The sequence below is a fragment of the Helianthus annuus genome, chromosome 11 (assembly GCF_002127325.2).
Source record: "Helianthus annuus cultivar XRQ/B chromosome 11, HanXRQr2.0-SUNRISE, whole genome shotgun sequence".
Lineage (NCBI taxonomy): Eukaryota > Viridiplantae > Streptophyta > Magnoliopsida > Asterales > Asteraceae > Helianthus > Helianthus annuus.
Window position 1 is genome coordinate 12,562,182 of NC_035443.2, and position 72,089 is coordinate 12,634,270.

The 72,089-nt window shown below is 38.1% G+C and overlaps 1 protein-coding gene and 1 long non-coding RNA gene across 25 annotated transcripts in view; one reads left to right on the forward strand and one right to left on the reverse strand.

Annotated features, from left to right (window-relative positions):
• Nucleotides 1-3,213: 3,213 nt before the first annotated feature.
• Nucleotides 3,214-38,563, reverse strand: LOC118483969. Its single transcript, XM_035979792.1, has 5 exons — nt 38,423-38,563; nt 38,002-38,194; nt 37,747-37,843; nt 37,257-37,384; nt 3,214-3,896 (listed from the first exon to the last, which is right to left on the reverse strand). Exons 1-5 carry the CDS (start codon nt 38,561-38,563, stop codon nt 3,214-3,216), a joined length of 1,242 nt encoding a protein of 413 aa, XP_035835685.1.
• A 31,417-nt stretch (nt 38,564-69,980) lies between these two features.
• The window catches only part of LOC110889613, a 10,354-nt gene continuing 8,245 nt past the window's right edge, over nt 69,981-72,089 (forward strand). For 4 of the 24 annotated variants that reach the window (XR_004872078.1, XR_004872077.1, XR_004872070.1 and 1 more), the window contains exons 1-5: nt 69,982-70,228; nt 70,457-70,879; nt 71,060-71,542; nt 71,644-71,774; nt 72,075-72,089. The exon at nt 72,075-72,089 is cut by the window's right edge and continues 74 nt beyond it. This is a non-coding gene — a long non-coding RNA (uncharacterized LOC110889613). Of the gene's footprint in view, nt 70,229-70,440; nt 70,880-71,059; nt 71,543-71,643; nt 71,775-72,074 lie in introns of all 24 variants that reach the window. The other 20 variants (XR_004872075.1, XR_004872082.1, XR_004872066.1 and 17 more) reach the window with 20 other exon arrangements.

Consider the following 72,089-nt stretch of genomic DNA (forward strand, 5'->3'; position numbering starts at 1 on the left):
GTTGGGTTCCTAATTAAATACACAATGCAACATGTACTAGTGTATTATCCCAATTCAAACTTTAACGATAATCACGAGGTCAAAACCTCAACGTAGATGACAAAGTATAGCCTTATTCAGGTAGCACTTTAACATCCATTGATTTGGTTTCAGATTGATCAGACAGGGTATCGTACCAATGATTAGGGTTAGCACACTGGCTACGGAGCAGAGTTTGGGGGTTTAGGGGCTTCTGGTATTCGAACATCAGTTTGAGAGAGAAAGAGAATTGATATATAAATTGAAAAAGTGCACCGAGACTTCTCCCACGGCTGCCCTTATATAGCCCACCTGGGTTTCTCCTACGCGTCGCTGGAGAACCAGGGGACTCCCCCGCGTGGTGCGATGGCTCCTAGCTAGGGCTAGGTCAGCCTCATCAACCGCATAGCCTTGCTACTTGTCGCGAAACGGTGCCACGTGGTCTGGTACTCTCCCGCGCGTCGCATGAGATGTAGGGGTATCCCCCACGTGACGCTTAGGATGCCAGGATGTGGATATCTTGTTTTTCATGCCGGGTCTAGTCGTGCGTGTCCGGGGGTTTCAATCAGGGTTCTTTCTACGGTATTTTGGGAGTTGTTACAACAAAGGTGTGGGTTCTTTGCTTGGCTAGACCCCTAGTGTGCCGTGGTTGTGTTGAAGTAATACATGGACTACTGAGATCAATAAATGAAATGGAAGAAAATGTTAGGTTTTTGCACAAGCAAGTTGAAAGGAAAAAGAAACAAGTGATAGTTTTTTTTTTGTAGTGATAATAGTTATGGTTGGGATGTATGTTGTCAATGTTTGGCTATAAATCCTAATATTATTCAGTATTTTAATTTTAAATATTTGAATGAAAATTAGTCTTTCTACCACGTTTTGACCTAAAGTGTAAGTGTTATGTTTGTGCTAGTGTTATGGCCATATGTGTTAGTATTATGGCTAAAATGTGCAGCCAAAATGTGCAAAGTGTTTTGACTAAACAAGACGAAAAGTGTGTAAGTGTGCACGCCTTATGACCAAACCACTAAGCCAAACCAAATAGTGTGAGTGTTATGAGCTGACCAACTGTGCAGCTCTGCAAATGTTATGACCAAACTAAACCGTGGAGCCAAAATGTGCAATTATTGTAACACCTTGTAAATTCGTGTCCAGTAATGTACTGACACGTGTCCATACTCCCAATTGTGCCTACTGTTGGCCGGGAGGGACTAATTTTGCGAATTATGGAAAGTATTAATGTGGAGGGACTAAAGATGTCAACATGTTGAAACTATGTGTTAGGATCGGAGGCTCTCAGAATTGTGTTTGTTTGCATAAATTTGAACATTAAGTGCAGCAGAAATGAAAAACAAACTTTGTAAACACAATCAAAGGAGAAAATAGTTTTGATAAACCAATGCTTCATACTGAGTCAAATGATTATAATACAAATCAAAAGATTACAAAGCATGCTTACAAGCTAAACTCCCCCTCAACCTGATACTCCATGGTTGATTGCACAAGATGAAAGGGTTAGAGATGAGGAGAAGAACCCACTCAGTCAATCAAATGTAACAGTACAGGGTACTGTTACATTTATAGGCAAACGAAACCACTGAAGCATCTCAGCTGACGTCACCATGAAAGTGACATCTAACAACCTAACAAACTCTATCCACTGATCTATAACAACTGATGTCTAACTACTGATTACATGGACACTGCTATAACTAACTACTGACTCACTTTCCACTGTTGTATGCTAAGCACTGATGTTGAGCATCGGTGCTTTCTTCAAAGGGTGATCAGACCTTGAATGGGCAGTGTATTAATCTTCAACAGTACTTAGGAAACAACAGTAGATAGAGCTTCAGCCCTTAAACTTCATCAGTTCTTTAGTAGCAGTTGTCTTATTGAGCAGTGCTTTGAAGTCTATCAGATGCTAGATAACCACTGTCAAAGGGAAAGCTTAATGCAAACAGCTGCTTATGAATAATCCTCTGTTGTGATCCAGTTTTGGCTTTCAATATCTGTTCATTTGGTAGGGTTCAATCCCAACAATCTCCCCCTGGAACAGATAATGCCAAAACCCTTCATTATTCTGGATTTTTATTTCTCATCAGAAGTTCTCTAACTTGATCTTTAAATTGAAGCTCAAAATCCTGAGAACTTGTATCACTCTCATCCCTACATAGTGTAAGCTCAAGGAGATATTGTAGATCTTCAACACCTAGGCCTAGTGCTTGATCCCTTGATATGTGCTTCACTTCTCCATTGGATCTGATCAGGGTCAATACATGGGTCTTTTGATCAGACATCCATTTTAGTACTTTTGAACCCAATGGGTTTCTTGGGAGAGGTTTATTCACAGATGAGTCAGGTGATTGTGGCCTTGTGAGAGGTTGTTGATCAGTACTCAGTACTTTTGCTGGTTCAGAGTTTTCAACATGATCAGCACTCTGAACTTTTGATAGTTCAGAGTTTTCAGCATGATCAGTACTCTGACCTTTTGGTACTTCTGAGTTTTCAGCTGACATTTGATTGAAGGCCTTTTTTATGATTTCATTTGCTGCAGCTATGTCTTCTGCAGCTTCTTGTTCAATCAGCTCTTGCCTTTTTCTTTGTTCAAGCTCAATGTCTGTCATATCTGTTGATGTGTTTGGTGATGTGGGTTTGGTCAATACCTTTCTGACAAGGTTTTGAAGTTTCACTGAGCTATCTTCTTTTAGATCCATTTTCTTGATGGCTTCTGTAAAGTACTCAGCTTCCTTTTCTTTTTCTTCTTCATTGGTCAACAGTTTCCCTTTTTCTTGATTTAACACAATGATAGGGGTATCTGCTGATATGAACAGTGGTTTAGGATCAATGACCTGTTTTGGCTCTTTGTGTTCATGCTTCTTTGGTAAATTGGGATCTGTCATTTTTCTTCTTTTCAGCCTTTCATAAGCCTCATCTGTATACTGCTTTGTCCATTTTGATATGGCTTTAGCAGTATCCACATTTGCATCCACTAACTCCTGTTTCTTTTTCTTGTGTTCTGAAGTGAGTTTATCAATGGCCTGCTTGTATTTGCTCCAGTTTGGAGCTGTCCTTTTCTTGCTTGGATCATTTTGAATTCTCTTGATTCTGTTCACCTCATACTTTAGTGCAATGAGTGGCCATTCACTGAATTGTTCTTCTTTGGCTGGATAAAATTTTTCTTTCATGATGAATTCAAGAAACTCCTTTGTCATTACCTTTTTGTAGGGCAGCATCAGGTGGTATATTTGACATGTCTTTGCTCATGTCTTTAGCATAATCTTCCATTTGTTTGACCTTTGTGAGTAAGAACTCCATTCTTTCAGAAATGGCTTTATCACCTTGATCTTTGCATTCAATTCTGGCTCTTATATCTGCTTGCCTGGCTTTGAGTTTTAGATACTCACTCATGTTTAATGGATTCCTGAAGCCAATGAGAGAAGGAAATCTTCTTTCCCAAGGATCATCTATTGTATAAAATTGTTTCATTTCATCCTTTACAGCCTCCAATTCCAGTGGATATTTCTCAGCAACAGATTCAATTCTAGTGGAGGATATTTGAGTGGGTGGTTGTGGATTGATGACATTGTAAGGTGTGGAGGATAAAGGAATAGGTGCTGGTATATCATCAGCATTCTTCTGAAATTTCCTTTTCCTTTTGTAAAGCTTTTTGGGTGAAGGGGATTTTGGTTGTGACGTAGAAATGTTGAGAGCAGTGGTGGATGGGTGACTAACAACTGTTGGAACACCTGGTGTTTCAACCTCTGTTTTCGTTACAACTATTGATATGTCAGTAGGTGTCTTCTGCTTTTGAGCAGGTGTTGAAATGGTAATGATTTGAGTGGTGGAAAGTGTCTGACTAACATGTGTTGAAACAACTGGTGTTTCAACCACTGTTGTCATTACAACAGATGTTGTAACATCTGTTGTCTTATGCTTTATGGTAGGAGGTAATGATGGTGAATTTGTTTTTGGTGGAGAAGTGATTTTAGATGATGGTGGTGGTAGGGCAGTGGTTGTCGTGGTGTGTGGTGAAGTGGTGTGTGTTGATACGGCAGCTTTAGTCTGGCTATCTTTTTCTGGTTCAATATAAACACCATCCTCAATTCCCTTCTTCTTCCACTTGATTTTCTCCCCCTTTTTGGCATTATCTAGAAAGGGATTATTCATGAAGAGGACAGTGGGAGGAACCTTTCCAGTGGTGCTTTGTATGTGAGCCTTGATAGCTTTGATATCTGCTTGAGTGTCTTTAAATCTTGACTCCACCATGTTTGTCAGCATTTGTACATGTATTGCATACTGCTGATCAGCCATTTGTTTTTGTTTTTCAAGTAGGGTTTGAAATACATTCCATAGCTCATTTGCAGCAGGTGCAGGTTGTGCAGGTGCTTGAGCTGGAACAGTAGTGGATTGTGCTTTTTGAGCTTTTAACAGGTGTTGCACCATATCCTTTATTTCAGCAACTGATGTTTCAAGATTTTCAATTCTGCCCGTCAATTCCTGATATTTTAAATCATCAGCCAAGTTAATGGGATCATCTGATTCCCCACCAGCAGTGGTTGTACCAATGTTTGACTTCGGAAATGAATCCCAAAAGTCATTCATTGATGCCCCTTGTTCTTGGTACTGGGGTCTTCTTCCTTCAGCACTTGATAGCATTTTAAAGGTACCAGTGGTCATAACAAACTCACTGGTGGTTCTCAGAGGTGCTATGGAAGGAATTGCCTTCAAGGGAGTCTTATGAATGTAACCACTGTCCAAATGTAAACCAGTGGGTTCCACATTTGTATTGGCTGCTCCACTTGAACTACTGTCAGGAATTACTTGTAATCCCTACAGTGTAACCTCCTCAATTGTTTCTGGGATAGCAGAGGTATAAACATCAGACCCAGACACTTGTGGGAGTATACTCTCAGTGATAGGTGATTGAGAGGAACTGGTTTGTGTCTGAGCTATATCAACTGCATGCAACAAAGGTATTATGGATTGTGGTAATGTGAGGGGTGAAGATAAGGGTGTTGAAAGAGACATGTCCTTGGGATTAGGACTGAGGAAGATGGATCCAATTGAATCCAGAGCTTCATATTGTGGGGTCCCTGTGTTTACAACCTGATCCTTTTGTGAGGATGCAGGAGGAGTTTGAGGCAAAGATGGAGATCTTTCTTCCATCTGCTGTGAGGAAGTAGCAGCAGTGGTTATAGGTGACATTTGTGTTGTCACTGGCAGTGGCTCTGGGATCTCATCTTCCAGAGGTGCCTTTGTTTTGGGTTTGGGGGGCTTTCTTGATGTTTTCTTTTTGGTCTTTTTGGTAATGGCAGGTGTGGGTTTCAAAGCAGTGGTTGTGCTGCTATGATCACCTGGAGCAGTGGGCTCAGCAGCCGATACCTGAGGAGCAGTGTTATCTGCTAAATTCTGCTCAGGCACCTCTGCTTTTGTTTTTGAAGGTGTTAACATTCTAGAGAATGTTTCAGGTGTTAAACCATTTATTTGAAAATAAACACCTTGTTTGAGCAAATTTTCATTTTCCTTTCCAATTTTTTGTTTAAAATAGTAGCTTAGAAACCTTGGAAAGAGCAAATATGATTTGCTGTCAACATTTTTTACCAAGTCATTAAAGATCTCCTGAGAATAGTTAAAATCTTCATTGTTTAAAATAGCATAACCCAGGCATTGAATCTTTAATGGTATTTCATTAAACGCAGTTGTTTTATTTGAAACACACATCAAAAGAGTGTGAAATAAAAACCTAGGTGCAGAGGGGAAATAGCCTTTTTGTAAGGTATCTCTTTTTGGTTGTTCTGCATACCCCCTTCCCAGAAAATCAGTTTTCAACTCGCTTTGAGAAAAAGAAGTTTTACCTTTCTGATCATCAAGCTTAAAGACTTCTGAGATTGATTGTGGAGTAATTTGAATCGCTTTACCCTGTATAGAGGAGTTGTTGGCTATGACGATGTCTCCTTATTTCTCAAGGGTAGCATTTTTCTAGAACTCTCTCTGGGTTTGTTGGTAAATGGGAGCATCTGCTATTAGCAAAGCTTTGTACTTTTATGCAGATAAGGTGTCGATGATGGAATCGAAGGTGTTGGTGGTAGTGGGTTTTGTGAGTAGACCCAAGTAATTGTGAGGGGATTTGTATGGGATTTCAATGGGTTCATCAACCATTTTAGTGGAGTCTGTAACACCTCGAAATTTTGCGTCCAATAATGTATTGACACGTGTCTTGAGTTTACACGTGGTATTTAATACAGGATAAAGGACCAAAGTTGACAAACATGGAAAGTATGTAAATTCGAGGGTTAAAAATGTCAACGAGGGATAAATACATTGTATAGTAACCCTGAATGATGCTCGTACCTTCAAACGGTAAATCATGGATTGTACGGAACGAAATACGGAAGAAAGTGAGAGATTACAAACTACAGGGGTTAATTGTGTCAACATGTTAAAGTTATACCTCTGAGTGACCCTTTAACATACCCGAGGCTTTGTAACCGTAAATTACACTCACTAGAATATACGATATAAATTTCGCGAAGTTCCGTTTTAAAACGAGAAAGTTATGATAAATTTCGTATGCGAGGGGTTAGAAGCGTCAACAATGAAAGTTAGGGCTTTTCGGATAGTAATTAAACTAACCGGGGACTTAACGGCGCGGGTAAAAGTCACGAGGCCCTTATTCGTAAATAATCGGGGCCCAAATCGCAAAGTTACCCCTTCGGAACCGAAAGTTCAGACTATAATGGCAAAAGATTTGAAAATCTTGAATTACAGGCCTCAGGCGGGCCGCGTTAGAGAAACAAGGAAGCTCACGCGGGCCGCGAGCCATGTGAAGATCCGGTTCCTGACATAAGGATTCAGGCGGCCCGCGTAAGGGTAGCCTGATCCTTAATGCGGGCCGCGTCAAGGTGCCAGATGCAGAAAACGGGGACAGGTTCACTGTTTGCTAATTTAACCGACTTATATGGCAATTATGGCAGCATGGGCGCCCCCTAAACGTCCCCTAGCACTCAGGGACACATGTTGATCATCCATGAACAATTATAGCCCTTGTTGTCATGATCTAGTGCACAATTTTTCACTATAAAAGGCCATGTAATGCACACATTTGAAACACACCTCAAACCTGCTTTCTTGATCACTTCTGGAGCTCAAGAGCATTCTTCTAACATCTCTGGTCGTGCACCAAGCTTCTGTAAGTATGCCTAACCCTTTGTGGTTTAGTTTTTGCTTAGTTATAGCCTAAAAGTCAATCTGTCGTAATTAACTATTGACTTGACGATAAATCACAAATGGTCCAGTCGTTTGTCGAATCAAAGGTAGTTATATGTTGGTAATCATGTGGGCATTAAACCCCAAAAAGGGCACCCTCTGATTCCCACTCTAACTAGTCCGATTGTCGAGTCAAACTTCCTTAGAAAAAGTCAACAGAATGCTATTTTGCGATTTTATGCATAATCAGTAATGTAGATGACGTGTAACCTGTTTTAACACTCATATAACACGATAATAAGTATATTAACTAGTCTAAGCTTGTTTGATCCGACCATTTACTGTTTTGACCCGGTTCGGAACCGAAAGTCGCAAAACTTTGACTTTTGCTTGACTTCAGTTCTGACCCGTTATGGTAAGATCTAGATATGCATTAGGACTCTCTTAGGACCAGGTTACATGTTGGTATAACCCTCTGTGACCGGTTCGTTGTTTGTCCAAGTCTTTAACACATTTCCGTTAAATGCTTAAAAGTTGACCGTAACGCCCTTTTTACTTTAAAACATGAATTTTGGACACGTGAAAGGACAATAACCTTAGTTACTGATTTCTAAGCATGTCCCAAAATTTTCACGTCAATCCGAGGTCCAGAATAGGAGTTATGCTAAATAGCGCAATTACGGAAACTTTAGTAATTAAACGGCGCAATTAGCATAACGCCTATCTAAACCCAGATTTCAACACCAAACCTTTTACACACTGATGTAAAATAATATTTTGGAATTTTTAAAGATTTTTAATTATTTTTAACCTGCTCATAACCTGCGGTTATGGCATCGGTTCGGTAAATACCGAATATACCCTTTTCGAGCATAACTTGAGTTCTACAAGGTATTTTGACCCGATTCCAGCTGCTACTGATATTAAATAATAAATAGAGCATTTTGGACTTTTTAAACTGTTCGGAAAACTCAGATTTTCTGTAGAACTCAGAAACCTCTTTTATAATCTTTGAAAATGACCGAAATACCCCTACGGGGCATATAATGGATTTAAACTCGTTACGGGCATTATGGAAGGTATCCTACTGATACCACAACCTATTTAAAGCATATTGACTTAGGAAACTTGTGTAGGACTCCTACGGTTACCCGTTACGCCTTTTGCGCGCGCGGTTCGGGTTATGTAACTAGTTTACATAAACTAGCCGAAACGGGTCAAACCTTATTGTTTTGACCTCAAAATCCAGAGTGTGGTTATATTACCCATATAAAACAAGTCTTCAAACTTGTTGGGTCCAAACCACATCCCATTCTCGGTTTTCGCCTTTCACGCGATTAAACCGTAATTATCCTTTGGAACTGACCGGTCTAAGCTAAGGCTAAATTAAAGACCCGTTAGGATTCTAATAGGTTATTTTTAAACCTTCGTTCTAGAATAGGAGACCAGTAAAAGAAACTTGAATTTGTTTATTAAGGATTATTACTTGCTCAGGTAAATACTTTTAACTTATTTTCCGTTATACGGGCTTGGGTTACGGTATTTAAAATACCGCTTGGTCGGGCAATTGACCCCAACTCATTAGTAGTCGGGTGATTTCAATGTGACCCGTTTAAAAATTGGTTTTGTTGGCTTTACGCCTTTGGGAGCTTAATGACCATGTCCCGGATATCCTTGGCATCATTTTACGAAATGGCCACGACCCCGACACACGGGTGTAGGTGTACACCCGTCATGTGTCTATATTATAAAGGTATAGCCGTTGGTTTTCCCGCCACGGTTTTATGCTTTGTGGCGTGTCTATTAACCTTTAACCCGGCACGACCCGGGCGACCGAACGCATAGTAAACATGTAATTCTTTTACAAGATTTAATTATAAATTATCCCAAGTTATAAAGAGTTTGTGCCATGTGCATTCAAATCAATTTTATTAAACATTTTACAAAAGTGTCGGTTGAATGTATTTACTAGTGTAAACTGACGTATTTTCCCAAAAAGATTAAATGCAGGTACTAAGCGTAATAGGCTGGATATTTCTCCTTAGCATCAATAAAGAGTCTCGCAAGCCTAAGATGCCTACGTCTGTTGAACAATATTTACATTTTAATTTGATCCCCTGTGGATTTTATTTCGACGATTGTAATACTTGGATATTACATTCAATAGTTGAAATATATTTACCTTTATGCTTCCGCTGTGCATTTATATATTGTGTGGTTTGACTATATTGTTGCCAACTACGTCACGGTAATCCCCCACCGGGCCCACCGGTGATACACGTGGAAATCGGGGTGTGACAGGTTGGTATCAGAGCCAACATTGAGTGAATTAAACACTATCCTTATGTGTTTAATCTCAATGACACAATTGCACATACTTGAGTCTAGACAAGAATATAGGACAAATTCGAATTTGTTATTCCAGTTTGTCTTTTATTGTTTATTATGATTTAAAGATTTGTTAAGCATGAAATATGCCACCAGCAATTAGAAGAGGAGGAAGAGGCAAAGAGCCGATCACTACTCACAATGACCACGAGGCCGGACCTTCGAACATGCGAGCTCCTTCCAGCACGAGGAGCGAAGAACCTCAGAGACGTAGAACCTCTTTGAGCCAGCAAGACGGTCTACCTCACATAGTTCGACACCTTCATACCGTCAACCTTCGTTTATACCTCTCCAGCGATCTGCTTCGCACCGTTCCTATGGCGATCCTACTCCTTTCTTTCAAGGCCGATTTAACCCGGCTGAGTATGTCCAAGAACCAATAGGTTATAACCCTTTAGGACCTGAAGACCATTTCTCCGAAGATAATGCGGTAGATATGGACGAGGACACAGATCCCATAGAACCTGCAAGAGGTACTCTCAACCATCCAATCGAGATCTCTGATGGGTCATCCTTCCATGGAACACCCTATCAAGGTCCCGACAGTTACCAGGCGAGGTTTAACCAGTGTGATTGGTACTTCACACCTTCTCATCACTTCTCGCCTCATGAGCAGCAGCAGCAACAGGATCCTTCGGAAGATTCGCGTTTCGTGGCAGTTATGCCACCACCTCCTCCGCCACCAGTTCAGCAAGCACCTCCTGATCCGCCAAGGCGTAGAAGATCAGGCGCGCGGATGTCCACCCGAGGAGGGGAATTCCACTTTAGCACCCCTCGCCACTCGAGTGCAAGTCACTTTCCGCCAGTGCCTGAAGAACCACAGTTAGGGGAACCTTCTGGTCACCCTGCAGAGGTGAATTCTGCACCAGTTGCACCACCTCCGCCATCTTTCGGATATGACAATCCGATACCAGCGTACGCCAATTCCACTGCGTACAACCCGTTTGAGCAGCCGACTCACACGCACTACAACTATAATTACGATGCCGACCCATACGTGGTAGCGGCTAATTACAATGCCCTCCATCCTGACAGAGCTTATGGAAACCTTTGGGGAACAGATTACTCAGCTCATGGGTATCCAGTACCTCCTAGACCTCCGGTTCAACAACCGTCGCAGCAGCCACGTTTTTCTCCACCGGAGCAGGAAGAAATCCTCCACCGTCTAAACCGAGTGGAACGAGACTTTGAGCAAGAACGTAAAAGTAATCGTGGATTCCTTAAAGGCCTAGCAAACCTACTAAAAGGGAGGAAGAAATGAGATCATTAGTCTCTTTATGTACTGTAGAATTTACTATTATCAAGTCCCTGCGAGGACATTTGTTTTGAGTATTTTAGTCCCTGCGTGGACTTATTTTTTAGTCCCTGTGAGGACATCTATCTATGTATTTGGTTCCTGCGTGGACTTATCTTTATGTCCCTGTGCGGACATCTATCCTTGTATTGGTCCCTGCGTGGACTTGTTTCCTGTAAACCTCTGCGTAGGTATTTATTTATCTAAAAAGTCCCGTTTAGGGCAGTGTGTAACCATTATTATGATTAATGGAATATATGTTATAAATTTCATTTTGTTATTATATGAAATGGATCAAAGGTCATTCCTTTTTAGATTAATCTGCCTATATAAAGAATCGTAATAGTGAAACCTAGCCTGGTGTCATTATAAGACCCGACCAAGATGGTAAGACTTAATTAAAAGATTCAGATTCCAGTTAACCTCTGTAAACATGTTAACATCCTTGACAGAGGTGATTCGTTAAAATCACACACGTCATTCTTATATAAGAATCCTTCAAAGGATTCCAAGACCCAAATTAATGATTTATAAATCATGGGCTAAATCGTCAACAAAGATGATCATTTATCAAACATCCATTAGTGATGTAGTGCCCACGGGCCATACTTATTGTCATATAAGACAAAAGACAGTTGTAGTCTATGACTCCCTGTCAGAAAAGGGTAAAAGGACTACGGTTCAAACCGTCATGCCTTGATTCTCTGTAATCCCGGCTTATATTATAAAAACGTCCCTGTGACCAGGCTTTTAACTATATAAATTTGTAAATAGGATAAGTTATATTCAGTCCTAAATAACAGTGAGTGACAAATTAACCAAATATGGTCTATGTTCACCATGGTTACTGAATTGCCATAAAAGACAATTCCATAATAAACTCCTAAATAAAACTTTGTCATTATCTTCTGTAGCAGATTCGAGTTACAATGGCTGAACCAAGTGGAGTTAATAGTCATTCGAAGGAGGATGACAATGATAACGCCCAGATTCATTTAACAGGCGCTGAACTAAAAGCTTTGGTAGACAACGCTGTTAAGGCAGCCTTGGATCGGCAGTATGAAGAATACACCGAGTCCCGAAGCCGAACCCTATCTACACCATACTCAAAGCCAAAAACCCACTCTAAATCTCACAGCAAACCACCCTCGACTCTGTCTAAGCCTAAGAAGGACAACGATAGACACTCATCCAATGAGAATAGCATCCACCCTAAGAAGAAAGTAGTCGATGATACACCTTGCGCCAGGGGTTGCACGTATAAATATTTCGTATCTTGCAAACCCCGAGATTTCACTGGGGAAAGGGCGCTGTGGATTGTATGACCTGGTTAGACGAGATGGACACTGTGGTGGACATCAGTGGTTGTGCAGAGAGAGACTTGGTGAAGTTTGTTTCACAGTCGTTCAAGGGTGAAGCCCTAGCGTGGTGGAGATCTCTGGTTCAGGCCTCTGGGAAGGCTGTTTTGTATAGCATGACATGGGAGGAATTTATGGCTCTCATCAAGGAAAATTACTTCCCTCAGCACGAGGTTGAGAAGATAGAGTCTGACTTCTTATCGTTGGTCATGAAGAACCTGGATTGCCAGGCATACCTCACGACTTTCAACACTCTGTCGAGATTGGTTCCGTATCTTGTAACACCGGAACCCAAACGGATTGCGCGCTTCATTGGGGGTTTGGCCCCAGAAATAAAAGCTAGCGTAAAGGCTTCTAGGCCTGCTACCTTCAGGTCCGTGGCAGATATATCTCTGTCTCTCACGCTAGATGCAGTGAGGCAGAGATCGTTGAGAAATGCCGATAGCGAAAAGAGGAAACGTGAGGATGATGATTCACGTAGATCCAGCAAGAAGCATCGGGGCAATCGTGACCACAAGAGGGGGTCAGAGAACAAGAAAAATGACCGACAATCGGGCGACAAGCCCTTGTGCAAGGTTTGTCAGAAGCACCACTTTGGAAGGTGCAGGTTTGAAAAGAAATCCCCACCGAAGGCGTGTGGGATATGCAGGTCCTCTGAGCATAGGACTCTTGAGTGCAAGAAACTCAAGGATGCAACTTGTTACAGTTGCAATGAGAAGGGGCATATCAAGACGAACTGCCCAAAGATAGCGAAGAAGGCTGAAGAAGGTAAAAAGACCAATGCAAGGGTCTTTCAGATGGATGTTAAAGAGGCTATTCAGAACGACAATGTCATAACCGGTACGTTCCTTATCAATGATGTTTTCGCAAGAGTCTTATTTGATTCTGGAGCAGATAAATCCTTTGTGGATGATAAGTTCTGCGAGTTATTAAAATTGCCTGTTAAAACCTTGAATGTAAAATACGAAGTAGAACTAGCTGATGGTACTATGGGAACAGTCTCAACTGTGTTAGATGGATGTGTTATATCCATTAGGAATCACTCATTTCCTTTATCCCTGTTACCCTTTAAACTCGTTGGTTTCGATGTAGTGTTGGGTATGGATTGGTTATCGCATAACCAAGCCCAAATCGTGTGCAACCAGAAACAAGTGGTAATCAAGACTCCGTCTGGAGAACCACTTACCATCCAAGGGGATACTCGACATGGATTGCCTGCACATGTATCTATGCTAAAGGCATCCAGATGTTTGAAGAAAGGATGTGTCATTTATATGACACAGGTAACCGTCGGTGAGGAGAAACCCAGAATTGAAGACATTCCAGTCATCTCCGACTATCCGGAAGTTTTCCCGGAAGAACTGCCTGGTTTGCCACCAGACAGACAAGTGGAATTCATTATCGACATCATTCCAGGAGCTGCACCTATCGCGAGAGCGCCTTATAGATTGGCACCCACGGGAATGAAAGAATTGAGGACGCAGCTAGATGATCTGTTGGCCAAGGGTTTTGTTAGACCAAGTTCATCTCCTTGGGGAGCGCCAATCCTGTTCGTCAAGAAGAAAGATGGTTCGATGCGTCTATGCATCGACTACCGTGAGCTGAATAAAGTTACGATCAAGAATAGGTATCCTTTGCCCAGGATCGACGATCTGTTCGATCAGTTGCAAGGAGCGAGCTACTTTTCCAAGATTGACCTAAGGTCAGGGTACCATCAATTGAAGGTCAAGGATGAAGACGTGCATAAAACTGCATTTAGGACTCGATAAGGTCATTTCGAGTTCCTAGTGATGCCTTTTGGACTCACAAATGCACCTGCCGCATTCATGGATCTCATGAATCGCGTTTGCAAGCCTTATTTGGATAAATTTGTCATTGTCTTCATCGATGACATCCTTATCTACTCGAAAAGTCAAGCTGACCATGAAAAGCATCTTCGATGTATTCTCAAACTGCTTCATCAAGAAAAGCTTTATGCCAAGTTCTCTAAATGTGACTTTTGGCTACGAGAAGTCCAGTTCCTTAGGCATGTAGTCAGCGAGCGTGGTATCCAGGTGGATCCCGCTAAAGTTGAAGCCGTCATGAACTGGCAGGAGCCGAAGACACCTACGGAAATTCACAGTTTCCTAGGTCTAGCAGGATACTACAGACGCTTCATCGAAAACTTTTCAAGAATTGTTGCACCCCTAACTTCTTTAACTAGAAAGAAAATAAAGTTAGATTGGGGCCCTAAGCAGCAAGAAGCTTTTGATATCCTCAAACAAAAGCTGAGCAATGCTCCAGTGTTGACATTTCCAGACGGAATGGAAGAATTCGTCGTATATTGTGATGCATCGCACACCGATATGGGTTGTGTGCTTATGCAGAGGGGCAAGGTGATTGCCTATGCCTCGCGACAATTGAAAGTGCATGAAAAGAACTACAGCACCCATGACTTGGAGTTGGGTGCCGTTGTATTTGCACTAAAACTTTGGAGGCATTACCTTTATGGCATCAAATTTGTGATCTATTCTGATCACAAAAGCCTCCAACACCTGTTCAATCAGAAAGATCTGAATATGAGGCAGCGACGCTGGATGGAAACTCTGAACAACTATGACTGTGAAATAAGATACCATCCAGGCAAGGCCAATGTAGTCGCAGATGCCTTGAGTAGGAAGGAAAGAGTGAAGCCAATAAGGATCAATGCCAAGAGCATTGAAATAAAGAACAGTCTGAATGAACGATTGTTAGCTGCACAGAAAGAAGCTGTGTTGGAAGCTAACTATCCAAACGAAAAGCTAGGGGTCACTGAAGAGCAGTTATCTTATGGCAAAGACGGAATTCTGAGATTGAATGGGAGGATATGGGTTCCTGTTTATGGGGGTCTTCGTGACGTTATTCTTCAGGAAGCCCATAGTTCCCGATATTCTGTTCATCCTGGTGCTGATAAAATGTACCAGGACTTAAAGGCAAATTTCTGGTGGATAGGCTTGAAGAAGTCTATAGCCACCTATGTAGCAAAGTGCTTGACTTGTGCGCAAGTGAAAGCTGAGCATCAAAAGCCGTCAGGCTTGCTACAACAGCCTGAGCTTCCCGAGTGGAAATGGGAAATGGTGACGATGGATTTCATCACCAAATTACCAAAGACAAAGAAGGGATACGATACAATATGGGTAATAGTTGATAGACTGACCAAGTCAGCACATTTCCTACCCATAAAAGAGACTCATAGCTCCGATATATTAGCCCAGTTGTTTGTAGACAAGATTGTAGCCCTTCATGGAGTGCCTGTGTCTATCATCTCTGATAGAGATACCAGGTACACATCACACTTCTGGAGAAGCTTCCAACAATCTTTGGGTTCACGTTTGAATTTCAGTACGGTTTACCACCCTCAGACGGATGGACAGAGTGAGCGTACGATCCAAACGTTAGAAGACATGCTTCGTGCATGTGCGATCGGCTTAGGTGGCAGTTGAGATAACCACCTACCATTGGTCGAATTCTCCTATAACAACAGCTACCATACGAGCATTAAGGCTGCACCTTTTGAAGCTTTATATGGTAGAAAATGTAGAACGCCCGTTTGCTGGGCAGAAGTTGGAGATGTCCAGATGACAGGACCTGATATAATATTTGAAACAACGGACAAGATTGTCCAAATTCGCGATCGATTGAAAGCTGCTCGAGACAGGCAGAAGAGCTACGCGGATTTGAAGCGTAAGCCTTTCAATTTCGAAGTAGGCGACAAGGTTTTGCTTAAGGTATCACCCTGGAAGGAGGTGATGCGATTCGATAAGAAGGGCAAGTTGAGCCCGAGATATATTGGACCTTTCGAGGTAATCGAACGTGTCGGATCGGTTGCCTACAAATTAAACTTACCGGAAGAGCTCAGTGGTATCCACAATGTGTTCCACATCTGTAACCTGAAGAAGTGTTTCGCTGACGAATCACTGGTTATACCGCATACAAATGTACACATCGACGAGAGCTTAAAATTCATTGAGAAACCTGTGTCGATCGAGGATCGACAGGTTAAGAAACTTCGCATGAAGTATATACCTATTGTAAAGGTGAAATGGGATGCCCGTAGAGGTCCCGAGTACACGTGGGAGGTAGAGTCCACGATGAAGGAGAAGTACCCTCGTCTATTCCAATAAATCTCGAGGTCGAGAATTCTTTTAAGGGGGTGAGGATGTAACACCTCGAAATTTTGCGTCCAATAATGTATTGACAGGTGTCTTGAGTTTACACGTGGTATTTAATACAGGATAAAGGATTAAAGTTGACAAACATGGAAAGTATGTAAATTCGAGGGTTAAAAATGTCAACAAGGGATAAATACATTGTACAGTAACCCTGAATGATGCTCGTACCTTCAAACGGATAAATCATGGATCGTACGGAACGAAATACGGAAGAAAGTGAGAGATTACAAACTACAGGGGTTAATTGTGTCAACATGTTTAAGTTATACCTCTGAGTGACCCTTTAACATACCCGAGGCTTTGTAACCGTAAATTACGCTCACTAGAATATACGATATAAATTTCGCGAAGTTCCGTTTTAAAACGAGAAAGTTATGATAAATTTCGTATGCGAGGGGTTAGAAGCGTCAACAATGAAAGTTAGGGCTTTTCGGATAGTAATTAAACTAACCGGGGACTTAACGGCGCGGGTAAAAGTCACGAGGCCCTTATTCGTAAATAATCGGGGCCCAAATCTCAAAGTTACCCCTTCGGAACCGAAAGGTCAGGCTAATAATGGCAAAAGATTTGAAAATCTTGAATTACAGGCCTCAGGCGGGCCGCGTTAGAGAAACAAGGAAGCTCACGCGGGCCGCGAGCCTTGTGAAGATCCGGTTCCTGACATAAGGATTCAGGCGGCCCGCGTAAGGGTAGCCTGATCCTTAATGCGGGCCGCGTCAAGGTGCCAGATGAAGAAAACGGAGACAGGTTCACTGTTTGCTAATTTAACCGACTTATATGGCAATTATGGCAGCATGAGCGCCCCCTAAACGTCCTCTAGCACTCAGGGACACATGTTGATCATCCATGAACAATTATAGCCCTTGTTGTCATGATCTAATGCACAATTTTTCACTATAAAAGGCCATGTAATGCACACATTTGAAACACACCTCAAACCTGCTTTCTTGATCACTTCTGGAGCTCAAGAGCATTCTTCTAACATCTCTGGTCGTGCACCAAGCTTCTGTAAGTATGCCTAACCCTTTGTGGTTTACTTTTTGCTTAGTTATAGCCTAAAAGTCAATCCGTCGTAATTAACGATTGACTTGACGATAAATCACAAATGGTCCAGTGGTTTGTCGAATCAAAGGTAGTTATATGTTGGTAATCATGTGGGCATTAAACCCCAAAAAGGGCACCCTCTGATTCCCACTCTAACTAGTCCGACTGTTGAGTCAAACTTGCTTAGAAAAAGTCAACAGAATGCTATTTTGCGATTTTATGCATAATCAGTAATGTAGATGACGTGTAACCTATTTTAACACTCATATAACATGATAATAAGTATATTAACTAGCCTAAGCTTGTTTGATCCGACCATTTACTGTTTTGACCCGGTTTGGAACCGAAAGTCACAAAACTTTGACTTTTGCTTGACTTCAGTTCTGACCCGTTATGGTAAGATTTAGATATGCATTAGGACTCTCTTAGGACCAGGTTACATGTTGGTATAACCCTCTGTGACCGGTTCGTTGTTTGTCCAAGTCTTTAACACATTTCCGTTAAATGCTTAAAAGTTGACCGTAACGCCCTTTTTACTTTAAAACGAGAATTTTGGACACGTGAAAGGACAATAACCTTAGTTACTGATTTCTAAGCATGTCCCAAAAATTTCACGTCAATCCGAGGTCCAGAATAGGAGTTATGCTAAATAGCGCAATTACGGAAACTTTAGTAATTAAACGGCGCAATTAGCATAACGCCTATCTAAACCCAGATTTCAACACCAAACCTTTTACACACTGATGTAAAATAATATTTTGGAATTTTTAAAGATTTTTAATTATTTTTAACCTGCTCATAACCTGCGGTTATGGCATCGGTTCAGTAAATACCGAATATACCCTTTTCGAACATAACTTGAGTTCTACAAGGTATTTTAACCCGATTCCAGCTGCTACTGATTTTAAATAATAAATAGAGCATTTTGGACTTTTTAAAATGTTCGAAAAACTCAGATTTCTTGTAGAACTCAGAAACCTCTTTTATAATCTTTGAAAATGACCGAAATACCCCTACGGGGCATATAATAGATTTAAACTCGTTACGGGCATTATGGAAGGTATCCTACTGATACCACAACCTCGTTAAAGCATATTGACTTAGGAAACTTGTGTAGGACTCCTACGGTTACCCGTTACGCCTTTTGCGCGCACGGTTCGGGTTATGTAACTAGTTTATATAAACTAGCCGAAACGGGTCAAACCTTATTGTTTTGACCTCAAAATCCAGAGTGTGGTTATATTACCCATATAAAACAAGTCTTCAAACTTGTTTTGTCCAAACCACATCCCATTCCCGGTTTTCGCCTTTCACGCGATTAAACCGTAATTATCCTTTGGAACTGACCGGTCTAAGCTAAGGCTAAATTAAAGACCCGTTAGGATTCTAATAGGTTATTTTTAAACCTTCGTTCCAGAATAGGAGACCAGTAAAAGTGTCACACCCTGGCTTTGCGGAAGCGTGGATAATTTGGTGTGACTTCTTAATACCATAGCTTAATCATAACAAAGCTATATGAATTTAAAAATATGCAAGATCATCCATTAAGTTTAAAACCGAAAATACCGTAACATTGTTTTAACGGGAAACACCCTAACAACCATAATCTTGTTCAACAAACATTACAAACTTAAACATAACATAGACACAGTTTAAGGACTGTGACTTGTCCAGGAAAGAGTCACGTTCCCTAAACCCCGGATGACCTTGGAAACTAGTGCAGCGGGAAAACGCGCCATACCGTGCCAGATCTTTTAATTCCCTGAAATACATGTAAGTTGAAAAATCAACAATAATGTTGAGCGAGTTCATGTGTAAGTGAGTAAATAAACCTTTGTATTTATCGAAAATCCTGGTATGTAGCAAATAAGGAAAAAGAGATCACCAATGGTTTGCAAGGCCATTGATATGTGTGAAGTGCAAGTAGGAAGACTCAAACCTAGCGGATTTATGCGTTGGGCACAAAGTCACCCCGAGGTCCGTTATGCTGGGCCTGGGGCTGGGCTCACTACACCCAGATAGATCTACCGCTACTGTCCCTCGGTCCTACAATGAGGATTAATGGCCTCAAGTTGCGCCTACCCACTCACATGATCTAAGTAGTAACCCTCCTTACGCTAACCATACCATGTAAAAAGTACTTGTAATCATAGTAACATGTATTTCACCCCCGCAGTTTAGAAAACTGAAAACAGTTAAGAGAAAAGGGGGACATGAACTCACAGTCAGTGCGTCTCTACCAAGCACTCCAAATCAGGCTGCTGTGCAACGACCTACATGTACTAATTCTATTAGACGGATGGCCGTGCCTTAGCTTTATAGTTTAGGTTTTTGGGAAATAGTCAGACAACTATTTCGTGTTTATATTTTGCATGTACTTGGTAGTTAATATCCTTCCCAAGGATGGGGGATTTAATACATGTGCGTTCAATTTATAATATTAAGTCTCACTTAATATATCTTCATTTCTAATTCCAAATATAAATATTTTTCTCAAAAATATTATATTTCCATTTCACATAATTTCTCCCCAAAAATAATACGTTGATAAAATACGCGTTCGTAAATATTTCTGTATAATGCGTAAGTTACGTTTTAGTAATCGTGTGGTAATAATAATTACCGTTGTAACTTATATGCTTATCGTGAAAGCGTTTGTATTACTTTGGATTCGTCAACGTTTGTTAATATTATTTTTACTCTAAAAATAATATTTGTGTATTTTCACAAAATAATCATAAACAGTGTTGTGAAAAATTATATTTACCAAATATATATTTATCACGTTTAATTTTGTGAAAATCCCACCTCCGAATATTTGTAAATAAAGTCGTGGCGAAATATATTTTGAAAACATATCAAAATAATTCTAACACTTGTAAATAATTCTAAGTGTTAGGTTTTTAGAAAAATTTCGCCAGAGTTTCCCCTGTAACTGGAGGTGGCCACGCTTTCAAGCGTATCATTTTCTTTTACAAAATCATTTCAACAACTTCTTGATTCAATCAAACAATTTCCGACACATCAAACTAGTCGACAAGTAAGTAAATCGCATAAGTACATGAACTTGTAGTTTTTCCGAAAACCATAGTGTAGATCCCGTTATATTTGGTGGATCTTTATATAAAGTAGCTTAATCTCGTAAAAACCTCGTTTTTAGAATAAATCTATCTTTACAACTTCCCGTCATCTTTCACAAAGATTGTTATTTTGTCGAAACCTTTCATTTCACAAGTGTTTATACACTTGTGGTTTGTAAAAAAAAATCATACTTGTTAGTGTGTCATCCGACCTTTAGAAAATATGATTTTCTCGACACTTGGTCCTTTGAAAATACCACTTGCAGATACGTAGATCCGCTAGTTTTAAACACTATTTTACAAATAAAAATGCTTTTGCACAAGTTCATGTTTCTCGTGTGGTAGAGTTTCACCTTTTAACCCTTGTACCGTCCGAAACAAGCTTATGTCAAGATCCATGATCTTAACCAAACCGGGTTAAATGGTGATCCGAGCTACCACAACGTAGATCGGGCCTAAATAATCACACAAAATCAATACTACAACTTTTACACCACTTATGATCTTTTAACCATCAATATTCATGTTTTAGTAGACTTTTATGCTTCAAAAGATAAGTTTCCGCATTTTAACCGTTACAATACATATTAACCACCTTAGATTAGTTCGAGAGGGTGTTTTAAGTGTTATACCTCTAGCTCGGGGCTAGGGAAGAATCTATGCGAAGAAGTGGTGGATAAAAGCAAGATAACGAGGTCCTTCGCCTTCCGTTAGCTCTAAGACTCCTTATGCGTGACCTTGAACACTTGTATGATGTTGGAATGGAATGAACTAAACTCGAAAATGGATGTGGAGGGGGAGGGGTGTTCGGCCGAGAATGGTGGAGCAAGGGAGAGGGGTGTTTGTGGTGAATGAAATGTGATAACTCTTGTGTGTTTAGGGTAGATTTTATAGACAAAGCCAAGTTCTTAATCCAATGGATCCTATGCCTCCTAGATATTATGCACAAACAATATAATATTCAAAGTGTGTACCATGGTGTTCCCCCTAGTTGGGGCCGGTTACAAGAGGGGGGGGGTCTAGTTCGATTCCAACAAGTTTAGTTGGGTTAAAGTTTAGTTAAGTAGGTTAGATTTAGGGGTTAACTCGGTTAGTGGTGTGATGTGTTCTATAGCGGGTGTTAGGGTATTCAGGGACCCTAACTGGCTCAGAAAAAGACCAATATTGTTAATGTCAATATTTTCATGTTCCGGGTAAAGTCCGGTTGTTCGGTTGGATAGTAATCCGTTAAAGTGCTTAAATAAGCTTTTAAGTGTCGTAAATAACATTTTTAGTGACACATCTTATTTCCCAAAGTGTCAGGATTTTCCTCATGTTTCGGCACTTTATTAGTTAGCCAGAAGCTAGTATGTTAATAAAAGTGTTGCGTTTCGTGCTTAGGGTACGTTTTAAGCATATCCAGTCATTATATCTTATTCCTAGAGACGCAGTTCTACAACCCTTGTATCCCTACACTCACTATGGGCGTAGTAAAATATTTCTGGCTCATACAGGCCCTTAGAGGCAGTGTCTGCCTGATGCTGGCTTTATCAGCACGTTCAATAGGTTATCCGTTCTAATGCTACTGTGCTTTTGTCATCATGTTTGTCACTAAGGTTCAACGTGTAAATAATGTAGTGACGGAAATCAAAGTATGATGCAGGAATATACAAGTACTAGAAATCAAGTAGCAGTTCATCAGCAATTTCAGTTAAGCACAGTAATTAAGCAGCAATTAATTATTAATTAAATAGTACGGATACCTGGTTTAGTGAGGGTTTTCACATTCTCCCCCCGTTAGAAAATTTTCATCCCGAAATTTTAAGTTCTGCTTGTAGAAGCAGGGTTCTCAGGAAATAGGTGGGGGTATTTCTCTTTCATTCGGTCCTCACGCTCCCAGGTGAATTCAGGACCATGTCTAGCATTCCAACGAACTTTGACGAGCTTGACGCTGCTCCGGCTGGTCTTGTTTACTTTCCAATCCGTGACCTCAACAGGTTCTTCAACGAAATGGAGCGTGTCGTCAACATGAATTTCGTCGGTGGGAATGGCAACGGTAACTTGTGTTGGACTCTTCTTCAGATTGGATACATGGAATGTATCGTGAACACCATTTAGTTCAGCAGGTAGATCCAACTTGTATGCTACTAACCCGATTCTTTCCAAGATCTTGAACGGTCCAATATATCTTGGATTCAACTTCCCACGCTTCCCAAAGCGTGCCACACCCTTCCAGGGTGATACCTTTAACAAAACCATATCACCAACCTCAAACTCTAGAGGTTTCCTGCTTCGATCTGCGTAGGCTTTCTGCCGGTCACGAGCCGCACTGATGCGATCTCGTATCTGTGCGATCTTATCTGTGGTTTCCTGTACCATGTCAGGACCAACCAACTGTCTATCACCTGCGTCAGACCAACAGAGCGGTGATCTGCATTTGCGCCCATATAAAGCTTCGAATGGCGCGGCACCAATACTGGTGTGGTAGCTGTTGTTGTATGAAAACTCAACCAGAGGCAAATGTTTATCCCAGCTACCGCCCAAATCCATCACACATGCTCTCAGCATGTCTTCCAGCGTCTGTATCGTCCGCTCGCTTTGGCCGTCGGTCTGCGGGTGAAAAGCAGTGCTCAGATTCAACTTTGAGCCAAAAGCTTCCTGGAAGGATTGCCATATCCTCGATACGAACCTTCCGTCTCTATCGGAGATGATTGAGAGAGGTACTCCATGGCGTGTAACAATCTCTCTCATGTAAATTTCGGCCAGTTTGCTCGTATTATCCTTCTCTCGGATAGGTAGGAAGTGTGCTGACTTCGTTAAGCGGTCCACTATTACCCAAATAGTGTCATGGCCTCTTGGCGTTCTTGGCAACTTCGTAATAAAATCCATAGAGATTTGTTCCCATTTCCACTTGGGAATCTCTGGTTGTTGCAGAAGTCCCGATGGCTTCTGGTATTCCGCCTTAACCTTGGCGCATGTTAAACATCTGCTCACATAAATAGCAACATCGCCTTTCATCCTAGGCCACCAATAGTAATCTTTAAGATCCTGGTACATCTTATCCGCTCCAGGATGGATAGAGTACGGCGACTTGTGAGCTTCATCGAAAATAACCTTCCTTAAACCACCAAACAGAGGAACCCAAATCCTTTTCTCAAAACACAACGTTCCTTCCCTGTTTGGTACCAATAACTTCTCCATCCCACGGAGATACTCTTCTTCAATGTTTCTTTCTTTGAGAGCTTCCTTCTGCGCAGCACGAATGCGCAGAGGAAAGTCGGTTCGAATAACCATTTCCAAAGCCCTAACCCTTATGGGCTTGATTCTCTCCTTTCGACTTAGGGCATCGGCGACCACATTCGCCTTCCCTGGATGATACTTAATCTCGCAGTCGTAGTCATTCAACAGTTCTACCCATCGTCTTTGCCTCATATTCAACTCATTCTGGTTGAATATGTGTTGGAGGCTCTTGTGATCTGTGAAGATTGTGCACTTCGTACCATAAAGGTAGTGTCTCCAGATCTTTAAAGCAAAAACCACTGCGCCTAATTCTAAATCATGTGTCGTATAGTTCTTCTCGTGCACTTTTAATTGACGCGATGCGTAAGCAATAACCTTTTGGCGTTGCATCAACACACAACCCAATCCTTGACGCGAAGCGTCGCAGTATACCACAAAATCATCTGTACCTTCCGGTAGAGCTAAGATTGGCGTGTTACAAAGCTTATCCTTCAATATCTGAAACGCTTCATCCTGTTTGATTCCCCAATCGAACTTCTTGTCTTTCTGCGTGAGGAGCGTTAATGGTTGAGCGATCTTTGAAAAGTTCTCGATGAACCTTCGATAATAGCCAGCCAAACCCAAGAATTGCCGAATCTCGGTTGGCGTCTTTGGCGTTTCCCAATCCTTGATCGCCTCGATCTTGGTTGGATCCACGTGGAGTCCATCTCCATTTACCACGTGTCCAAGGAATTGCACCTCTCGTAGCCAAAACTCACACTTAGAGAACTTGGCATACAGCTGTTCTTTCTTTAGCAGCTCCAGAATGGCTCTAAGATGCTGCTCGTGCTCTGCCTTCGTCTTTGAATAAATCAAAATATCATCGATGAATACAATCACGAACTTATCCAAGTACGGCTTACAAACTCGATTCATCAAATCCATGAACACTGCAGGTGCGTTTGTCAAACCAAACGGCATAACGAGAAACTCGTAGTGCCCATAATGGGTTCTGAAGGCTGTCTTCGGGATACTCTCCTCTTGTATCCTTAGCTGATGGTAACCAGATCGCAAATCGATCTTCAAATAGAAGCTTGAACCTTGAAGTTGGTCGAACAGATCATCAATCCTTGGCAGAGGATACCTATTCTTGATCGTCAGCTTGTTCAACTCTCGGTAGTCGATGCACATACGGAAACTACCGTCCTTTTTCTTGACAAACAAAACTGGAGCTCCCCAAGGCGAGAAGCTCGGTCGGATAAATCCCTTGTCTAACAACTCTTGAAGTTGTGTCGACAGTTCTTGCATCTCAGACGGAGCAAGTCTGTAAGGAGCCTTAGCCACAGGCGCGGCGCCTGGAACTAAGTCGATGCGAAACTCCACTTGTCTCTGGGGCGGCAACCAAGGCAAATCTTCTGGGAAGACTTCTGGGTACTCCCTCACGACAGGGATGTCTTCGATCTTCGGTTCTTCAACTTTCTTATCCATAATGTGTGCCAGAAAAGCAACACATCCTTTCTGCAAACACTTTCTTGCTTTCAGGCAGCTAATAATTCTTAATGGCGTCTCACGCTTCTCTCCGTGAACAACAATGGTCTCACCATCTTCGGTCGGGATACGAACGACCTTCTCATGACAAACTATCTCGGCCTTGTTACTTGATAACCAATCCATCCCTACTACCACGTCGAAGCTTCCCAACTGGACTGGTAGTAGATCTAGACCGAACTCGCGCTCTCCCAGTTCGATTACGCAACCTCGAATCACTTCATTAGCTTCTACTAACTTCCCATTCGCCAATTCGATCGAGTACGGAGTATCTAACTTACTAGCGGCTAAACCAAGCATATTCTTAAATTCTAACGACACGAAGCTATAATCGGCACCAGTATCAAATAAAACGGATGCATAGCGTTGGTTTACAGGGAACGTACCAGTGACAACATTGGGATCCTGGCGCGCTTCCCTTGCTTCCATGTTGAAAACCCTTCCGCGGGCTTGGTTCAATTCCGGGCAATTCCTCTTGTAATACCCAATATCACCGCAGTTGAAACATCCGGGCCTCTGCCCGTTTCCACCATTGTTTCCCGCTTGGTTGTTTCTCTGATTACGATTCATGGCGCCCGCTTGGTTTGCGTTATTGACCCGATTCCCATCACCTCCATTGTTCCCTTGTGGGCGGTTCCCAGTACCACCACGATTATTTCTATTCCCAAATCCTCCTTGGCCTCCCCGGCCAGCGCTAGCCCAACAAGAATCCTTTGAATGGCCAGTCTTTCCACAAGCTTCACATACTTTTAGCCCGCAACGACCAGAGTGTTGTCGTTGGCATGAGTTGCACTTGGGATGTGTACCCATATATCCCTTGCCTTTCCTCCTACCACCAGCTGTATCCTGAGCTGGCGCGTTCTGCTCTCCTTTCTTAACCACCACCCCGGTGCCCTGCTTGAAGTTTGAAAACTTCCGCTTGTTTCCTCCAGATGACTCCACATGAGTCTCCTTCTTCTTTGGCTCAACTTCATCAAACTTGTTCAAACGAATTGCGTCCTCGGTGAGAGCCACGCTCAAATCAATGGCTTCAGTGATAGTCGCAGGTTTGGAGGAGGTCACCATGCTTATGATTTGAGGAGCTAATCCCCAAATGAAGCGTTCAATTCTCTTGAACTCAGGAGTGACCATGTAAGGTACCACATGCGACAAGTCGTGGAATCTCTGAACATACTCTGCTATCTTCGGACCTTCCATTTTCAAATGCCAGAACTCGGTCTCCAATCTCTGGATTTCAGCGCGGGAACAGTACTTCTTGCGCATGAGTTCCTTCAATTCGGTCCATGTCAGCGCGTAAGCAGCAGCTTCGCCGAGTGTCTATACTTGCAAGTTCCACCAGGATAGGGCTCCATCCAAAAATAGCCCAGAGATATAAGTGACTTGCTGATCCAATGCGCATTTGCTCATGCGAAGAACGGATTCGGTTTTCTCAGCCCAGCGGACAAAAGCGACAGCACCTCCTGTGCCATCAAAGTTTACGGGCTTGCAGTCCAAGAACTACTTGTAGGTGCACCCATGAGGTGGATTGTTATTGTTGCCAGTGTTGCCAGAGTTGCTTCCACTCATTCCTCCTTAAGAGGCAGCATATTGAGCAATAGCAGCAGCAATGACTTGCTGTAGTTCGGCCTGAGTCGTAGGCATTTGCTGTTGTTGTCGTCTTGGCGGCATCTTCTAAAGATGTGTTTACGTCGGTCAGGCCATAGTAAAGCGTACGTATATAGTAATAGTAATAGCACATAACATCTCATGTTATCAATACTTCACAAATACTAATCACACAACATCCCATGTCACAAATATTATACACACAACATCCCATGTCATAAATATTAATAAGAAATCAAGCGAATCAAATATGATGAGAATACTGCGATTGCCATATATATCGAGACCACAACGTAAGTGTATCAGTACATCATTGTGTCATACAATCATCAATCAACTAGGGGCTACATCACCCCTGTCCAAAAGCTATATCAAGTCAGTGTCAAATACATCAAATACATCAAGTATGTGTCAAAAGTCAGTATCATCATGTAGTCTCCAAAATGCTGTGCAATCAAAAGCAATCGCGTTCCTCTCACCAACGTCTACACAAGCAGTACTGATGAGCTCTATACAGATGGCGGTGGAGGAGGGGGAAAGTGAGTGTAAAGCAAGCGACGTAACTGGAGCCAGTCCTCCTCCATAGCTCGCTGAGTACGGATGACAGAAGCAACCTGCTGCTCTAGTGTAAAGAGGCGAGCAGCATAATCTGGGGGTAATGATCGACATGGCTGAAGAGGAGAGTGTGTCTGATCATGGCATGAACATGGTGGCAGCTGAGCTCTCTCGAGCTCCTGGAGACGCTGCGTGTGTGACTCGTGCTGATAAACGAAGGACATCAAAACGTCCTCTATAGGGTGTCCCGCATGAAATGGATGGTAAGGATCAGTAGGTGGCATGACGGGTGGGGAAGACCAGAGCAAAGGCTCACTGGTGGGGTCAAACGGTGCCACATGAAACGGTGAAGTAGAGGGTGGAACAGATGACATCTGGGACATGAAGGGGATAGACATCGGTACGTGCCCAAAAGGATGGGCTGAAGAGCCCTCTCCAGGCCTCGCTGGAGGTACAAACTGAGGAACCTGAAAAGAAAAATCAACATGTCGTGTAATAGGGATCTGAGGGGGCAAAGGTGGAACATCCTCATCAGCGGGTATCCAACCGTGCTGTGCATGCTCATCCGGTGGATCCATGTGGTCTGCAAACAGTGCGTGCTCAGGCTCAAGTGGAACGGGATCAAATGGGGGAGCAGCAAAAGGATCAACTGGTGCAACGTGATCAACAGGATGGTCAACAGGTATATCAGCAACAGGTGGGGGAACAACAGGATCGACGACAATAACATGATCACCCTCCAGATGATCATCGACAGGCGGGTCAGCTAGAACAGGCTCAACTGGGATGCCAGCATGTACGGGGTCATGCTCGGGCATAGGATCTAGAGCAGCTGCCTGCTCAGGAGCCAGGGCAGGCTCATGGTCATCAAAAGCCATCTCGAAATCGAACTCGGGATCAATAGGATCAACTGGATCAGCGGGATCCTCCATGGGCTGGTCCATCGGGATAAACTCAATATCATGATCCGGGTCGAATCCCGGAGGAAAGATGGGATCAGAATCCTCTATGTCATCATGGTCAAACGCAAAGCTCGGAATAGGTGCAGCAGAGGATGCCTGGTCAGGATCCGAGTCGTGTGCAAAGTGTTGTGCGCTCGTGAGAAGGTGCGGATGCCACAGACTCAAAGGAGTCTGGGACCGGTGAATGTGCGGGTGAGTCCTCGGCAGGAGCACCAGCGATCATCAGAAGATCGCCAGCAGGAAGTAGGGCTGCGTCCGGGATCTCGTCCTCGATAGGCTCATCCTCAAACAGATCGATATCGCCGTCAGCCTCGGCGTCGAGAAGTAAGTCATATGCTGGATAAACGGCTAAAGGTATAGGAGCCGGAATCACTACTAGAGGTAGGTACTCAACAGGAGGGCCATCTGCAGGCTCATCAGCACCCTCGGGTAGTGCGAAGGGCTGGAAATCGTCATCGTCCGTGCTGGTAGAATCAGATGTATACACCTCATGCTCCGAAGATGGGAGGTCATCAGATACGATAGGTCTGGGTCCGGTGGTGTCCGAATCGCATACGCATAAACATGTCGCATGGCACAGGCGACTCATGATGTCAGTAACATAAACACAAATATGCCCAAATAATCAGTCATACTATCAGGTAATCACATAAGTCACCAAGTAAGATATCATATAATTCTCCTAGTCCCACTAGTCTCCCAGCCTCCCAGACTGCTCTTCCTAGTCCCACTAGCCAATTCTCCCAGTCTCCCAGACTGCTCTTCCTAGTCCCACTAGCCTCCCAGTCTCTCAGACTGACATTCCTAGTCCCACTAGCCAATTCTCCCAGCCTCCTAGACTGACTCCCTAGTCCCACTAGACAACTACCTCGATCTATTAGATCGAGCCTCGGCCTCCCAGACCGAGCCTCAGCCTCCCAGACTGAGCCTAAAAATAATAAATAAAATGCGCTCAACATTTGTTTATAAAAACGTTTTGGATCTGGACTTAAGTGGTATGCAGTAAAAATGTTTTCGTGAGAGCCCTAGTGATCATAGTCTAGACTCGAGAAGGAATCCTAGTTCGCTATGATCAGAGCTCTGATACCAAGCTGTCACACCCTGGCTTTCCGGAAGCGTGGATAATTTGGTGTGACTTCTTAATACCATAGCTTAATCATAACAAAGCTATATGAATTTAAAAATATGCAAGATCATCCATTAAGTTTAAAACCGAAAATACCGTAACATTGTTTTAACGGGAAACACCCTAACAACCATAATCTTGTTCAACAAACATTACAAACTTAAACATAACATAGACACAGTTTAAGGACTGTGACTTGTCCAGGAAAGAGTCACATTCCCTAAACCCCGGATGACCTTGGAAACTAGTGCAGCGGGAAAACGCGCCATACCGTGCCAGATCTTTTAATTCCCTGAAATACATGTAAGTTGAAAAATCAACAATAATGTTGAGCGAGTTCATGTGTAAGTGAGTAAATAAACCTTTGTATTTATCGAAAATCCTGGTATGTAGCAAATAAGGAAAAAGAGATCACCAATGGTTTGCAAGGCCATTGATATGTGTGAAGTGCAAGTAGGAAGACTCAAACCTAGCGGATTTATGCGTTGGGCACAAAGTCACCCCGAGGTCCGTTATGTTGGGCCTGGGGCTGGGCTCGCTACACCCAGATAGATCTACCGCTACTGTCCCTCGGTCCTACAATGAGGATTAATGGCCTCAAGTTGCGCCTACCCACTCACATGATCTAAGTAGTAACCCTCCTTACGCTAACCATACCATGTAAAAAGTACTTGTAATCATAGTAACATGTATTTCACCCCCGCAGTTTAGAAAACTAAAAACAGTTAAGAGAAAAGGGGGACATGAACTCACAGTCAGTGCGTCTCTACCAAGCACTCCAAATCAGGCAGCTGTGCAACGACCTACATGTACTAATTCTATTAGACGGATGGCCGTGCCTTAGCTTTATAGTTTAGGTTTTTGGGAAATAGTCAGACAACTATTTCGTGTTTATATTTTGCATGTACTTGGTAGTTAATATCCTTCCCAAGGATGGGGGATTTAATACATGTGCGTTCAATTTATAATATTAAGTCTCACTTAATATATCTTCATTTCTAATTCCAAATATAAATATTTTTCTCAAAAATATTATATTTCCATTTCACATAATTTCTCCCCAAAAATAATACGTTGATAAAATACGCGTTCGTAAATATTTCTGTATAATGCGTAAGTTACGTTTTAGTAATCATGTGGTAATAATAATTACCGTTGTAACTTATATGCTTATCGTGAAAGCGTTTGTATTACTTTGGATTCGTCAACGTTTGTTAATATTATTTTTACTCTAAAAATAATATTTGTGTATTTTCACAAAATAATCATAAACAGTGTTGTGAAAAATTATATTTACCAAATATATATTTATCACGTTTAATTTTGTGAAAATCCCACCTCCGAATATTTGTAAATAAAGTCGTGGCGAAATATATTTTGAAAACATATCAAAATAATTCTAACACTTGTAAATAATTCTAAGTGTTAGGTTTTTAGAAAAATTTCGCCAGAGTTTCCCCTGTAACTGGAGGTGGCCACGCTTTCAAGCGTATCATTTTCTTTTACAAAATCATTTCAACAACTTCTTGATTCAATCAAACAATTTCCGACACATCAAACTAGTCGACAAGTAAGTAAATCGCATAAGTACATGAACTTGTAGTTTTTCCGAAAACCATAGTGTAGATCCCGCTATATTTGGTGGATCTTTATATAAAGTAGCTTAATCTCGTAAAAACCTCGTTTTTAGAATAAATCTATCTTTACAACTTCCCGTCATCTTTCACAAAGATTGTTATTTTGTCGAAACCTTTCATTTCACAAGTGTTTATACACTTGTGGTTTGTAAAAAAAATCATACTTGTTAGTGTGTCATCCGACCTTTAGAAAATATGATTTTCTCGACACTTGGTCCTTTGAAAATACCACTTGCAGATACGTAGATCCGCTAGTTTTAAACACTATTTTACAAATAAAAATGCTTTTGCACAAGTTCATGTTTCTCGTGTGGTAGAGTTTCACCTTTTAACCCTTGTACCGTCCGAAACAAGCTTATGTCAAGATCCATGATCTTAACCAAACCGGGTTAAATGGTGATCCGAGCTACCACAACGTAGATCGGGCCTAAATAATCACACAAAATCAATACTACAACTTTTACACCACTTATGATCTTTTAACCATCAATATTCATGTTTTAGTAGACTTTTATGCTTCAAAAGATAAGTTTCCGCATTTTAACCGTTACAATACATATTAACCACCTTAGATTAGTTCGAGAGGGTGTTTTAAGTGTTATACCTCTAGCTCGGGGCTAGGGAAGAATCTATGCGAAGAAGTGGTGGATAAAAGCAAGATAACGAGGTCCTTCGCCTTCCGTTAGCTCCAAGACTCCTTATGCGTGACCTTGAACACTTGTATGATGTTGGAATGGAATGAACTAAACTCGAAAATGGATGTGGAGGGGGAGGGGTGTTCGGCCGAGAATGGTGGAGCAAGGGAGAGGGGTGTTTGTGGTGAATGAAATGTGATAACTCTTGTGTGTTTAGGGTAGATTTTATAGACAAAGCCAAGTTCTTAATCCAATGGATCCTATGCCTCCTAGATATTATGCACAAACAATATAATATTCAAAGTGTGTACCATGGTGTTCCCCCTAGTTGGGGCCGGTTACAAGAGGGGGGGGGTCTAGTTCGATTCCAACAAGTTTAGTTGGGTTAAAGTTTAGTTAAGTAGGTTAGATTTAGGGGTTAACTCGGTTAGTGGTGTGATGTGTTCTATAGCGGGTGTTAGGGTATTCAGGGACCCTAACTGGCTCAGAAAAAGACCAATATTGTTAATGTCAATATTTTCATGTTCCGGGTAAAGTCCGGTTGTTCGGTTGGATAGTAATCCGTTAAAGTGCTTAAATAAGCTTTTAAGTGTCGTAAATAACATTTTTAGTGACACATCTTATTTCCCAAAGTGTCAGGAATATTTTCCTCATGTTTCGGCACTTTATTAGTTAGCCAGAAGCTAGTATGTTAATAAAAGTGCTGCGTTTCGTGCTTAGGGTACGTTTTAAGCACATCCAGTCATTATATCTTATTCCTAGAGACGCAGTTCTACAACCCTTGTATCCCTACACTCACTATGGGCGTAGTAAAATATTTCTGGCTCATACAGGCCCTTAGAGGCAGTGTCTGCCTGATGCTGGCTTTATCAGCACGTTCAATAGGTTATCCGTTCTAATGCTACTGTGCTTTTGTGCATCATGTTTGTCACTAAGGTTCAACGTGTAAATAATGTAGTGACGGAAATCAAAGTATGATGCAGGAATATACAAGTACTAGAAATCAAGTAGCAGTTCATCAGCAATTTCAGTTAAGCACAGTAATTAAGCAGCAATTAATTATTAATTAAATAGTACGGATACCTGGTTTAGTGAGGGTTGTCACAAAAAGAAACTTGAATTTGTTTATTAAGGATTATTACTTGCTCAGGTAAATACTTTTAACTTATTTTCCGTTATACGGGCTTGGGTTACGGTATTTAAAATACCGCTTGGTCGGGCAATTGACCCCAACTCATTAGTAGTCGGGTGATTTCAATGTGACCCGTTTAAAAATTGGTTTTGTTGGCTTTACGCCTTTGGGAGCTTAAGGACCATGTCCCGGATATCCTTGGCATCATTTTACGAAATGGCCACGACCCCGACACACGGGTGTAGGCGTACACCCGTAATGTGTCTATATTATAAAGGTATAGCCGTTGGTTTTCCCGCCACGGTTTTATGCTTTGTGGCGTGTCTATTAACCTTTAACCCGGCACGACCCGGGCGACCGAACGCATAGTAAACATGTAATTCTTTTACAAGATTTAATTATAAATTATCCCAAGTTATAAAGAGTTTGTGCCATGTGCATTCAAATCAATTTTATTAAACATTTTACAAAAGTGTCGGTTGAATGTATTTACTAGTGTAAACTGACGTATCTTCCCAAAAAGATTAAATGCAGGTACTAAGCGTAATAGGCTGGATATTTCTCCTTAGCATCAATAAAGAGTCTCGCAAGCCTAAGATGCCTACGTCTGTTGAACAATATTTACATTTTAATTTGATCCCCTGTGGATTTTATTTCGACGATTGTAATACTTGGATATTACATTCAATAGTTGAAATATATTTACCTTTATGCTTCCGCTGTGCATTTATATATTGTGTGGTTTGACTATATTGTTGCCAACTACGTCACGGTAATCCCCCACCGGGCCCACCGGTGATACACGTGGAAATCGGGGTGTGACAAAGTCTTTGGAAGCAGAGGATGAGGATGATTTTGATTTTGATTTCGTCATTTTGATGAAGAAGATCAAAGAATGATTTGTGATGAAGATTGGGAAACTGCTTTGAGAAGAAAATTTTTGGAATTCAATTCGACAGTGTAAAACACTGTTTGGGGTTTTGATCAGGGTTTTATTTAGGGAAAAAGTGAATGCTGATGTGGCAGCGGTTACAACAATCTGATGGCTAAAAACTGACCACGTGCCAACCTCTGATGAAAAGATGAATAATGAAGGACAGTTGTTTTGAGAGCTACTGATGAAACAAACATCAGTGGTTACAACGGTAACAAATGAAACAGTGGGTGACTTTTACTATCAGTGGATAACATATCAGTGGATAAAACACTGATTTTGAACAACAGTGCTTATCATGAAAATGAGAGAGCAGAGGTTGACTTTCAGCAGTGGACAGTGTTTAAGAAAACAGATGTTTGAGCACAACAGTGGTAGGGAAATGGTAAGGTCTTGAAAGGCTATTACATCAGCAACTGTTAGTGCAACAGTGTTTGAACTTTTGACAAAAATTTGAGCATCTGCTTGATCAGATGAGGGGATTGATTCTGTCTTGTGTAAACACAATATCATGTCCACCATCTGTTGATGGTGATTTATGAAACATCTGCAGGAATGCTATACTTAACAAAATACATTTTAGATGCAAATTATCAAGTTTTAATTTGTCAACAGTTTTTCTAGGAATTTATGTTCGAGGTTTAGTATCCCAGATGATGAAAACCTTTTTACTAAGGCTACTCATTTTGTGTCTAATTATTTAAATTAAAACATGAGTAGCTCAGTAGTTTAAAATCTGTTAGCAATCAATTTTTGATCTGTGATAAAACAAACTTGAGGTTGATATGACCTTGGCACTAGTATCTTTTCCTTTTAATCTGTTTTTAAGGATAATATCACCAACAAAAATAGAGGTTCTATATCCTGACAGGAGATTGATACTTTTACTATCAAAAACAAGTAAAAGTACAAAATATATTATTATGAAAAATAAAGAATAATATATCCTGTTTTATTGAGAAAAACCTTTTCAAGAAAAAATAATTAAAGGTTATTCTGAAAACAATCATCAAAAAGGATCTGATACATTTTCAATTAAAACTCATAGTCACATCATTCTCAAGCTTTAGGAAAATGGTCAATGATTTGAAATGACTATTTTGTGTGACCATTTCCTTGTTAATTGATTGCCAAAAGAGGAGACATGTGAGAATTCTGAAGTATTTGTCTATTCCTCTTATCAGTTTCATCATTGGTGATACTATTGTTACCTGAACTTTCCTGAATCAATGTATGCACACAGCTGCTTGATGACCATTGTTCACCCAATTTTGGACTCTTAAGTGTTTTACATTTATACTCTTTTCTTTTGACTTCAAAAGTTTTGAGATAAACACACTTTTGAGTTTTTGTGATTTTTCTTTTTCCCTTTTTACCCTTCCCATTCATAAGTACTAAAATACTTACTGGGAGGTTTTTATTGAAGAAATATTTAAACTAGAATCATTTTTCAGCAATGTTTGGAGAGACTTGGATATTTTTGCACATGCTTATGTCAAATCTCACATTATATATGATTTAGTCTGTCTTAACACCTGATTTTCTTAATGTGTTCTTAACAAAGTTGATTTGATCCTTTTAACAGGATTCTCAACCTGTTTTTCAACACATAAGATTCGATAACTAAAGTTTTAATTTCCCTCCTTTTAGGTTAACAAAAACACTAATGTTTTATGAAACTAGCTTTTTATTGACAAGAGGTTCACACCTTAGTATCAAACATGATGGAAACACCACAAACTTCGTATCAACACTTGAAATCAATTTTTTAAATGACTATACCATAGTTATCAGTCATATTTTCAGATCTGAACACTATAGGTGTTTTATGTATGATATCACTTGTTATGTGAAGTTTGTGTGTCTTATGACATCTTGGTTGTTTTATAGAGTTTTTGAATAATCACTTTGAGCATGATTTCTCGTTACTCTGTTTTTCAACTAAATACAATCAACCTTAGTATCAATGAATATTGAGGTGAACTATTATGTCAAATTGACCGTTAGATCGAATTTGACTGTCCGGGCTCTGATACCAATTGTTAGGATCGGAGGCTCTCAGAATTGTGTTTGTTTGCATAAATTTGAACATTAAGTGCATCGGAAATGAAAAACAAACTTTGTAAACACAATCAAAGGAGAAAATAGTTTTGATAACCCAATGCTTCATACTGAGTCAAATGATTATAATACAAATCAAAAGATTACAAAGCATGCTTACAAGCTAAACTCCCCCTCAGCCTGATACTCCATGGTTGATTGCAAAAGATGAAAGGATTAGACATGAGGAGAAGAACCCACTCAGTCAATCAAATGTAACAGTACAGGGTACTGTTACATTTATAGGCAAACCAAACCACTGAAGCATCTCAGCTGACGTCACCATGAAAGTGACATCTAACAACCTAACAAACTCTATCCACTGATCTATAACAACTGATGTCTAACTGCTGATTACATGGACACTGCTATAACTAACTACTGACTCACTTTCCACCGTTGTATGCTAAGCACTGATGTTGAGCATCAGTGCTTTCTTCAAAGGGTGATCAGACCTTGAATGGGCAGTGCTTTAATCTTCAACAGTACTTAGGAAACAACAGTAGATAGAGCTTCAGCCTTTAAACTTCATCAGTTCTTTAGTAGCAGTTGTCTTATTGAGCAATGCTTTGAAGTCTATCAGATGCTAGATAACCACTGTCAAGGGGAAAGCTTAATGCAAACAGTTGCTTATGAATAACCCTCTGTTGTGATCCGGTTTTGGCTTTCATTATCTGTTCCTTTGGTAGGGTTCAATCCCAACACTATGCCTCTGAGTGACCCTTTACGAACCGCAAGCTTGATGCTATACGGTCGTGTCTGTACTCTCCAAAAAACGAGCCAAATATTAGACGAGATGGACTATTTTTGGCTATATATAATAGTTACAATGTGGAGGGACTAAAGGTGTAAACTAGTGAAAAAATTTGGTCCTGGCTCATCGTTTATGGACCGTAAACCGTAGGTCCATACGGTCCGCAAGGAGGCGGAATTAATTGGGTGCGCTAAAGCTCTACGGACCGTAAGGGGTATACCCCTACGACCCGTAAAAGAGTTCCAGATGCGAAAAATGCCTTGGAACCAAAACAAAAATGCATGGAACCTCCATTTCGAAACCATGGGCTGTATGGCTGCTCATGACACGTACTAGGACACTTGTAGTGATCCTCTAACACTTCACAACACCTGGATCCATCTCAAATATCCTCCACAAGTATAAATAGGTGCTCACTCTTGCATTCCAACTTGCACCTTCTTGAAATAAAGAGTATAGTTATGATTTGCAGAAAGTAACGAAAATTACCTTTCCATTCCTTACACTTTCCATGCTGTATAACAGCCATCACATGCTCATGAACTGGGGTTTTAGAGATGAGGTCGTTAAACTGCAGAGCATAATCATTCCACATAGTACATCGCAAAACCGTACCCCTACATGAAAACAATATTCGTATAACCATAAACTAAACACTAATTTATGACCATTTTTTACGATCTATAAAATCAAAACTAAATTGAAGGAATAACAACATAAAATCAAAGGTAATTTATGACCATTTATTAAAATAGTAAATGAGCCACAAATTAATTAACATATTTACTTGAAGAATAAATTGTTGATCTCATTTATTACCATGATTCCACATTAGATACAAACACTATTGATCTCATTTATTACCATTACCATGATTCCACATTAAATACCAACATTATTGATCTCATTTATTAACATCATTCCACATTAAATACAAACAATCATTTGTACATGACTGAACATGTAAATAACCACTTACTCCAAGTCTTGAATATCGAAATTCACCCTCTTAGTTTCTTTTGGAGGTTGGCCAAAGAATTCAAGATCTCTACACCAAACCATAGATCCAACAACATCTATATGATCACATAATACAACAGAGTAAGTAAAAATTTATAATTTTATATAGAGAAGACATGATTACAAAAATATACACTATCAACACTCAAAGATTTTACTGCCTCTCCTTGAAGAATATCTTTTTAAGCTCTGAAGTTGAAACCATACTCAACACCTTGCCAATCTCTCACAGGTGTTACAGCTGTGCATCGATAAAAGTTGATTTTATAGTCATGTGCTACAACTTTATATAAATCTTTATTTTCACTCACACCAAATTTCGACAGAATAACAACAGCATCTTCTTGAAGTTGTCCATCAAAAACAGGTATCAAGTGACTTTTAGTATCTCCTTGAATCTTAACACCCTGAAGAACATTTAAATAAAGTATTTTTTAGCATACAAACCTACAATCTTTGATAGAAAGAAAATATCAAACAATATACATCCTCAATAAACTACCATACAAAGCTCAGGAACATTTGAACAATCAAGATTTTATGATACAAACCTATAAAGCCTAGAAATAGGAAATCAGACATATACATCCATGGAATCATTTATACACGAACGAGAAAACACAAATACACATTACGTTTTCATCAATGAAGATGTGATCCATTTTATAACCTTGATTCCATTTTCGGATGATCCTCGCTTTCATGTGCCACATATCTTTTGCAGGATTCAAATCGTTAACAAAACTAAGATTGTTGCTCTCAACTGATGTTGACATGCTTCTAATTCGGAATTTGGAATCAATTCAAATTTCAAAATCAAAAATCAGATAAAGATGAGAGTGTGATGAATTATGAGGAGGAAAATGAGAAGAAAAGCCTTATATAAGAAGATGTTTGACAGGAGTGAGTGAGTGACATGCATTAATTGCGAATTACATATTCCCATGCATTTTGAATTTTGAAATTACCGGCAATTAACCACTGCTGTTGTGAGAGCATTCTATCAACCTTCAACCTCTGCTGATATGATGACATTCTATCAACCTTCAACCTTTGGCGGCTATTAAAGTGATTTTATATATTAAGATTTATGATACAATAATGACATAAGAAATGCATTTGTTAGACAGCTTCTATGGCTGTCACCTCAGTTTTTCTTATGTCAGCAGCATTTGCTCTTTTATAGGAAGTATAGATAGCAAGTATAGATAGATTTAAACTTAAATAATTACCATCTAATACAGCTAGGATAGGATAAATAATTTAAAAAAAAAAAAAAAAAAAACCAAATCCTTCTGAAACAAGAATTACATGCATATCTTGAAACCTAAAAACTTTAAATATAAGACATCCCTAAAATATATATATTATGGTTAAACTTATACACAACTTCTGAAATCAAGTGAAGTTTAACGAAACCTTGGTGGGTGTGAATAGTACTGACCTCGTTTGGAGTTAGCTTGACCAATTATTTCGTGTTTAAAACGTTGTAGTATTTCCACATACCTTAAACAAGTTAACCCCACACAAAATTATAGAAAAATGTTGAAAAGAGTTTATAAAAACCTTTTTATATAACGTGTATTAATTAATTATTTTTACGACTGTTAATAAATAACACAATTAGAAATCTAATATTCAAGAGAGAACTACTTTCTAGATTATGATTTATTACAGTAACCTTTTATAAGTTTGCAAGTTGAATCATATTCCATAGCATAATTATTATAGCATAAGTGGTGTTGATACGAGGATGGTGAAAATGTGGATGGGCTAAAAAGTTATATTATTTGTATTTTAACTATGCTATATCGGTATGTCGTTTTTTTACGAGTGATTCTTGAGCCTTAAAATGATTCAGTGGTTGAATCGATTTTAAGTAATTGTTTTACTATAGGATTTTAATTAAACAGCCAACATAATTAATCTCATTCATACATCTTCTATTAGATATAAACATCATAACAATATACTATTTAAATTTATGTAATATTTTAAAAATTAATTATGATATCATCCGATTAATCAAATCTGCCATTGAGCTAGTAGCATAGTTTAGTGTCAGATTTAGTATAAAAATTCAGGATTATGCTTTTTTTTTTAATCACGGGTATCCTTTGTATAAAACCGAAAAATAAAAATAATAATTATACACTACGAGTTGAGGTGTATTTTTACACTATGGAGATGGAGTTGAGGGGTACCCGTGCTATCCCTGCTTCTACACTACCTCCCCCCCTGACATGAGTTGAAATACTGCTCGTGCTATCCCTACTTCTACATTACCTTCGCGCCTGGCATAGTTACCAATAAGATTCTCAAAACATTGGTTATATCTAATATAATAAGTCTTAGATATTCCTTTTAAATTACGAAGCTTATATATATAGGGTGGGATTCTAGAGTGAATACTAGTGTATTTGCGAACTAAGTGAACAAATCCTGGCCATTGATCTACACACGTGTATGGCCAAGATCTCATCATCAAATCGTAAAATACACTAGTGTATTTCAACATCAAATCTTGGCCATAGACCTACACACGTGTATAGCTAGGATTAGTTCACTCAGTTCACAAGCTACACTAGTGTTCACTCTTGAACCTAATCCTATATATATATATATATATATATATATATATATATATATATATATATATATATATATATATATATATATATATATATATAGCGGACCGCTAAAATGAAAACCACCTCCAGTTGTAAGAACCGAGAGAACCACTTTCTAGCCACTAGATCTACAAGATGGATGGATGAGATTAAAAGTAGTTAAAATTAATATTAAATACTTTTTGTCTTATTATGTTTTTAATATTTTAATGCAAAAGTGCAGTTTAGTAAAATTACTCTTTTTTGTGTTTTTTGTCTTTATTATTTTTTATTACTTTTTTCTATTATTATAATAGTTGGTTTTTTTAAAACAATTTTTTTTTATTAAAACCATTTTAAATTTAGATTTTTTTAACAAAACAAATTCTTTTTCGCGCCGGTTTTTGGCGCGTTGTTTTTGCACGCCGTTTTTACGCCCCGTTTACGCCCAATTTTTTTACGCCCCGTTTAGCCCCGTTTTTTACACGCCGTTTTTTACGTTCCATATTTTACGACCCGTTTTACGTTTAACGTTTTACGTATTACGTTTTAAGTTTTACGCTTTACGCTTTACATTTTACGTTTTTACGTTTTATGTTTTACGTTTTTACGTTTTACGTTTTACGTTCTACGTTTTTACATTTTTACGTTTTACGTTTTACGTTTTACGTTTAACGTTTTATGTTTTACATAAAAACGTTTTTACGTTAAATTTTTAAAGTTTCGCGTTTTACGTTTTACATTAAAAAGTTTAGGTTTTACGTTAAAAAGTTTACGTTTTACGTTAAAAAATTTACATTTTACGTTAAAAAATTTACGTTTTATATAATCGCCGTAAAAAACCCACCACCACCGTCAATCCTCACACAACCACCACCTCCGACACCACCACTCAGACAGCCACCACCTCCAACACCACCGTCGTTAAGATCGTCGGGCCACCCCCAAAACCGCCACCACCTCTACCCACCATCCAATCACCGGCACCACCTCTACCCACCACTCAAAACAAAGATTCAAACAACAAAACAGAGACAAAGGTTCATCATATATATCTCCAAAACTGAATCAAAGAAAATCTCAAACCCGAACCAAAACTGAATCAAACAAAATCCGGGTGTTGAACTAACCTAACCTGAACATAATCACCACCAAAAAAATCGCCGCCGGCATGGCTCCGACTGCCAGTGCCACCGTCGGCCACCTCCACCTTCATCTTCAACATCATCATCGTCATCTCCACCCTCGTGTCATCATCAATATCGTCGTCGCCCCTCTGTTTTTCTTCACAATCTCTCTATTATCTCGTTCCATCTCTCTCCCTGCTATGTTCCTGCCGCCTACGCCGCCACCCGAGGGTGATGGCCGACCGTTAAATCGAGAAATAGGGGGTGTTGGGGGGTTTACATGGGGTGCGTGTGGAGTGTGTGGTGCGATACAAGAGGGTGAGAAGCTCATTAAGACCAAACAAATAAATAGCCACGACACAAAGGGGCTGTTTGGCTAAGCTTATTGGAATGACTTATTTACTTATTTGCTTATTTGAAAAGCAAATAAGTCATAATGGAATGACTTATTTACTTATTCCTCTCACATAATAAGCTAACCCAAACACCTTTTAACTTTTCAAAAAGTAAATAAGTAAATAAGTCACTAAAATAAGCTTAGTCAAACAGCCCCAAAGTATCCCACTTGTATTCATGGCTTTAAAGTTGGCACTCAGAGATACAACTCCCAATGCATGCTGTCCACATACAACTATGATAGAGCTATGAAATCCTTATTTCCTCACCAAATCTACAAGCTTGTAGCGATCTAATCTACACAGAAAGAAATGGAATCTATGGCGGTGGTTTTGTACCCTTTTCCGGGGATGGGCCACCTGGTTTCCATGGTGGAACCGGCAAAACTAATCCACATTTGATTTTTGAGAGAGATTGAGGGTTTTATATTTTAAGGGAGAGAAAGATGAGAGATGTTAAATGAAGAGAGAAGATGTTAAATGAAGAGAGAAGGCCTGGTGGCTTTAAATGAAGAGAGAGGGAGAGATTTGACATTCAGGGTAAATGACCAAAATACCCTTTAGGTTAGAAAACAATATTGTATACGTGGCAAAGTCTGATTGGTGGAAAGTGGTTCTCGCGGTTCTTACAACTGGGAGTGGTTTTCATTTTAGCGGCTCCATATATATATATATATATATATATATATATATATATATATATATATATATATATATATAGGGGAATGCTAGACAGAAAACCTTTAAATTCTTAGGAAACTCTGGAAACTCAAATCTCCCCCCATTTTTACCCAACCTCCCGACATTTTTTTTTTTGAAAAAAATAACACATGTAATATACATGTTTTAAAGTGTTTTGGGCAAAAAAAACAAAAAAGCGCCGAAGGGATTTTTTTTTTAAAATAAACAAATTTCAGCAATGTCCGGTTGCCTAACATGTGTTAGACAAAAATGCTGAAAGTTGCTGAAATTTGTTTTTTTTTTAATACCCTTCGGCGCTTTTTTGATTTTTTTGGCCCAAAACTCTTAAAAACATGTATATTACATGTGTTAACTTTTTCAAAAAAAAAATGTCGGGAGCTTTGAGTTTTCCGGGTTTCTTAAATATTTAGGGTTTTCTATATAGCCCAACAATATATATATATATATATATATATATATATATATATATATATATATATAGGGTTAGGTTAACGTACAAATGCCCTTATCGTACATTATGTACGCTACAATCTCAGCCGTCCGATCATCTTCCCGCATTGAATTCGCATGTTGTTTTTTTGTAACAATTTCGCATGTTGGTTTTTTAACATGCGATTTCATCAAAATTACCACATGAGAAATATTTACAAAAAAAACATGTTATTTCATCAAAATTATCACATGCGAAATTGGTACAAAAAAACAACATGCGAATTCATCAAAAATTATCACATGCGAAATTATTATAAAAAAACAACATGCTATTTTATCAAAAACTATCACATGCGAAATTGGTACAAAAAAACAACATGCGAATTCATCAAAAATTATCACATGCGTAATTGTTATAAAAAAAAACATCATGCGATTTTTAAAATGCGGGAAGATGATCTGACGGCTGAGATTGTAGCGTACGTAATGTACGATAAGGGCATTTGTACAGTACACTTTACCTATATATATATATATATATATATAGAGAGAGAGAGAGAGAGATGATCCTGTACATTAATCCAGAAGTGTGAGAAGTGTATTATAACACTATATAACACTATATAAATACCGTAAAACAATATGTAACACCACATAACACCATATAACACCATGTAACACTATATAACACTATATAACAAATATAACACTATAGTTTGTCTGATAGCATGTCTATGATAGATGTATAGTGTTATATAGTGTTATATAATGTTATATAGTGTTACATAGTGTTATGTGGTATTATGTGGTGTTACACATTGTTATACGGTGTTTATATGGTGTTATATAGTGTTATAATACACTTCTCACACTTCTGAATTAATGTACACTATCACTACCCTAAATATATATATATAGGGTCAGGATTTAGAGAGAACGGTGAAAAGTGTGAGAACGGTAAGAACGATTTTGGTGGTGACATGTAGCATTGATGTTAAATTACACTAAGGGGTAATATTGTCAAAAAAACCCACTCACATGAACTGGGTGTTCAAATAAAACGCCATAAAAACACCCAATTCAGAAAACGCCATGAAAATACCCAGTTAAAACGCCATAAAACACTCAAAAAAGCTATTGTTATGCACGCAAAAAAAAGCTATTTTTTGAGCTATAATTTACAACAGCTCAAAGAAAAAAAAAAAAAAAAAAAAACCATTTTTTTGAGCCATGTGTAAGTTTATTTGTGCTGATTTTTGGACGGTTTATGTGTCTAACCGCCTAAATTAATATTTTTTGAGCTAAGAAAAATCATAATTTGTACTAGTGTAAAAACGCCATAAAACACACAGTTCAGAAAAAACGCATGAAAAAACTCAGTTGAAAACACTATAAAACACCCAGTTCAGAAAAACGCCATGAAAATACCTAGTTAAAACGCCATAAAACACCTAGTTCAGAAAAACGCCATGAAAATATCTAGTCTAAAACGCCATAAAACACACAGTTAAGAAAAACGCCATAAAACCCAGTTAATTTTTTTCGAAAAGTATATCAATAGTATACTCGTTGGAAAGATAAAAAAAACGCTGAGTTTTATGGTGTAATTTTTTTTCGAAAAATAATCACGTATAAAAAAGTTATTGTGGTTTAAATATGATGGGGGGAAATGGCATGTGATTAGCATGTGCACATTTGTTTGGATCTTCGTATTTTACCCCTCCTGGTAGTTCCAAGGCCCCTATTATTTACAAAAATGTCACCGCATCAATATCTGCTACAAACCACTAAGATCTTGTGGCTGAGAATCGTTCTCATCATTCTCACACTTTGAGACGTTCTCTCCTCATCCTGTTCCTATATATACATTCCTTTGTTAGTGAAATTTAAATATTTTCAAAGCCATCAGCCTATTGGGCCCTTGACTTTCTTGTGTTGAAATACGGAATTACGGATACGTTTTGGGCCTGTTTTCGGCCTAGATGACGGGAGCCGGATCTTGCAACCAACATTGGCCCATAATTCACAAACCCAACTTGCACTAAAGATATTATATTTTATAAAATTAATTGAGAGATCAATTAGTAAAATGATGGATTCGTATATGGATTGACTAGGTTAGAACCTCGTGTATTACACGGGTTGAATAAATGTAATTTTATATATTAAATAATAAAAACTTATATCTTTATGAACCTTGTATATTGTACGGGTTAAATAAATGTAATTTTATATATCAAATAATAAAAAGTTATATCTTTTAAAACCATGTGTATTACACAGATTAAATAAATGTAATTTTATATACTAAATGCTAAAAACGTCGTATCTTTAAAAAAACCCGTGTATAATCAGGTTGAATAAATCTACAAAATAATAAAAAATTACTTTTAAAAAAACCCCGTATATTACACGTGTTGAATAGATATTAAAAAGAGTTATATTTTTAAAAACCATGTGTATTACATAGATTAAATAAATGTATTTCTGTATATTAAATACTAAAAACGTCGTATCTTTAAAAAAACCCGTGTATAATCGGGTTGAAAAATCTTCCAAATAATAAAAAAAAAATTATATCCTAAATAAATGTAATTTTGTATATTAAATACTAAAAACGTCGTATCTTTAAAAAAGCCCGTGTATAGTCAGGTTGAAAAATCTACCAAATAAAAAAATTATATCCTTAAAAACCTCGCGTTTTACTCGAGTTGAATAAACATAACTTTGTATACCAAATAATAAAAAAAGTTATGTTTTTAAATAATTAGGATAACATTTAATATTAATTTATTATTTATATATTTAATATAAGATAAGTAGATAAGAGAGGTATTTGTTTTAAAAATATATTAAATTAACAATTTAGATTTGAGGATAATATTTTATTAAAGTATGATAAGATTTAATATTAATTTATTATTTATTTATTTAGATAAATATAAATTTGAGGATCCCTTCAATGAATGACACGTGTCCAAAAGTTGGTTTCTTTTATTATAGTAGTTAGAATAGATGAGAATGTGGGAAAAAAGTAAAAGAAACGAGTCGATAACTTTCAATTATTGGTTTAATTATCTATTTTAACTAACGGGCTATTCGTTTTAACTTTTAATAAGCTTTTAATTAATGGTTCAGACTTTTTAATAGTTCAACACTTATCTAAATGGTTCAGATATTTGTCTCTTAATGGTTAGACATTATAATGAGTCTGAATAGTTAAGACCTCTTATCTAAATTGGTCATACGTTTGTCTCTGAATGGTTAAGCATTATACTCGCTCTTAATGGTCTAGACCTCTTACTGGTTTAACACTTATAGTTTAGACATCTTACTGTTCAATACTTACGCATCCAGAAGTTGTCAAACATTCCCTAAATAAGGTTGGTCATATTAATCAAAATTAATATTTCTTTTATAGTGTTTTGTTTCATTGAAGTCCCTTGTTAATATGTATGTAGGTTATTTAGACCAAACATAATGCTTCGATTATAAGCGTAGCTTATAAATATATATTCGTTTGCGATCATGATACGCGTATTTTTAAAACCAAGGTCATAGGATCTACAACTTTGGATGTATTGGTTCATATTTTTTAGCTGTGTTTTAGTTTTGAATGGTTTGTGTCTGTATACGAGTTGACGTTATCCCGCTCGTTGCGGCGGGATCTTGAAAAAGGCAATATAAAATAGGCTTCAAACTTTTATACGTTTTTGTGTAACATACAATGTAACAACTGATTATATGTATACAAAACCGATTCATTTGAATTATTAACAAATAATCGGGATCGAATAAAGAGATGCTATGGAACTAATCGATCGAGCTACGGAAAGACAAAGGGTGGGTTTATATAGGTTTAGTGTTTAAGAACTTGTGGATGATAATGAAAGCCACCACATTGTCGCAGATCGAGTCCCGCATTCTTGCACTTCACATTTGTTAAGATCATACCAAACATGACTGAACTTCTTCATCCGGTGCAACCATTTACTGATACTTGATGATGGATTGATGGCCGAAATTGATATATACCAATCGGTTGATAGATAATCCGTTGAATGGATCAAACTCAAAAAAAAATAGTAAGATGCAACTAAAACAACTAAACCCACTACTCAAATAACTACCCATTACTTAGAAGCATGGTTGTAAAACAAGGTTTGCAAGGCCGATTACTCCCCGAGTAGTCCCTACAAGGTAGGCTGCCGAGGCGACTTTCTTTGACTCCGCCTAATTACTCGGAATAGGTCAAACGCGGTCAACCTCGGCCAAAATCGTATCTAGTAGGTCAACTCGGGCCGATTTTGACTTAAAAAAGAATAAAACATAATTTCTACTCCTATCATATTAAAGAATGAATATCATTTTCACGTATTTTGTTATATATATTAATAAATTTATGTTATTTGACATATATTTAATTTGCAAAAACTAATTTCTTTATAATTTAACATGTCCGAGTACTCCCCGAGTACTCTCCGCCTAGGCCGAGTACTCTCAACTCCCCGGTCGACTGACTAGGGAGCGCCTGGCGACTTTTGCAACCATGCTTAGAAGTTACTAATAAACAAAGAAAATGTAAAAAACATGCAGGTAGGCAACGTGGCATTGTGGTGATGAAAAGAATTAGCACTAACAGAAATTTAAAAATTAAAGTATAAACAATAAAAACAATAACAAAATTAAAGAAGTAAATAAAGTTACAGATTTATGGAAAACTAAATCAAATTCAATGCAAGGGAGAAAATGAAATTTAAGCACTTACATTTGTTGAAGTACGTTGATCTTTAATTGGATAAGAAATACTATAAGAAGCATCTAAAAATAAGAGTGTAATTTCAGTGGTTTCATATAGTCCGCCATTGAATCAGAATTGTTCATAAATTGCCATTCAAGAATGAAAAAAAGAAAGAAAAAGAATAGCATGAAAATGCATATGTTTGAATCTATTAGTTTTCATTATTTTGGTCCATATCTTTTATTTATTGGTCCATATCTTTTCTATTTTTCCTCCTAGAATTATGCCCCAAGATTGGTCCTTCTTTATTTACGTTTTTCCTTTTTGTATTTATAGGGGGTTTGTTTCCTCTTTGTCTTGTATCAGAAAATTTTCAATATTAATAAAACTTTGATACCTTGAGATTTATAATGGTATCACAACAGTGATCCTGCTGCTCCGACAACGTCCATGGCAGGCGACGATACTCCGGTGGCGAAGGACAACGGCGGCAACGTCGTTGACTACAACTCTCCATATTATCTTCACCCTTCCGATTACCCTAGACAAATGCAAGTTAATGATGCATTGTCAGAAAAAAATTATACGGATTGGGTGTAGGAGATGGAGAACTTCCTGTTCGCTAAGAATAAGGTTGGCTTCATCGACGGCTCGATCAAGAAACCTAAAGAGACATCCAAGGACTACATGCCATGGATGAGAGTAGACGTAATGATTAAAGGGTGGCTTACAGCCGCTATGGAGAAAGAAATAAGATGTAGTGTCAAGTATGCCAACACCGCTGCAGAGATGTGGAAAGATCTACGAGAAAGGTTTGGGAAGGAAAGCGCACCGAGAGCTTATGAACTAAAGAAAAAGATCGCTACTACACACCAGGACGGGACCACTGTTTGAGCCTGTTACACGAAGCTTCGGTCTCTATGGGATGAAATTCAGTCCGTATCTCCTATCCCACGGTGTAGCTGCAACAGGTGCACATGTGATATTGGAAAACGGTTGGTTGAACATCAAGAAAAAGAAAGGTTGTACGAGTTTCTCATGGGGCTTGATAACAAATTTGCAGTTATCAAAACCCAAATCTTAGCCACCAAACCGACCCCGGGACTCGGTACCGCATACCACCTAGTTGCTGAAGATGAACGACAGAAGCTTATCACCGAAGACAAGAGACCATCTGTTGAAGTCGCCGCCTTTAAGGCATTTGTTCCACAAAAACGAGACAACTCATACACGACACAGCAGAAAACAAAACTCCATTCCAAATCAGGAAAGCAAAAAGAAGTACAACATTGCACCCACTGTGATCGTGACGGGTCGAGAAGGTTGTTTCAAACGCATAGGATATCCGGAGTGGTGGTCGGGTAAAGCAAAGGGAGACAAGTCAAAGCTGAAGGCTTCATGTGTCGAAGGAGGCTCTAGCCCGATCCCTGGGCTCACCATGGAACAGTACAATGCCTTCTTAAAACATTTTAAGGTGGAACCAGCACAGGTGACGAAGGAAACAAGAGAGTAGCAAACATGACAGGTAGATTTGATGACAAAGATGATTGGGTGGTTGATTCGGGAGCTACCGAACACACAACCTACCTGAGTGACATCCTTGTTAATAAAAGAAAAGATGAACACGAGATGCCTGTAATCATTCCAAATGGTGATACCATCCCGGTTGAAGGGAAAGGCAATTACACCTTACCGGGAGGCACCAAGATTGAAGGGATATTACACGTGCCCAATTTTACTTGCAATTTATTATCGGTTAGCCGATTGACTAAAAATGCTTCAATGCTCAGTGACATTTTTTCCTGATTTTTGTGTCATTCAGGGCCTTCGTTCGAGGAACTTGATTGGTGCGGGTAAGTGCAAGGGAGGTCTATACCGAATGGGGATGTTTCAAGAAGGAAGGAAGGCTATGGCAGTTACTGTTGAAAGATGGCATAAGAGGTTGGGTCACACGTCTCAAGAAAAACTAGCTAAGGTTGAATTTTTGAAAGGTGTTTCTTTTAATCTTAGGAATAATATTTGTGATTCTTGTTCAAAGGCTAAACATACAAGATCCCCTTTTCCTTCAAGTGAAATTAAAACGAAAGAATGTTTTGAGCTTTTACATTGTGATGTGTGGGGCAAGTATCGCGTTCCTTCTTTTTCAGGGGCAAATTATTTTTTAACCATTGTGGATGATTACAGTAGGAATGTTTGGATTTTTCTCATCAAATATAAAAGTGATGCTAGTAGTTGTTTGATGAATTTTTGCAAGATGGTTGAAACCCAGTTTAGTAAATTGGTCAAAAGGATACGATGTGACAATGGTGGAGAGTTCACATCAAATCTTATGTTGAACTTTTACACCAAGCAAGGTATCTTATTGGAAACCACTTGCCCTCACACTCCTCAACAAAACAGGGTTTTTGAGCGCAAGCATAGGCACTTACTTGACACAGCTCGGGCCTTGCGTTTTGAGGAAAAATTGCCAAAAAGGTTTTGGGGAGAATGTGTTCTTACGGCCGCATACATCATCAACCGATTGCCTTCCAAAACCATCGGCGATAAGACCCCGTATGAAATATTGCATAACCAAAAACCTGAATATGACCACATGAAGGTATTTGGTTGTCTTACTTATTTTTGGAGCATTGAAACCAAAGGTGACAAGTTCGAAGTGAGGGGGAGACTGGGTATATTTCTAGGGTATCCCCAAGGAACTAAAGGCTACAAAATATTTGACATAGAGGATAAGAAAATGGTGGTGTCTCGTGATGTGAAATTTCACGAAAATACCTTCACGTTTCCGGCCCAAAATCAGCCTGGAAATGATGATGACATCTTTGTTCCCTCAGAGGCCCAATACTTTGAGGGCCCAGACTATGAGCAAATCCCTACCACCAATGACACAACTAATAATGGGCCTGAATCTGGCATAGAAAGCGATCAAGTTGATGATGAAGGCCCAAGTTCTGTAAATGAAGAAAGCAGCAATGGGCTTGAGTCTGGCCCAAACGAGGGACGCACTGAACGACCAAGAAGAGATCGAGCCTTACCCAAGCGATTAAATGATTTTGTTGTTGATCTTTCCCCTTCGGTTGATCACGCACATACCGCACCAACTCAAGCCGCCTCAACGGTACATCCCTCTACCAATTATATCTCTTATGATAATTTCTCTCATACTCACAAACTTTTTTTAGCGGCCATCATCACCACTGATGAGCCGAAAAGTTTTAAGCAAGCCATGCAGGACCCAAAATGGGTTGAAGCCATGCAAAGAGAAATTCAAGCTCTTGAAAAAAACAACACATGGACTATCGAGTCCTTGCCAGAAGGAAAGCAAGCCATTGACTCTAAATGGGTCTACAAGATCAAGTATAAACCGAATGGCGAAGTCGAAAGATACAAAGCAAGACTTGTAGCAAAGGGCTTCACTCAAATTGAAGGTGAAGACTTTCATGACAATTTTGCTCCAGTAGCCAAATTTGTGATCGTTCGAACCTTATTAGCCGTTGCTACTAAAAAGAATTGGTTCATCCACCAACTTGACGTTAATAACGCTTTTCTCCATGGTGATCTAGATGAGGAAGTTTATATGAAAATTCCACAAGGCTTTTCTAAAGATAACGAGAATCGTGTTTGTCGGCTAAGAAAAACTCTCTATGGTCTCAAACAAGCTTCTCGAAACTGGTATCAAAAGTTTACAAATGCTCTTCTTGGTCTCAGTTTCTCATCATCCAGGGCTGATCACTCTCTCTTTTTATACAAAGATGAAGACACCTTCATATCTATTCTCATCTACGTAGATGACGTTATCATTGTTGGGAACAATTTTGCAAAAATCCAAGAGATCAAAAATTGTTTGCATGACAGATTCAGCATCAAAGATCTTGGCCAACTCAAATATTTTTTGGGAATAGAGGTTGCCAGAACGTCTCGAGGCCTTGTTCTGAGTCAACGAAAATACACCCTCGATATTTTAGAAGATAGTGGGATGGAAGGCTGTCGCCCGAGTATCTTCCCTATTGAACAGAACCTTAAACTTGGTATGGATAAAGAGGATCCCAAGGTTGATGCCGGTGTCTATCGTCGTCTCATTGGACGACTCCTTTATCTTCAAGCTACTCGCCCGGACATAGCCTTTTCGGTTAACACTCTAAGTCAATTTGTTTCGAATCCTCGCCAAAGCCATATGAATGTTGTTACAAGGATTCTTCGGTATCTCAAAGCCACTCCGGGGCAAGGCATTCTTTTATCAAAGGAGGAAGGTACAAACCTGGTTGCATATTCCGATTCGGATTGGCTCGGTTGTTCTCTCACTAGACGTTCCCGGACCGGGTACGTTGCTCTCCTTGGTGGTGCTCCTATTTCATAGAAAACTAAGAAGCAGTCTGTTGTCTCACATTCTTCCGCTGAAGCTGAATATCGTGCCATGGCTACCACTGTCAGTGAGCTCATTTGGCTACGATGGCTCTTACAAGAATTGGGTGTCTCTCAAACCAGTCCTACCACTCTTTTTTGTGACAACCAAGCTGCTCGACACATCGCCAATAATCCAGTGTTTCACGAACGCACAAAGCATGTTGAGATGGACTGTTACTTCGTTCGTGAACGTGTTGAATCTAGAGAAATATGCGCTATGCCTATTGATTCCAAACTTCAGCTCGCTGATCTTCTCACCAAGGATCTTGGTGCTTCTCAACTTCGTTTCTTACTTGGCAAGCTTGGCGTTGTTGATTTACACACTCCAGCTTGAGGGGGAGTATTAGTTTTCATTATTTTGGTCCATATCTTTTATTTATTGGTCCATATCTTTTCTATTTTTCTTCTTAGGATTATGCCCCAAGATTGGTCCTTCTTTATTTACGTTTTTCCTTTTTATATTTATAGGGGGTTTGTTTCCTCTTTGTCTTGTATCAGAAAACTTTCAATATTAATAAAACTTTGATACCTTGAGATTTATATGAATCTTCAACTACTTGAGCGATTACGATTCATGTTTAGCGAGGAACGTAAACTTTACTCTAATTGCTTCATGATTCCTTAAGTATCGCCTCATGATTCCTTTATTTCCAGTTGATGAGGTATGCCCAGTTTGTCACAAGGCGTGTTTGGATTCTTTTGGTGAGCATGCAGTTCATTGTAGAGAGCTCCCGGGGTTCAAATATCGACATGATTTGGTTAGGGATGTCCTTTTTGATATATTCAGGTGCGCTGGTATTTCGGCTAAGAAAGAGGCACCCGTTAATTTCTTAACGGACCCGTTGGAAGGGAGATCTACCCTTCGACCAGCCGACATTCTGGTCTTTGGATGGGTAGGAGGAAAACACGCCTGTGTGGATTTAACAGGGGTTTCCCCGCTGGTGGGCTTAGGGAGTAGTGCTTTCACAGTGGGCCAGGCTGCTTCGGGTAAAGTGATCAAGCATGAGAAAGCGTGCCTTGACAACCAGCACGTGTTTATCCCATTTACTTTTGATACTTTTGGTTTTCTGGCGCCAGAGGCTGTGGACCTGCTTAGTCGAGTTCAAAGGGTCATGCATAGTAATGTTATGACCCCGAGATCTATAGACGTAGTTTTTAAAAGGCTTAGTTTTCCTATTCAAAAAGGGGTAACGACGCAGCTTGTTGTCCGTTTACCAACTATCTCGATGTAAATTTTAATAATTAATAGTTTTTGGTCTTAAAAAAAAAATTCAAGAAGGGAATGGTTGAATTTAATCCAACATATCCCACGCCACATATTACTTTATAATTCTTTTTCATAGTATTTTACCCCATTTTAATGGTATTTGACCCCACCCTCTATTACGTAATCTTAATTTTAGTTTTGAAAACGGTTTCCTTCTTCGTACATCGCAAATCCTAATTGTTATCTTTCCCATATCCCTTTCTCAAAACCACCCGCTATTGACATTTATATTATATACTATTAATTTGTAACATATGTATGCATCTTTCATTATATGTTATGCTTAAATGTTTGTACCTTAAGCAAATAGTATGCGTCTTTTGTTGTAAATTATGCTTAAATGTTTATACCTTAATCAAATAGTATGCATCTTTGGTTGTAAATTATGCTTAAATTTTTGTATCTTAATCAAATAATTTGTATGCATGTTTGGTTGTAAATTGTGCTTAAGTGGTTGTACCTAATCAAATAATGGTTTCATTATCTTACCAAATTCAATCTGTTTTGTATGCATGTATGGTTGTAAATTGTGGTTATGTGGTTGTGCCCTAATCAAATAATGGTTTCATTATCTTACCATGTTTAATCAGTTTGATCCATTCAAATTTGTGTTGTTTTATTTTTAAATTATTATTATTTATATTAATCTAATTAATTTAGCCAAAATCTTATATAAATATAATTTGCAATGCAATGGTTGTTGTAATATATGCATTATGGTTTGTATAGTGGTAATGATATATATATATATATATATATATATATATATATATATATATATATATATATATATATATATATATTACGATTAACCTGTCAAACGAGAAAAAATAGACGCACGTTCATCGTAACGCGTGAGTCGTAGATCGACTTAGTTATTTTATTTTATGTTTTACGTTCCGGTTTAATTTCTTCGCATTAACACGCCCTAACTTCAATGTCGGTGATCGCTGGCAATAGTGTGACATTAGTGCTCGCCCCCGCCGCAACCGGGGGGGGGGGGGGCTTAATGCTAGTTAAATTTAATTACTTACATGGTAGTTAATTATGAAGTTTTGTTGCGGCATCATTCAATTTATAGAACGATCGTTTACTGTCTCTTCTTCGTGTGTTCCGGCCGATGGACAAAGTTGCAGATTGGTGCCGAAATTGTTGACAAAAACATTAGTGTTATGCGTCAAATTGCATTGCGGCTAAAAGATATTATCATTTAGGAATTGAGTGACTGGATTTCCACTCCTCTTCCTCTTGTTCTTATCCTTCCTTGGCACTTTTTTTAGTATTTCAAATAAACTGTTGAGTGATTGAAAATGAGTTTGAAAAAGTTGACCGGAGCACATGTCGGTGGTTATTGTGGTGGTGGTGAGGGTGATATAGGGTGTGAAACGCTGGGGACGGCGGGTGGCGGGAGCAGACGTGTCGGTTTGATTATCATAAATTGTGATCCAGTCACGACGGTGGTTGAATGTTTGTGGCTGTTCGGTGTGTCTATAGACTAGCCGTTGTTCCAGAACGGAAAGTCTTCACTTTCATTTATTTTAGATGGATGTTTAAATATATTTTACTTTTAGAATTAAATAAGAAGATAATTTGAAAGGATTAGAAAAAAATAACAGGGAACAGGAACGGAGTTGTAAGGGTATGTCGATTGGGCTTGGGGTTTTGAAATGTAATTTATTTAATTTTGTTTAATAGAGTATGTTTACAATATTAAGAATGTGAAAGGCCATGTTGGTTTGTGTATAAACATGTATAATATAATTGCCACGTCGATTTTCCGAAATGTATATATCTTGTTGAATCGGTGCTTTTTGAAATGTTTGAAAGTATAAGTGTATTGTTGATTGAAATGGCGCCTTTTGATGAAGGGATGCGTTCGTTTGAAAGTATTGGTTTGTGTATAAACATGTATAATATAATTGCCACGTTGGTTTTCCGAAATGTATATATGTTTGTTGAATCGGTGCTTTCTGAAATGTTTGAAAGTAAAAGTTGTATTGTTGATTGAAAGGGTGCATTTTGATGAAGGGATGCGTTGGTTTGAAAGTAAATGCATACATGTTGAGTGAAAAGGTGCCTTTTGATGAAGGGATGCGAAGGTGGTTAAAGGCAATCTATGTTGCTTTTTGTATAAGAGATATAATATATATATTGAACTCGTATGATACCAACATCTTTTAATATTTTTATTCTTTAAGAAAATATTCAGGTGAGGGCATTGCACTATTTGCATTCCAGCCGTATAATTCATCGTGACATGACATGAAGCCACAAAACATCTTGATTTGTGCAAGGGGTGTTGTTAAGGTCGGTTAGTTGGCAACTCAACACAACTTTGTTTAATAAAGCAAATTATATTAATCATTTTGATGAATTATATACGTACGTTTTATGCTCTTGTTTCTTGTTAGTAGAAGTGAGTTTCTTTATCATAGCACTCTTATTCAACCCTCAACAAGGTAAAAGGTAAAAGGGACGAGGAAAGAATAAAAAAAGACGTAAAAGTAATTAGCCAAAGTTGAGCGATTGATATTGAACTAGTGTTTAACCCACGCTTCGCGGCGGTGTCCCATGGGCTTTGTAAAACCAAGGCATGCATTTAAATTGCCATTATCCCATCAAATCCCATCAATTTAAAGTTGCACAAAAGATCCACACTACCTGCTGTAATTCCTAGCTTAAAAAAGACCATAAACTTGTATAAAAAAAATACATTCAAGCTGCTATTTATATTCATATTCAACATGCTATCAGTACTCTAGCCTGGTTTAATTAATAAGCCATTAACTTGTAACATGTTATTTATATCTGCGTTTCTTGAGTGACCTGCAATAATGTTGGTTATTTTAGTGTTATCAACGGATTTTAGGGTATTGGATTAACTTGTCGATCGAGATAATAACATCGGTGATTATTCGAGTTAGGTGACGCGGGAGTGCGGACTCGTTTAACCCGAATGTTATTTGGGCCTTGTTATTTTAATTATTAATTTGTTAATTAATAATTGTGTTGGGCTTAACTATTTTAAAACTAAAGTCATTATACTAAAGTTATCAAAAGTCCATCACATTAACTAATAATGGCAGCCCATTAAATGTTTTGTCTTTTGGGCCAATATGACTGAATAACGAGGCTGCTGAAGTTGTGGTTTTGTGACTTCTATTTTTATATTATTCATTCGATCGTACCGAGGGTGATACACACAAAAGGAACATATACGGTTACAGTTTTCTTGTGTTCTTCATCATTCAACTTTACAGATTCATCAAATCCCAATTCCAACAAGAGTGGTCTCTGTCTAATCCGATAAATCATTGTGTGTAACCCGCAAATAGGTTTATCTGATAGTTCTCATACGATTCAGAGATTAATCCAGGTTTTACCACAAACTTTGCAATTTCAATCCGGGTTCCAGGTTTGTTATCTATTTGAAATTACTTGCTCTAGACCAAGTATACAACAAAGATAAACCTATTCTAGGGTTCAATTTGGTCTTTGGTTGTGATTTCAAGTTTGAAAAATATTCTACAGTGAATATTTTTATGTTTTGTAGTTTGTGAATTAACCCTTATTCACACGTTCTAGTGGTTAATTTGGGTTTGTTTGTCTTTTTTTCACAAGTTTTATTTCTAGAACTCTAGTTTCCTAAGTTTTGAAATTGTGGGTTCTTAGAATTAACTGGCGAAAATATATTGTGATTTGGTTATAATTGTTTGTTTAAATTAAAAAGAATTGAGTTTTAATTCCATGGTGGTAGATGAATCTGTACAAGACCACTCTTGTTGGAATTGGGATTTGATGAATCAGTAAAGTTGAATGATAAAGAACCTTTGTACTGATAGAGGTGGTGAGTATTATGACCCAGTTTACTTTCAGTCTACTGGTATAATACATCAAACCACTGCTCCCTATACACCACAACAAAATGGTGTATCAGGGAGGAAGAATAGGACTTTCAAAGAAATGGTTAACTCCATGTTGTCCTATTCTGGGTTAAGTGAAGGTTTCTGGGGTGAGGCTATGTTAACAGCCTGTTATTTGCTAAATCGAGTTCCTAATAAAAAATCTAAAGTAACCCCATATGAACTCTGGCACAAAAAGGCACCAAACTTAAGTCATCTTAGAGTTTGGGGTTGTACAGCTGTCGTAAAGCTTACTGAACCTAAAATGAGAAACATAGGTGAAAGAGGCATTGATTGCATCTTTATTGGGTATGGAGAGCATTCCCCTGTTCATAGGTTCTATGTTACAGAACCGAATGACTATGTTTCTGTTCACACTGTGATTGAGTCAAGAACTGCTGATTTTGGCAATGAGGATAGATTTCTTCTGTGCCTAGACTAAAGGACATGCCTTATAGTTTGAAAACGTCAGCTGTAACTGAGTTTGGTAATAACTCTGTTGGTACCAAAGATGTACCATCTACTAGTACCGAACCTATGAAGGGTACTAGGGTCAGGAAAGCCAAGTCTTTTGGCTCTGACTTTCATCTTTATTTGGTGGAAGGAACCAGGAATGGGGTTGAACATCAGTATCAATATTGTTTCAATATTGAGGAGGACCCTAAGACATACAGTCAAGCAATGGCATCTAGGGATGTTGCTTTTTGGAAAGAAGCCATCCAAGATGAGATGGATTCTATCATGCATAATAATACATGGAAATTGACTGATTTGCCTCCTGGTTGCAAACCATTGGGTTGTAAATGGATTTTTAAAAGAAAGATGAAAGTTGATGGTAGCATAGATAAGTTTAAAGCCAGGTTGGTTATCCAAGGCTTTAGACAAAAGGAAGGAATAGATTTCTTTGATACATATGCTCCTGTTGCAAGAATTTCCACCATAAGACTTCTTTTAGCTCTTGCTTCAATTCATAACTTGGTAATTCACCAAATGGATGTCAAGACCGCGTTCTTGAATGGGGAATTGGATGAAGAGGTATACATGAAACAACCTGAGGGTTTTGTATTACCTGGACAAGAACACAAGGTGTATAAACTCGTCAAATCATTATATGGTTTGAAACAAGCACCTACGCAATGGCATCAAAAATTTGATGAGGTGATCTTATCTCATGGTTTTCTTCTAAACCAGGCTGATAAATGTGTCTACGGTAGATTTGAATCCTCTGGTAAAGGAGTGATTATTTGTCTATATGTAGATGATATGTTGATCTTTGGCACTGACCAAGATCAGGTTGATAAGACAAAGAAATTGTTGTCTTCTAGTTTTGAAATGAAGGATATGGGGGAGGCGGATGTGATCCTTGGAATAAGGATTAAAAGGAGTAACAATGGTATAACCATGACACAGTCTCATTACATTGAGAAAGTGTTGAAGAAATTCAATCATTATAATTGTTCTCCTGTTAGCACTCCTCTAGATCCTAGCATCCGGTTAATGCCCAATTCTGGTGATTCAGTTTCACAATTAGAGTATTCTAAGGTCATTGGATGCTTGATGTATGCTATGATTAGCACAAGGCCTAACATAGCTTATGCTGTGGGTAAGTTGAGCAGATTTACTAGTAATCCTAGTGCTCAACACTGGCAAGCAGTGAACAGACTGCTTAAGTACCTAAAAGGAACCATGCACTTTGGTTTTTGCTATTCAGGTTTTCCTTCAGTTATAGAAGGGTACTCTGATGCAAGTTGGATAAATAATAAGGAAGATCATTCCTCCACAAGTGGATGGGTGTTCTTACTTGGTGGAGGTGCTATCTCCTGGGCTTCAAAAAACAAACTTGCATCACTGACTCAACTATGGAATCTGAGTTTGTGGCTTTAGCTGCTGCTGGTAAAGAAGCGGAGTGGCTCAGAAATTTGATCTATGAGATTCCATTATGGTCGAAACCGATATCACCAATCTCTATCAGGTGCGATAGTGCAGCTACGTTGGCTAAGGCAGATAGTCAAGTGTACAATAGGAAGTCTAGACACTTAGGTGTTAGACATAGTATGATTAGAGAATTAATCATGAATGGGGTGATATCCGTTGAGTTTGTTAGATCTGAGCTTAATTTAGCTGATCATCTAACCAAAGGGTTAGGAAGAGATCTCGTGAAAAAAATCAGCTAAAGGGATGGGTTTAAAGTCCACTTTAAATATCTTATGTCAAGACACCCAATTCCCATCTAATACAACGTTAGATGCAGAATTCAATGCGGAAAGCTTGTCATAACGATATTGGAACACATTAGCAAATTATCCCAAGGTATGTGTTTAGACTGCAAGATAAAGTAGGTTGAAGTTGAACTTCTTAATAGTTCATTGATAAATTGCAGTGCAGGTGCAAGAGTAATGAACTACCTATAAGAATATGAAGTTTAGCCGCTTCAAGAAGCTTTGGACTTGAGCTTTGATATATTCTTTGAAGGATTAGGACACAGGCTAGTAAAATATTGTGTCAAGTGGAATTTGGATTTGTAAACGCGTGTGTATGTTACCTACATGTATTTAAATGGATAACATGGGTTCAATCCATAGAGACACCCAGTTATTCTAATATTTGTAATGTGTAATATACTAAGTGAAAATTCAATCCTCAGGACATTTTCATTATGCATGTGTTTGTGTTTCTGTGAGAATGGTTAAGTTAATCATGGATACCACTAAAATGGGGGAGGAATGTTGGTTATTTTAGTGTTATCAACGGATTTTAGGGTATTGGATTAACTTTTCGATCGAGATAATAACATCGGTGATTTTTCGAGTTAGGTGACGCGGGAGTGCGGACTCGTTTAACCCGAATGTTATTTGGGCCTTGTTATTTTAATTATTAATTTGTTAATTAATAATTGTGTTGGGCTTAACTATTTTAAAACTAAAGTCATTATACTAAAGTTATCAAAAGTCCATCACATTAACTAATAATGGCAGCCCATTAAATGTTTTGTCTTTTGGGCCAATATGACTGAATAACAAGGCTGCTAAAGTTGTAGTTTTGTGACTTCTATTTTTATATTATTCATTCGATCGTACCGAGGGTGATACACACAAAAGGAACATATACGGTTACAGTTTTCTTGTACTCTTCATCATTCAACTTTACAGATTCATCAAATCCCAATTCCAACAAGAGTGGTCTCTGTCTAATCCGATAAATCATTGTGTGTAACCCGCAAATAGGTTTATCTGATAGTTCTCATACGATTCAGAGATTAATCCAGGTTTTACCACAAACTTTGCAATTTCAATCCAGGTTCCAGGTTTTTTATCTATTTGAAATTACTTGCTCTAGACCAAGTATACAACAAATAATGTCAAAAACAACATATTATAAGACTTCCTTTAAATTCTTCAGTAAACCACCATATAACTTAATTTGATTAATTACTACATAAAATAGAAGATATATATTTTATAAAGTAATATTTCTAAGTATAAAATACAAATACCCCCAACTATCCTTGTTAGGTATTATTATGTTAGCTATTGTTTTTCATCACTATGAAAAGCAAAAAATGCACCCAGCAAAGCCATATATGACATTCGGCATGCTTCCAATTTTAAAGCATAGTACAATCATATAACAATTTAAAAACACTTTCCTGAAAAGAAAAAAGGCAAAAGAAGTTAACCTGTGTTAACTTTGGAAAAAACTTTACATCAGAGTTGGTCCAGAACCTGCAAGCAGATCAATGAATTAAAGAAGCCAAAAATTATGTGAACTCTCGATAAGAACCTCTTTCTAGGCCAATTGCATAAGCATGAAGACGTATACAATCAATTGTGGTCCTAATTCCCCAAAAGTTAACAAAACGAAACCAACAAATAAAGCATAAATGTTAGAACAATGAGTTAAAACTACCTACAGTGAAGTCAGCCATTGGAGATTGACCAGAATTTTGCGAGACAAATCATATTATGCACAAAATTGGGGTAAAAAGAGAGAAAATTAACCTGAGACAGTGTCATAGCTAAGGTGTGTGGCGAATTAAAAAGCTCCATGATTCGCGTGGTGAAAACCAACAACAACCCGAGGTTCTACCGTACCGAAGATGTTGAAGTATCTCTCTGTTTTGCTTCGTAACATGGGAGGGCGATTCGTGGTGAACAACTGCAGGGGTACAGTGCACGGTGCAAATCAAAAAAGAGCACCTGGTAACTTGCTTCTACAACACATATGATCCTGATTCCTGAGTTGTTCCCTTCCCAGTCCCCACATAAATATTCGCCCCTAAAGTATCTTCAATAACAACATATTTTAGACTGACATATTTGTCCTAACCACTGATGTGTTAATTGTTTAAAATCTAAGGACCACTGCAAAATGCCGAAAATTCAAATGGAATTATATAAAAAGATAAAAAAATGTTGTTATAAGTACATTTCATGGGTCACCTTCCATCACAATTGGATGCATATACTCGTTCTATTGTCAATTAATTTAAAGCATGACTTTATGTGAATTTCATTGTTAGACTTGGTGTGATGTTGCCAAAATATCAATCCTAACAAATGGTATGCTTTAGTCCATTTGTTGTGTTGATGGCGTTAGCTGATCGTGCGGCCCTGGTTTAACCCAATTCAAAGATGCTCAATTAAAGCATTTTGTGTCGATCTACACATTAGACCTATGGTATACACATTGGCGAATAGAAGGGTTCGAACTAAAAAACATCGGAGAATCAAGAATATAAATTCAACGGGGGTGCCTGACACTAAATATGACAATGAGGAAATCTGTTCTTTAACAATCCCTTTCACTTTCTTTAATAAAAAACCCCCAAAAATCAACAGACAATACCAACATTCTAATCCTCTGTCTCTGTCTCTATCTCGGTGTATCTATCTTTGCCATTTTTCAAAGATTATGATTCTGTTTACTGGGATTTTGTGTTCAAAGAAACAAACTAACCTAAGTATAAGTGTTACCATGATGCAACCAATCAAGCAAACATAAGCAATGGTTACAGAAGAAACCCTATGCTGTATACTAATGCTCTAATAAAGGGAAGCTTACCTGATGTCGGAGACCGGCGGCGAAGGTGAGGGCGAACGGTGGTGCGTAGTGGTTCCGGCATGGCTGGAGAAGACGGCTGAGGCCGTGGCGATCGGAACCAGCGACGGGGAAGTGGTGATGGAGATGGAGGCGGATGTGGGCGACGGAATGGGTGGCGTTGGTGTTCAGGACGATGATGGAGGACGGTGGTGGGAAGGTGTCGATGTGGTGAAGAAGAATGTGATTTAGGTATTAGAGTTTAGGAGATGATAAAGCTGACGCCGTTACCGTTTAGTCACTGTTTCTCGGTTATGTTATGTTTTAATACATATATATGAATTTTTGATATCGTATTTATTATGAACGGGATTTATGTTTTTTGAACATAATTTATTATGAACAATTAAGGATTGCATTTTAATGAGAGTTTGTGTTTTTTTATTATGAGTATTATAGTTTTGTGTGTATTGTTTGACAAGAGTAAAAAGTAGAAGAATTCGAGTGGTACTACATGAATCGAGTAAATATGTAATTGATTTTACATTAAAAAATGGGGAAATATGTAAATAATCATTTAATTAATAGTTCATTAAGGGTAAAATAGTCATAAATAAGAGTCATTTTAATGAAAACAGAAAATATGTAATATATATGAGTTAGGGATGGGAAATATGTAATTGTTTTTATGGTTTGGGGAAATATGTAATAAGACAACTTAGGAGGAGATAATATGTAAATATCCCTTACATAAATCTTAAATCTAATAATTTAATTAAATATTAATAAAAGACTTCAAATAATGGCACATGACATTCTCTACTTCAATCTTATAATTTTTATTTATAATTTATTTAATTAATATATCTTTTTAATTTAATATATGAATATCACTTAGCATTATCTTAATTCCTATTATAATAAATGTTTTAAAAATATCATAAAAACTCTCCTTTTAGTATCGTATGTTAAAAAAGTTACATTACGATTATAAAGTTATTTCTTATTATGAACAATATTTGATAATTTGATAATTTCTTTATCTTTAAGATGTAAAAGAAAACGTTAATTCTGTATTTTAATAAGATAAATTAAATGGTATACTGTGTTAATAATTATTCAATATGGTTTAACATATAGGAGTTAAAAAAAAAACTTAAGCGGTTACAATATAAGTATTTCTTAAAATTATAAAACTATATGATGTGCTATAATAAAGTTTGGTAATGCGGTTGTATTACTATAATGCGGCGGTATTTCTATGTAATAGCAATAATATTAGATTTTAGCAGATTCATGTAATGGATGTAGTATTACATGCACATGATTTGGGGACTGATAGAAAACTGCAAACAATAGTTTAAATTTGTCAGCTTTATCTAATGTTTTCCTATAATATTTTAATATATATTAATTTACTTCGTATGTTAGTTATATTGTTAGATATTATAATGTAAAATTTGTTAATAACTCATTTGTAGCTTCATTAAGATACGATGAGTTTGTTTGTAAGCTAGTTCATGTTATATATTGCTTTTACAAAACTTTCTATCATGAACATATGCTAAACGATAATAACTATAATATATCAACAGATTTATTTTGTGTGTAACTTGATCAAGATATATATTATTGTAAAGAGAGACATATTTGAAAGTGAAAGAAAAAATTATCATATTTTGGGTCACTTATAAATATATTTATTTATGTTTAAAGTAGAGTGAGAAATACGTGTATACTAGTGATTGTTTATATCTTGATATATTATACATGAAATATTTACATTGTTTTTTAGTGATTTTTATATCTTGATATATTATACATGAAATATTTACATTGTTTGTAGGGATTGTCTATGAAATATATGTATAATTTTATTTATAGTATGCCTTGTATGTGTTATGATATCATCTCTATATAAATAAAATATCGCGAGAACAAGTAAACCAAGGTTATGATTTATTACTGCTGTCATAAAGAGTACGAATATTCTTTGGTAAGACACTCAGAGTGTCATGCTCATGCATCTCATTATCAAGTTATGGAAGGTCGTTAGATGTTATACTGGTAATATTATATGATTTGGACATATAATTACTTCTCAATTGTTGTTATGTGAAGAAAAGTTTATTTATGAGGAAAATCGGATAAAACAAATTTTGTTTGTCAAATCTGAAGCAGTAATATCATTAAAATGGTATGAAAGGTTTAAAGTAACTTATATCCGTATGTCCGAGAAAATAATGAAAAACCATGAAGCTTGTTAGGTTTTTTTGATCCATGAAGTGAATATATAATGATCATTGTGATCCTGGACATCATTGAGAAATTGTAGTGATGGTCATATTAATAATGAGATCGACCATCTAAAATGCAACAATGATCATGTCAATAATGAGGTAGAACCCTAAAAGTGTTATAACATTATTGTTGAACTTTGAAGTTATAATATATTTATTGTATCTTATATTTTGTATTACATACATGCAAGTAATACATATACGATCATAAACCAGAAGTTTATGGATCATGATTATTTACTTTATTGGCATGACCGGTTAGACTACACCAAGTCAATGATGATGTGAAACATAATGAAAAACTTGAAGATTCTTCTAGCTGATAGCATGTATTGCTTGCTCTTAAGGGAATTATGTATTTGTCAATTAAGGGTGTGTAACCCTAAATATTTGGAAGTGATTAAGGGATATGCATATCCTAGCATGATACCATTTAGTGTTTTAAATCGATGCATCGTCTAAATGGTAATCAAATTCACAACTTGATGTTTGTGTAATTTATGGCTTAGCTAATAAGATAGCAAGCACAATATTCCAGATTGCATGTATTTATTAGTTGTGACGATAAGTTTATTTCCCTATCTATTAATGATCGGTAGAATAAGTGTTGAACTTCTTGTAGATTATGTTCATACACAAATTGCTTTTGTTAAAACGATCATTGAACGTCTACGATTGATAGCAAAACCACTAATCATGTGAGCAAGTTCATGTTTATATATGCGTACATGTAATTTTACATGCAATAACATTAATACACATCAAGCCAACATGTTGTAATAGTTTCTCCCCATTATAGTTAGTTTTTGGTCAGAAACCAAAGATATCCCTTCTAATATTTTGGTTGTGCGGTATATATTGAAATTGATCCACCACTAGGCACAAAGATGGGACCTTAAAAGGTGGTTGGGAATATATGATAAATGAATTTATATCCATCTCAATGGATTAACATTCCCAACATCAGGGGGAGATAAAAAGCAGTTGGAAAATAAATGAGTTGGTATGAATTATCATTGATTCTCAAAAACTAAAAGTGTGAATCAGAAGTTCAAAGAATAACTCACATTCAAAGATTAGCGAATCTATTACCAGGCGCATTCACTGACCTTAAAAAAGGTGATTATGTCACATATACCAACTGCTAATGCTCCAATTAAGATGAGTCTCCTAGAAGGACAACCACATGTTTGTAATGAGTCTATTGCACGTCTGAAGCGTGGTAGACTAGTCGATTCCAATAATAAAATTTCTCGAAAGTTGGAGCAACTAATTAAGATGGTCAAGTCGGGGTTATAGTAAAAAGGTCTCCTGAAGAGACGGTAGACATGATGGTTCAAGAAGAACCTCAGGTACCTGAAACTAAAGAGATCTCGATAAGTTGTATCATGTCTAAGATATGTATGGAATCGAAATAAAATTGACGTCGTTATACTTTTGTATATAATTGAGCGCTTGTAATGATGAAATGATGAGGATCAAAATTTAAGATCTGCCTATGAGAAATGATTGGCCAAAATGGAAAGACGCAAATGAGGCAGATTTAGAGTCTCTAATAAAATGGAAAGTTTTTGGACCAACGGTCCATACAACTGAATTTGTAAAGTATGTTGGATATTAATGGGGCTTTTATACGAATCATGTGAAAATCAAATTAAATGAGATAAGGCAAATATGGTGCACAGGGATTTTTGCAAAAACCCATGATTGATTATAATGAGACACATTCTCTAGTGGTAGATGTAATGACTTTCCAATATTTTATTAGTCTGGTAATATAAAGAGAGAATTGATATGCGTCTTATGAATGTTATGTATCACTTAATACTAAAAGTTTACATGAAAGTCTCTCAAGGATTTGAATTATCAAAAATCATGTAAAATGAGTTCTCGAGAACGATATGGTCGTTGTATACAAATTCATATTTGAATACGTTGAATATAATTGAAACTCCTGATGAGTATCGTAAAGTATTTAAGTGCTTATAAGGTTAGTTGAAACATCTTAAGGATGTAATTCTTGTGCACCAATAACTATACATAGAAAACTTGTGCCTAGTTATTATGGCATCTTAATGTACAAGGTATAAGCATGGTACAATATGGAATAAATATTCAAGACATCCTTGCATATGATATAGAAATCAATGAGGAAGTTTATGTAATAGATTATCCATTAGCATTTGACGACTTTATTATTATTTTCTTATATTTAACATAAATAACATTAACAATAAAATTATTTGAGAGAAAAAGAGGTGTTGCCACATGTCAGGAACTATGAAATATTGGTTTATCACCTTATCGATCCTCACTATTATTATTATTATTATTATTATTATTATTATTATTATATTAAATCGTAAACAAAAAAAATTGATGTATAATTTGAATAATGATAAATATCTATCATGTTAAATTTGAAGCGTTGGTCGAGATTACCACTCAAAGCGTATAGAAAAATGTAAAACACATTACTATATTTTAACTTTGTATCTTTATTTATAAACTAGACTAGATTATAGCCCCGTGCATTATAAGGTGTTGTACCATAAAAACGATTTGGTTATGTAATTTGTAAAAAACTTTATAAAATCGACGTAATCTCATCATCATATGACAATTCATATAACTAACTTAAATCTATCACAAAAACCGGTCTATATATGTTTTTTAGTAACACTAAAATACTATAACATTTCTTTATATAAGGTCTATTAAGTTACTCTTTCTTACTTTATATAACATTTCTTTATTTAGAGTCATGAAAAAAACAGGACCGGGAAAATTTGATGATGTGAAATTTTTTATAAAACAAAATATGTAAGATAATTGGTAGATGTATGGTTAGAATATATGTACAAGTTAGGTTATTGTTATGAGTAGTGTTCATATTCATCCACCATTACAGACGTATGATATTCTGAACTATGTATCGGTCTTTGTTAACCTAGGTTTTGTGTCTTCGTTATTCACATGCCATGTAAGTTATTTTTTTATTTAGGAATTTCGAGAATGAAATTTTCTTTTAGGATGGTATAGTTGTAACACCCTAGAAAAAAAATACATAATCACCTTTTTCATTTCCGTTCCGTGTTCCAAGTAAACATGGTTTCACCTTTTAAAACGTTCGAGAAGCGAAATGATTAAAAAAAACAAATGTGTAAACACAATAGATATAATAATTATATTAAATTATTTCCATATGCATACATCATTATTTGAGTACAAAATTCCTAGGCGTTGGGTCAATAATTCCACACTTTGTAAGTTTGTAAATTGTATCATATAAAATGTTACCGTGTACGATACGGAATTACATGAGCCCGTATGAAATATTGAGAAAATGTGAGAAGTGGAAGGTGATGCCTAATGAGGTTTCTGAAGCGAAAAGATCGAAAACAAGTGTGTCGGAGAGTTATAGTGCGGGTGGTTCAGATGCACGTTGTGCTATCAATATAAACGATGACCCCGAGTTCAAAGATGAAGCTCCAACTCCTGAACCAGAGCGACCAACTGGAATGGATTATGCTAAAAAAAGCGGCCGCTCAAGAGGCTTCGGGTTCAAAGGGAACGAGCTCGAGTGAGGCGTCTAAACTTGATACAGTTCTACAAAAATTCAACCATTTTATGGGAGTGCAAGAGGATAGGTACAACAAGAAAGAGAGGGAAACAGAAGTAGCGGCGACGAGGGAAAGAGAAAGACTTGAGTTTGGTAGGAGGCGACTCGAATGTAATACATACATATATTTGAACATTTTTATAAAGGAAAAACAAAAAAGCGCCGAGTAGTTTTTTTTTTTTAAATGTTAAAAATTTCATCTTACATAATATATATATGTCCAAAAAAATGTAACATACAAATTTTGAACATTTAAAAAAAACTAGTAGTCGCTTTTTACATTTTTTTATAAAAATGTTCAAATACATTTATGTTACGTTCTCTGTTTTTTTTAGAAAAAGATAAAAATGTTTCTTGAGTTTTCTCATCTCAAATGGGTTTTCATTTTATCCTTCACACACACACACACACACACATATATATATATATATCTATTACTATTATAAAAAGGAGAAGTGACGTACACAAACGTAATTTTACATGCGTACAAACTTTACAACAATATGTACAAAAAAATAAAGCACGCTTAGAGGGGTTGAAATGATACAATTAGGGTCTGTTTGGTATGAGATAATGGAATGGACGAAGGAATTGAATGGGCGAGGTAATGGAATGAACGAGGGAATGCAATGGATCATTACCATTCCATATCTTGTTTGGTTACCATGTGAATGGAATGAATTATTATTGTGTATTGTTCGGTAGGCAAGAAAAACTGAGTAATAAAATTACCGGTGAGTGGTGGTGGTGGTTGGTGGTAGTGATTGTGGGTGGTTATAGGTGGCGGTGGTGGGTGTCGGCGGCGGCGATTGGTGGTGGTGGCGGCGAGTGGTGGTGCAGCGGTGACGACAATGGTGGTGGCGACAAGGTGGTCGTTGGTGGTGGGTGGCAGCAAAGGTGGCGGTTGGTGGCGGCGGTGGCGGTTGGTGGTGGCATCGACGATGGTGGTGGGCGGGGGCGGCGAGTGGCGTTGGCGGTTGGTCGCAGCTGTGGGTGGTAATGGTGGTGAGTGGGTGGCGGCGATGGCGGTGGCTGTCGGGGTGAGGTGGTGGCGGGTGGCGGCGGTGGCGGTGGCTGTCGGGGTGAGGTGGTGGCGGGTGGTGGTGGGTGTCGGCGGCGGCGGCGATGGGGGGTGGTGGCGGCGAGTGGTGGTGCGGCGGTGACAACAATGGTGGTGGCGACAAGGTGGTCGTTAGTGGTGGGTGGCAGCAAAGGTGGCGGCGGTGGTGGTTGGTGGTGGCATCGACGATGGTGGTGGGTGGCGGTGGTTGTCGGGGTGAGGTGGTGGCGGGTGGCGGCGGTGGCAGTGGCTGTCGGGTGAGGTGGTGGCGGGTGGCGACAGTGGTGGGTTGTGGTGTTTTTGTTAAATGGTGCAAGAGGGTATGGAATGGAAAAAAAACATGGGGGGTGGAAGGAATGATTTTGAGGGAATGGAATGCGTTTTGGAATGGGTGATTCCATTCCCTTGACCAACCAAACACTCTTTTCTTCATTCCCTCGTAATCACTCATTCCATTCCACCTCTCATTCCTGCATACCAAATACTACCTTAGTGATGCTATGAAACATTCTCTCTCTTTTCTCATCCAAAATAAAGTTTTAAGACACTAAAGGGGCATTCTTGGTATTGAAACTTTAGTGATGCTCTAGAATACATATATGACCGATCATTCTCTTCCAAAGCTATGAAACATTCTCTCTCTTTTCTCATCCAAACCTCCGGCTCCCACAGTATCCTGAATCAGGGTTAACATTTCCGGTCACGGTTAGGGCTCCAGCGATTGTTAGGGGTTTTGTGCAGATGAATCCCGCGACAAGGTACTTCCTGCGAATCGTTCATTTGATTAACGCTGTTGTGCAAAACCGAAGAACCTGCGAACTCTTCAGATTTCGTCTCATCCAGGTTTCTTTTGATATTCAATGATTGTTATTTTAATGATTCTAATTGGAATCTATAGGGTTACTTTTTTATAAGTTCAATGTTGTGGTGAGTGAGAGTGAGGCACGTTTTGGTGCACAAAGCATATGGTTATGCCAAGAACTCTTTTAGAACAGAAAACATTTTGAAAGTTTATATGTATGTATGTACTATGTGTATTTTTTTTTTAACTTTAGATGGTTAGAGATGCAGGATTCCGAGAAGTGACAGCAGATGATCGAACAAAATAGGTTCTTTCATATAACCTCATTGATCATTTTATTCAAAAGTTTAAATATTATTGAAATAATATGCTAATTATACCTGCCACACTAATTATTTATAAAAAGTTGGACGATCAGTTTTTGTGGGCCTATTTGAATCTGTAAAAAAGGACACATTTTGACCCGTTACCCATATTGTCTCACTCATCATCGCTCAAAATCGAACATCTGAATGTCAATTTCAAAGGTACGGTTACTCAATTGTTTCATCACTTATGTTGATTTTGTTGTGTTTTTGTTTTTGTTTATGCTCCAACTAAACCCCTGTCAATGTAAACCCAGGCGGCACAGACTTTAGAGAATAGTCCAATGTTGATGATGGGTTGTTTCCAAGGCTAAACGACTCAATAAGGTATGTTTTTCTATTTGTATTACTGTTCTAGAATAATATTGTAGTTTGTATATCTAAAAGGATAAAACAGGGTGTTCTAAACATTTTTTGTAGGTGAGGGGATTTGGGGATAACCATCTTTCCTTTGTTTTTATGTTATTTATTTATATTGATTATTATTATATGTCATATGATGATCAGAGTAGGCGTACCCTAATTCACTTTCAACCATTCAAACTTTAATTAATGCTGCGGTATCACGTAATGGTCGCAATGTAGCCTTGGTTATTCGCCTTCATTTTCATGATTGTTTCGTTCAGGTTATGATCTTTATTCCATTCCATTATGCTTTTTTTTGGTGAACTGTAAGGTTTTTTTCTAGGCTTCTAATCTAATCTATATTTGATGCAATCAGAGTGACATCGGTAATCATGTTTGTTTGGTTAAGATCTGCCCATTGCGTAACAATGTCCGTTTGGTTGTTAGGGTTTAGATTTCTTTATATGATTCTGGTGTTTTGAAATCAGTTTGTTTTTCTTAAATTTACTTTGTTTTTTCTGTGAATCCAATACCAGATTGTGTAAATACGACTGAAATGTGTTGGGTGTGAAAAGTGTCGTCTGTAGGGAAACCGCACTCAAAATCTTGTTCTCTGCTGACGGTCAAAATGATCGAGATCAGCCTGTGAGTATCACATACCTACTGTTTGTATGAATTGAAGTCTCATTCTTTGTCCTACTTTATATCTATTTTTTTTTTTTTGTTTTACTGGATCACAACTGCAGTTGCAAAGGATTGAAGTAATATCATTGATGAATCTGCTCAATCGTCTCTCGGAATCACTTAAATCACTGATATGGCTTCATCTGATTTCATGAAATTAAGAGGGCTTCAAATGCGCTCATTGGGGCATGTGGTGAGTAGGCTTCCCCCTCCCTCCCTCCCTCTCTCAAACATGCACTTGAACAAAGAACTTAGAGGTGGTGTTCAAAATGCATATATTCCCCTTTTTTCGCCTTATATAAAAAAAATTTCGTGATGTGCTTTTAAGCTATTTCTTTTTTTATTCATAGAGATTCAAAAATAGCCTGAATTGAACTATTCATAAATGGGGTTGAATATGTGACTTCTAATGGGAGAAGGGTTGGAAGAGAGTGACGAAAAGTTGGATTTTTTCCTATGTGATGACAACCAGGTTTTATTTATTGTTTAATAGAATATCAATAGGCAA

Bases quoted from the DNA above. Each gene is read 5' to 3' on its own strand.
- LOC118483969 (XM_035979792.1), bottom strand. From the start codon at position 38,563: ATGTCAACATCAGTTGAGAGCAACAATCTTAGTTTTGTTAACGATTTG. The intron at 38,195-38,422 runs GTAATGTGTATT...AATGTTCTTCAG, and splicing joins ACATCTTCATTGATGAAAAC to GGTGTTAAGATTCAAGGAGA. The intron at 37,844-38,001 runs GTGTTGAGTATG...GTGATCATATAG, and splicing joins ACCTGTGAGAGATTGGCAAG to ATGTTGTTGGATCTATGGTT.